A 72,089-nucleotide genomic window follows, 5' to 3' on the forward strand; every position below is an offset into this window, starting at 1 on the left:
TTATTACCATTTTTAGTAAAATAGAGCAGATAACTTCTTATCTCATAGTAAAAATAGTCACTCTCTAACAACCATACTTATTAATTTAATTTTATTGTTATTTTGGAAAAAATACAAAAATAAATTTCAAATTATTATTATTATTATTATTTTAACCATTATAAAATTAAAAAAATATTTAAATTAATCAAATTTAATATATAGTTAAATTATATTTTTCTACAATTTAAATATAAAAAATTAACTAAAAATTCCTTTGACATCTTTCGAAATAATAAAATAAAACTAGTTATTTCCCATAAACCTTTTACTATTTAGCCTTCCTTTTGGGTACACTGATTATGAGAAACAAAGGGTTTTCTGATACATACAACTATTAAGCAATGCTAATTCATATTCATCAGATTTCAACGTAAAGCCAATGCTTTGTGCACATTGTTTTGTCGAGTGCACATTGTTTTGTCGAAGACTGTGCAAAGCAATGATCGGTGCTCAATATCATCGGAGCTACGTCCGTGCTCAATATCATCGGAGCTACGTCCATGCAATGCTTCGAGCACGCTTTTTGTCGAAATTTATATAAATTTATCTTAATCATGGAATTAAAAAGGTAATTTTTTTTAGAATGGAAAAGGTGAAAAAAAATTGAACCATAAAACATTTGGTGCATTTAGGTTTTCCATAGATTAATGGTTAACATGGATATGTCCTAATTTTATATATTGCACCTTTTAATACATAAATATTAGACTCAAAATCTTAAAAACATCAAGGTTAATTGGATTGTGTAGATTAGATAACTTATGCTTGTAATTCTAATTCTAAGAAATCTTTGTTGGATTTTCAAACAAAATTGATAAAACTACATGGTCATAGTTTAGAATAATAAAAATACATGAAATGTTTTAACAATAAGATCCTTGGCCTTAACTCTGGGGTTATTGTCATGTTGAGATATAAATGGACATGGCATATTTCTTTTCAATTGCTTTATATAACTAAGGCCAAGCATCTTATTGCTAATACATTTCATGTAGTTTATATATATATAGATATTCACCACATGAGATATATACATGATTTTTATTTTCACCATATATGATGTATACATAATTGACATTGGGATATTCACTTAGAACTGGAATTGAGATATTTTATTTATGAGCCTCACTTTTATAGATATTTGTTGTCGTTGGCTGAGGAATGTTAGGATGATCACAATGCGATCATTGGATTTATTAATGAACTCCTGTGTAATCATTGGCATATGATGGATTTGTTTGTCTCCCTTGAGAGGTCAGAAGGGGCTTAAAGAGCGCTTGACAACCTTGAAGGGAGAATGGCACATATTGAGGAACATGTACATGAAATCTTACTCGAGCTATGTGGAAATTGCCCGTAGGACCCGACTCAAGGTAATATGGATGTTAAATGTTGTGTGTGGATTGTGTTTTGATACTTGAGTGGTTTTGGTCATTTTGGGCAAGTCGTATATTGTCCTCAAGCATTCTCTTTTTATTGTTAGTGTATTTTCGCCATTACCATATGGCCAATAAGTTTGGTTGGAATGAGGTCAATGCTGTTTTGAAACTATGCTCCTCCCAACGTAACTTTTTCTTGAATTAATAGAATATTTTGACTTACATATATATAAACTTGTCATGTGAGTGTAACATGGCTACTAGGGAGGAGTAGCTCTTATACTTCTCACTTACCTTCCAATCCTATTGGGATTAACAGGAGTAGGACATGGGTGATACAGAAGAGTAGTTTTCATCGGCTCACTATTCTAGTCCCACCAAGATTGACACAAGTGGGAAATAGGTGGGATTTCCATTGATGTAGCTAGTATCCATATTTGATACAGTAAACCAAAAGAATAAAATTAAAATTAAATATAGATTAATATTAATTAATCTTACAGATTTAAATATTTTACTTATGATTTATATTGTACCTTGTATTATTCATATTTTTCAAATGTTAGATATTAATTCTAATTTAAGAATTGAATGAGTTACTCAATCTTCTTATTTTCTTGTTACAAAGCAATTATTTTTCTTTTTTAGTTTCAATTACATGTTCTTTTTAATAGTTGAATGTGAGAATAATTTTTTTACCAAATCTCCTTGATGCTAAGTTAAAGGGTTTTACAACCCATGGGGCTTGGGATTGATGGTTTATAAGTGCATTGTTATAGGGTTCAAATCCCCCGTGGGTTCTTACCTATCGAAAAAAAAAGTTATAGGGTTTTATAATGATTTAATTAAAACTAGAAAAATATGTATATTCATTTTTTTCTTTTTTATAATAGCATATATTGTGTTTTCATTTATAACATATTTCATTTTTCTTTAAAGAGACTTGTGTTAACTCGAAATTGGGCACCAAAGGAATTACACATCTCCTTGTAGAATGAGTATCTTAGTCAGAGAAAAATATCAGCCCCAATCTTCCCCACGAAATCTCCCACCATCAGCCTCTAGGATCTGCGTCAGCCTCTCTAGGCCATTGCGAGCCCAACTAGCCTAGCGTTAGCCTTTGGAGCCTCTTCATCTTGTTATCACTCAGACTTTTTCCTTAGAAGTTATCAAAGAAGGAATAGTCTAAGGTAACCACAAACCTAATCTTTTAGACTCAGGTTCTAGCCAACCTAAGTCCAAAGAAGGCTCTTTCTTTATAATTTAACTTTGTTTTTTAGGTAGGATTTCAGGGTAGTTCTTAGTGCTCATGATGTTTGGTTTTGATTGGGTGGTGGAATTAAGAAAACAGATGGGTAGAACAAGTATCCAGGCCATTGGGCTATGGAGTCAATCAAAGAGTGGCTTAACTAGATCTGATCAATCAATAAAGTAAGAGTCACAGGGTATGCTAGCACAACAAAAGAAATTTTGTAGGTTTAAATGGGTGAAATAGTCCTAACCAGGGCAAAGGGCAATGAGGAATCCTTAACTAGGATTAAGATGAAGAAAGGAAGGATGATCAAGAGCAAAGGGAAATGAAGAATCCTTTACTATGGACCAAAGGGGGGTAAACTATGGAAGTAAGAGATAAATTAAGAATTCCCAAACCAAGGCAGTTTAGTCGAAAACATAAAGAAAGTACACAGTTAAAACAGAGAGCACTTAAGCTAATTCTGATGATATCATCCCTTGTTTACTTTACAGATTTAATAAGAAACACATATGAATATTCATAACATGAAGAGAATACAATATTTAAACATGAGAAGGTGATACTTATTTATTCCAATTTTGCGCGAGAATCCAGTGAAATATCCTTAGCTTTATTTCATTTCCAAGAAAACCAGCCAAGTCTTGAGTACAATAGCTCCTTAGATCAAAATAAAATGTTTATAGAAATGTATTTTAATCCACCCTAATTACTTCAATTTTTGAAGTATTTATACAAAAATTGATACAAAATATCTCATAACCATATGAGAATTATTCTAGGAAATAAAAAATATCTTCAACACAAAGATAGAGACAAATGGAGAACTGTCTTCTAGCTGTCCCTTTTATCATGACTGTGCTAGTTGTTGTAACTCTGATTTGGCTCTTTCAGTTGCTTTGTAGTTATGTGTTGGATTCAATTTCTACCTTCTACTTACTGATACTCTTTACCTATTTTGCTTTGATCCTGTATTATCTATTTTACCTAGCAGCCATGTTTTACCATGTAGATTTATTGTCGTAACTTATAGTAAATCAGTCAAAATTTTCCACCATTCACTGTCAGGTAATTTCATCCTTATCATTTTCCTGTAAATCTCATCAACTTCTGTGTACTTATCAAAACTTGGTTTTCTTGTGAACAAGTGCTTGACTTCATGTTGGTTGATGTAGATGTGCCTGCTGAAGTACCTGTAGGTATTACAGTCTAAGGAGTGGTGGCCAAATGACTCTGCTTGGACTGTATCAAATTATCCAATTCTTTCTTAGTCTCCTTTAACTATTAATTAAGCTTTAGGAACAAGTCCATAAGCTCTTCCTCCTTTTTGGTTTCCATTACTTTAGCTGTTTGAGGATGATGAAGAGGAGGAATCTTAAGCTTCTTTTTCGGTGCAGCCATGTCATCGTTTTTCTTCTTGATAAACTTCTCTGCAGCTTTCACATCCTTGGGATCATGTCCCGGCTCTATGACCAAGTCCTCTAAGGACTTTATTCTTGTGTCTTTGCCTTGAGAAGAGGCCTTCTCCAACTAGAATTGTGCTGACATTTTATTTAGTGAATTCTAAAGTTGGTGGGCTTCTATTGCCATGCTGGTCAAGGTGGAATAGACCATTTCACCAGTTTTCTTATATAATTTAATTTGTTCAGTAGGATAGATATCCTTTGCCAATACTTCAAATTTTTTTTTTAGGTAATCTTCCATTGATTTAGGTTGTTATATGGTTGGCTTCAAAAATTTCATCTGCATCTTCCCTTATTTTATGTCAAAGGTTGAAATTAGCCTTGTAAATTGGTTTGTTGGGGCCATCTTCAGATAATGTGCATAAATTTGCACCTTTAGCCTTTCATTCCTTGCTTTGATTTCCTTGTATTTTTCCTTGATATCTAGCCTCTGTCCAGTAGGAGCCCTAAAGGAGGATACTTCCACACTCTGTTGTCTTTCCAACGCTTGAGCATGTGAGGTGGAAGGTTCTTATGTACCTCCTGAAGGAGTAGTGTGCATGCTTTCTGTCCTTTCTGCTCTTGAAGTTCCTGTTATTTCCTCAGTGTATTCCTACTCTGAAAATGGATTCAACCTTTGTCTCTTAGTATAGGTTTGGGTAACAGGTCTACTGGAAGGAGTGGCCTCCTCTCTCTCTCTCTCTTTTGGGGTTCCCTTCCTCATTTAGAGGTGTCTACAAAAGAGGACGATTGCTTATGATTTGTTCATGTTGAGCAAGTTCCTCTAGGATCTCAGGCTTCTTTGATTCTTCTGGCGGTTCTGATCCTTCTACTTTCTCTGATTGCCTTGATGGACCTGGATACTTTGAAGACTCTAGTTGCTTTGATGGCCCTGCTTGATATGAAGACTCTCATTTCCCTAATGCTCCTACCTTTGTTGTCTGCCTGCTGTGTCCCTGGGATTGCCTCTGAGATTGAGACTCTCTCGGCACCTGTCAAAAGGAATCTTCATCAAGTCTTCTGTCTAAATCTATCAAAAAATTGTTAACAACAACTTATGTGCTATCTCTATCTATCAAAGTGCTTTACAACCATTTAGATTAATTATCATATTGTTCTATTTCAGGGATCCTATGGTGGATGTAGGGAGATAGTTTATTCTTTTCTCTACTATTACAAATGAAGTCTAAGGGAACATAATTCCATACAAAACTCAGTTTCAGTTTCAAGATTTGGAGGATTTCATCTGCCTCCTTTCCTGCTTCCCTACTGTTGCAAATAAATGGGCCCAGCTGATCCTTTATCCCGAGTTGGGATTTCTTCTTGGCTTTTACAAATTGCACCTCATTTGAATTGATCATTTGCCTGTACTACTCCAGAGAAAACAATCTCATGGGGAGGTATCTAGGAAATTTGTAAGGTGGCAATTCATATCCATAGATTTAGATTTCAATGTGGTTTTGGTACAAGTACCAATCCCCCACTTTGTACTGCTTTGAAAACTGTAGGACCCTCCTAACATCTGTACTGATTCTGGGTGGAAGGCTTCCTAGTAGCATAGTTGTCACAGGGTACACAAAGAGGTCTATGAAATCTATATAAGAGTATTGGGAATCAAATTGATGGATCAATGAAGTCCAGAAGATCACTGATCTAGGTTTTCCTTTGGTATCAAGCTTTTGGAGGGTAATTTGAAATCTATCAGCTTGATAATATAGGAATAAATGATATAGGACCGAGGAATACTTAAACACTCTTTCATTTTCTAATCTCATGAATCGATCATGCATTTTGTTAGCAATAAACTCGGCATAGTCAAACATGATGGTTGGAGGTTGGCCAAGAGAATAGATTGGCATAAAAGATAATATGATTTCATAAAAAAATTCACTTATGGTGTAGCCTAGCACACTTGATATCATGTCTACGATGTCTTGGCCAAGGCTGGAGAATATTGTCTATAGATAAGGAGGAGAGTCCTTTAGGGTATTGTTCTTCTATGATGAAGGTCTGGAATAACTGAGCGAGTCTGACTGATGTGAGGGTAGGGTATCTATTCGACATATCTCTAATGGAAAGTGGAGTCACACTTTGGCTTGGTGTAATTGTATCATTTCATTAATAGATTCAGTAGTGATGGTAAATAAGATAGCATGGTCAGGGGTTCTCACTGCGCTTTGGATGGGATCATAGTTCATGTGACAGTAATGTACAATCTCTGGGAATATATGAACTCTAGGGAGCCGGTAGTTGGGTAAACCTAATTCCCAAAGTCCAATGGAGTCTGATTGGTTCAAGTAATGGTATCTGTACTTGCAGAAAAGTTTCATAGGGGATTTTGAGACAAAGGTATCTTTAATCTGGAAATATTTGCCTACAAGTGGGAGATGGTCTAAATCCCTATGGGGAGTCATAATGGGCATGATATTTAGTGTAACTGGGGCTTCCATCCTTGGTTCTTGTGAATTCAGGGACGGGGGCAAAGGGTTTACAGTAAATTGGGATGAACCGATCTGTTTCAGTGTGTTTGAGAGTCACCAGGCAACTTATCTAACTAAATCACTTAGTATTTAAAGAAATTCAGTTTCAGGCTTGGCAAGAAAATAGGGTTTCTTGATGAAATTGGGGTAAATACCCGGTTTCAGCTATTGAACAGAGAAATGGTGACTGTGCATTGTTGGTAGAAAACGCACGGGTCTGCAAGTTGGTTTGGAGTTCAACAGCTTTGGTAAGTTGGAAATTGATAGCAGGTTGACAGTTGAATGTACTCTACCTTGCATAGAAGTCAGAATGTTCTTTTCACGATAAAACAAAAAAATTATAAGTTTTTTGGTTTTATGTGTAAAGTCAATGACTTTGGCGAGTACATCGGGAAACAGACAGTTGGCGCCATTGAGGGATGTGATGTTTTTGGCATGTAGCGGAGCTGGTAAGAGGAATCCATTGCATCACATTTTGGGATGAGTGGTTTTGGGGGGAGGCTACCCGATGCCATTGATGAGGCGCCACATAGTGGAGGGGTGAATAGTGAAATCGCTCACATCGGGCAGGTAAATTTTGGCTTTTAGAGGCCTCCCGATATGAGCATCGACAGTTGGATTTGAAGGGGTCAAATCGCATGGTGGTCGGGTCTATGATTTGGTCAGAGATTTAATGGAGGGGCCCAATGGGGTTTTAATGAGCAGAAGGGTTATTTAAATGTGGATTAGGGAGGCTTAATGACGTCGGGGGTGATTTGATTAGCGGGGATAGATTTAACTAATCATTGATTAACTAATTACTCTTTTTTGTTTAGCGGACGGTTATGGTTCTTAATGGGCCATTGATTGACTAATTAATCCATTTAATTAATTTATTAATAAGGTTTATGTTTCAAACCTTGGGGGTGGGATATTTATGATATGGGATTTAATAAAATATGAGGGAAGGGTTTATATTTTTCGGGAGTTAAATTAAATATAATGGAAATTAAAAGTTAATATGAAACGAAAGTGGAAAAGTGGGTTTTTGCTCTAAGTATAATGTGTTTAACATTTTTTTACATATTCACATTTACACATTATAACTTAGGCTAAGTGTATTTTGTGTGTTTTTTTGAAAAAGGGTATTGCATAGGGGTAATTACTTTCCTTAGGAAAATGGTGGTTTTACCTTAGGAAAAGGGATTTTTTAGATGAAATGAATGCATTATGGAGGGGTGAATGTTGGTAAGGGAGTTTTAGTACTTATATCCTATAAGTTATTGGGCCGAGGTTCCTGTCCCTCCAGAAGTCAGAGAAATGCTTTGAGCCCCTTTAACTTAAAGTTTTAGGTACTTTTGCCTTTACTTATTAGAAATTAGTGAAATTAAAGGTAAAATGAATGGGGAAATTAATCACTTGATTTTGTAAATGTTCCAATAAATGTTCCAGTGTCATCCATACTTTTAAAAACTTGATGATGAAAGTAAATGATATGATTTTGTCCAATCAATAACCATAATTCTGCAAGCATCCAACTACTTACCCATCTACTTATCCTACCATTTTTTCTACTCTTTATTAGGGTGCACTTAAGCTAGAAAACCCTTATCAAAACATTTTTCTTTTCTTTTAAAATAGAAATATATCTAAGTCTATCTTTATTACATCCAAGGGCTCAGATTAAATATTTGATCTCCTTTTATTAACTCTACCTATCTACTTATCTACCAAGATTAAATAGTTTGGTAAGATTTTATTCTCTATATATAAAAATGAAATTCAAAACATGGAATAAACAAGATTAAAATGTTTGGTTACCATGGATTTTGGCATAAATAACAAGTTGCACACAATCATTATTATGCAGAAAAATAAATAGCAGTGGCATTTGGATTTGCACACTTTCATGGTCTTTTTATTTCTTGGGGTTCATTTCTTCATCTTTTTTGATCTTTTTTAATCTTTTTGTCCCTTGATTTTTCTTTTGGGACATACCCTCTTTACATTTTTTAAATTTGTTTTGATTTTTTTGAATATGAAAAACATTTGCAGAAAACAAAGGTATGTACGTATTACAGATTTGACCTCAGCCATTCAAAAATTATGACACCTATTGGTATATGAACATAATAGTGGCTCCACTTGGGGATGACATTTCCCAGTGAAATATCAAGAACTAGTAGATCAATGACCTTCTAAATTTCTGTAATCTTACTCCACAACTTTTCCTTTTACCTTGTTGATTTCTTGATACTTATTGATAGTAAGATTTTGACGCTTAGGGCCTTCTCTTCGGGCTTCAACTCCAAAATTTACCATCCAATCCACACTAAACTTTGTGAAGGATATATTATGTACAAGTGATTAGTGAAATCAATAACTAAGATATATATAGTGCTTAAGCATCCGACCATTGACTAGTCCTCCCTCTACTTCTACACCATCCAATTCTTTGAGGAAATAGGCATTGTTGTCTCTGAAAGCATAAATAATGTAAGAGCCTTTCCATAGGAAGTCAAACTTCTCATGTTTACCCTTATCCTCCCTGCTTAAGTCCCATTTCAAAACTTTATCTCCTAGATAAAAATCTTCTACCTTGGTTCTTTTGTCAAAATCTTTCTTAATTCTTTCCTGCACAATTTGGGATATGATATACACCTCCTCCCTGGTCTACTGCAAGTGAATTATCTGATTGATCCTCCTTTTAATATCATTTGGATCAACCTGTGCTTCTTGGAGTAATTCCATCACTAGGGTTCCCAAAGAAGATGGGAAGACAACCTCCATTCCATAGACCAGCTGGTAAGGACTGGTGCAATGAATTTCTTTGTTGGTAGCCTATGTGCCCACAAGGCATTTACTAGTTTCTTATTCCAGGTTTTCTTGTTATCTTCCAATAGTTTTTTGATGATATTCATTAAGCTCTTATTGGAAGACTCTGCAAGTCCATTTCCTTGGGGATAGTAGGCTATGAAGTGACCAAGGTTATATGATATTTGTTGCAAAAATGAATCATCCTTTTTTATTTAAAGGCCGTTGCATTGTCTGTGATGATTTTGTGATGATTTTGGTGGGGAAACTGAATGTGGACAAAATGTTGGCCACAAGGAAACCTATTATGACAGTATCAACAACTTGTCTTGAGGGTATGGCTTCTATCCACTTTGTAAAATAATATGTGGCAGTCAAGATCCATCTATGTTGGGCAGAGGAACGGGAATGAATTTCCTCAATGAAATCAAGACCCCACTGTTGAAATGGTGTTTCAGTAGATATAGGTTTCAAAGGTAATGGAAATAGTTTTCTTTTTCCTTCAAAGATCTGACATTTGTGGCATGAGGTTACAAACTTCTTTACATCAGCAAATAGAGTGGGCCAGTAAAAACTAGCTTCAAAATCTTATCAGTTGTTGTCTTCCAATAAAGGTGTCCCCCATAGTCACCTGCATGAAACTCTTGTAATATTTTGTTAGATTCTTCCTTTAACAAACAATTTAAGAGGATTCCATCATGAATTTTCCAAAATAAAGCATTGTCAAGTATGCAAAACTTCAAAGACTTCATTTTTAAGAGCCTACTTTTGGTCTTGGATAACTCTGGAGGAGCTTGAAGATTTCGTAGAATGTATATTATGTCAGCATACCATGGTGAGCCTGTAAAGGCTTGGCTGATTTGTGGAGTAGCCATCTCCTCTTCGTTATCCAATTCTGTAATGAATTTTATGTCTAGGGCCTGGTAGTTTGATTCAGCCATGAGCTTGGCTAAACCTTGGCCTTTGAACAATTTTCTAGGTTTAATTTATAAATCATACTCTAATATGGTAGCTATCCACTTCCCTCTCTTTCCATCTGGTCCATCCTGTGTTAGAATGTCCTTGACTACAATATTGGGAACATAAGCCACTAAATGAGAGTACAAGATATAAACTCTGAAATCTTCAATGGCTTTAACCAAAGAAAAAGCCTTCTTTTCCATTATATTATACTTTAAAGGTGCATCTCTCAGGGCTTTACTAAAGAAGGCTATTGATTGTTCAAAACCCTGATCATTTTTCTGCAGTAGGACTGCAGCAATTGTATGTTCTGAAGCAAAAGAAAATATGATGAAATCCTTGTCAAACATTGGACTGATGAGAATTGGTGTCTGTGTCAGGGACAACTTTATATCTTCAAATGACTTTTTAGCCTCTAGAGTTTGTTTAATACTCAAATCTTTATTTAACATGTTGTTTAGTAATCTAATTAACTCAGATAAAGTTCTTTGATGTTCCTGGGATGTGGTATCTGTAAAATGGATTCAATTCTTATTGGGTCAATCCAAATACCATCTTTGGAGATAATGTGGCCTAGTAATTTCTCATCTTCCAACCCAAACAAAGATTTTTTAGGATTTAGAGAAATTCCATATTTCTTGCATTTAGTAAAGACCTGCCTAAGATGATCGAGGTGTTGCTGATTTGTTCTAGAGAATAATGTGATATCATCGAGGTATATTACCAGGAAGTCATGGATTTCATTAGTGAAGGCTATGTCCATTGCTTTTTGAAAGGTGGCCCCTACATTTTTTAATCCAAATGGCATTTTCACATACATGAAAGTGCCCCATGGGGTAGTGAATGTACTCTTTGCCTGATCATCGCGGTGGACTAGGATTTGGTTATAACTAGAGAACCCATCTAGTAGTGAGGTTCTCGTGGAACCTACTACCCTCTGTAGTATGTGATCCATTTTAGGAAGATGATAGTTATCCTTAAGTGAAACTTTATTAAAATTCTTAAGGTCTACACCAAGCATAATTTCACCACTCTTCCTTTTTGTAGGTACCAAATTAGAAACCCAGTTTGAAAATCTAATTGGTGAAATAATCTTAGCTTCATACATTCTTTTAATCTCCTTTTTGATAGAAGGAAGTAGAATAGGGTTAACTCTTATGAGCTTTTGTCTAAAAGGATTTTGATTTTGTTTTAAGGTAATGGTGTGTTGTATTATGCTGGTATCATAGGACTTCAGGTCCTCATAATTCCAGCCAAAAACATCTTGGAATTCTTTCAGCAGTTTCATATATTTCACTTTTTCATTGGGAGGTAATGATTTTGAAAGTTTTATCGGTTTGGGATCTTCTTCAGATCCTATATCAAATTCCTCAATGTCTGATTTCAAGGGTTCCATTTTAGGATTTTTAGGAGTATTGTTTGAATCAAATAAGTCCTCCAAAGGAGTTAATCATTTAGGTAAAAAATTGTCTTTAAGGCTTATGACTTCAGTTTCTTCATCAATTGCTTCATCAATTTCCATTTTTTTTAGGTTTCGAATATCTGCTTTTGTAAACTTTGTAGGATGAAATCTATCTATCTTCATCTTCATCAGAGTAATCAAAATCTAATGCTATGTTTGTGTCTATGTTTCTATTTACAAATTCCTCATCTAAAGTTAAAAAATTGTTAAATTGTTGGTCATTTTCAAACACTTGCTAGTTCTTTAAGTTGTCGGGAATAGTAGGTCTGTGCCTAACCTTAGCAGTGTATTGATGGTTGGGCTGAAAAGGCAACTTGCAAGTACTAGCAAACATGGCTAAGATGTGAGGTTTCATGTTGTGTTTTCTGGGGATAACAACAAGCTTGGTTTCCAAAAAAGTATTTAGTATTTCTACCACTGTACCTCTATAAAATCCTAACCTATGATCCCTAGTCATATAAACAACATTAATTTGTTTCATTACCAACTCAGAGTCTACCATAATAGAGACTCTTATGGCTCCTAACCTTTTGACTAGTTTCAGACCTAACATAAGTGCTTCATATTCGGCCATGTTGTTTGTACATTTAAAGTTTAATCTGTAGGCATGACCTTCTGCATGATCATTTTCTAAGTTGTAAATCCATACACCTACTCCTACACCTAGTTTGTTGACTGACCCATCAAATTCAAGATGCCAAAGAATTTCATGCTCATAATTTTCATCTGGGGGAATGAAATCTTTCTTGACTAAGGTATATAGGTCATCTTTTTTATCTACAATTTCATGAATTTGGACATTTTTATTTTCATTTAATACTGCAGTTTATTTTGGTTCTTCTATTATACTACTTGAAGTGTCTTCTTGATTAGTTTCAACATTGTAAAGTATGAAAGAATCAATATCACAATGTACTTCATGTACTTATGTACTCACCATATACTTCATCAGAATCTCTCTATATAGTTTCTTGGGATGTCCAAAGAATGATATGGTAGCATATGACATGTCAAGCTATAGAGATCCCTGGAGTTTGGCACCCCAAGATCTAGACAACAACATACCATACTTAGGTGGTATATCAGCAACAACTATGTCCATTAGTATGGTCTTAGCAGGGTACTGAACTACGGAAACACACAAATCTTTTATAAGCCCTATGCACTTAACTTGGCTTGAACCAAAGGAAAATATATCCTTGTAAGTCCTGGTGATATCCAAGTTTAGCTTTTTCATAACAGACTTAGGCATAAGGTTATGTGAAGCTCCAGAGTCAAACATGGTATTGCGTAGGATTTTATTGTGGATGTTAAGGCTAATGTAGAAGGGAAATATCCCTCCTTCAACTAGTTTTCCATTAACACCAGGTCCAAAAATTAACTCAGGTTGATCATCAAATAGATTCATAGAATCTTCATTCTCAACGAAATTTATAGATTTACTGATTTGAGATCTATAAGTTTCATGTTTAACCAATTCTGCCAGAGGCACTGTGATTTTTTCTTGGCTACCTCTACTCCCAAATTGAAAGGCATAGGGGTTTTATCTATTTGACATTTGAAATCTTATCACCAAGGTTATGAGTAGTCTATTCTTCTTTTTCATTGTTCAGAGTGTTTTTATTTGGATTTTCTAATATATTTTCTAGAGGTTGTTCCATTGTTCCCTTGATGGGAACTGAAGTGGAAGGTTTCTCATTAGAATATTGGTCATTAGTTACATCTTCAATGTTGGGACTGGGAGTGTTTTGATGTGGTCTACAAAGGATTTGTAAGGTTTTTGTAACTTGAGGATTCTGATTTGCAGCTTTTACTTTCTTAGACTAGTTAGGGACTGCCTTTTTATTTTGATCAGGAACATCAGTGTTCTTTTTACTTCTTAAATTGTACTGTTTATGCACTTTGAAAATAGTAGACTCATACCCTTGCTTATAGTCGAAAGATTCCCCAGTTTGAGTCCGTAAATGTTGAAGCATATATAATTATTGATCATCCTAAGTTAGGAAAACAATTTCTTCATCATCTAACCCCATTAGGTTGATTTGGGTGTCTATCTTAGGGTCTTCTTGGTGGGAAATTTCAGCATAATTTTCTTGGAAAGGTGGTCTAATGTTCTGATTAGGCCCCTTTTGACCAGTGTTTTGGTTCTGGTTATCTTAGTGAGGTTTCCTTTCAGTGACTTCTATTCTATCCATCAACCTTTCCATTCCTTCAGCCAAAGCATCCATTTTTTGATCAAAGGGTGAGGTTTCATCTTTTAAAGGTGTTCTTCTCTCATTTCTAACCCTAGACCTTTTGGATAGTAGATTAGCTTCTATGCTAACTGCTACACTTTGCATATCTTCAAGTGTAGGGGGGTTCCTTTCTCTAAGTTGAAAAGCCATATTTGTGTCAAATCCATCTGGAAACTTAATTAGGGCTAAGCGAGGTGGAGGCATAAGGTCAAGTGGGATTACATTGTACACATTGTTAAACCTAGTATAGTAGTCCTAAACAGTTTCATTTGGTCCCCTTTTAAGGTTTTCATAATCAGAAAGAATTTGAAGGGGGTTCTTTTTCTTCTCCCACCTATTTAAGAATTGTTGGTAAAGAACTTCTAAACTATCTATACTCTGATGAGGCAAAGATCTAAACCATGTTCTCACTTCTCCAGCTAGAGTTTGGACAAATATTCTCATTTGAATATCTCCTATGTCAATCTCATGAAGTTCAAAATAATCTGTCATTTTCATTGTGTGTTGTTGTGCTGTGTAAGTTCTAGTGCCATCAAATAAGGTAATTTTACTCTGATAATCTACTGGTAAGGCCCCTTGAGGAGAAAGCATTACAAGGGGGGCATATCTAAGTGCCATAGCTCTAAGTTGGATAGGATTGAGAATAGGAGTTGGGGTAACAGGAGGATTTGGGACAACAAGGGGAGTTTGGGTAACAGGGGTAATGGGTATTTGAAGGGTCATTATGGGATGATGGGGGAGTGAAGGTATGAATGGAGATGATGGAGGATACTCAGAGGTGTGGGGAAATGATGGTGAGCTAAAAGATGTTGAAGCTGTTTTAGAAAGTTCAGGGAGTCTACAAAATTATGGTAAGTGATGACTGAGGGGAATTCAAAAGGTACTAGTAAATTGAAAAGTTGGCTTGTTGGACTTCAAGTTCTCTTGTGAATTCGGGGTCTAGGACTGTGTCCACAAGTTCAATCTCAAACTTGGTTCTAAACAGAGATAGTGTTGTGCGGAAAAATGCCTATGCAGGACGATCCTATCCACCTAAGGTGTGACAGTGCCTTAGCAACAAACAGAGACAGCTACTCTAGTATTCTTCCTTTATGAATTAAGAATGAAGAGAGATAGATGGACTAACCAATGTCTTCCATTTGTCCCTTGATCCAGTTTCCCTTCACTTTGAGAGTTCCCAGCTACTTGCCTTCTTGCTCGCCCAGCTTCAAGAGGTTTCTGCATGATCACAAGAAGAGAACACTACACAAGACATGGATTCATATTCATAACTAGTTCAGGATTAGAAATAAACTAAACATACTAATGCAATCATACATCAAAGATACATCAGTATATAGGAGAAACCAAGATAGCTTTATTGATGAATAACAAGGTTCAGGAAGAGATACAACCCAGAGGGCTCCAATCCAGCATCTCCTTCCTAGCAAATGGAATTCCTATATTCACCCCCTTCAAAGCATTAAGTACCCAATGATTCCAATCTCAAACCAATAGCAATTCTTTGCAATAAAAAAATTCCAGCCTCCAGATCTCATGGAGGAGAGATCCATATATAGTTGTTTGGAGAGAGGATGAGTCAGCTTGAGATCTGACTAGTGTCCTCTCCCTCTGTCAGTTCTTGATTCCACTTGGAGGTTCTTGCTTCCACTTGGAGATTAAGAGCCTCTTACTCATCATAGTCGAATTCACTGAGGCAAGTGTCATTGAGGAAGATTCTGGAAGCTTCCTGGGTCTTGACACCTCTTGGAATGAACTTCCCATTTGTCAACTCTCGCTCAGCGCACCCTGGTAGTGCTTCTACCTGCGTTACAGTGCAGGTAGCCAGTGTTGACTTTGACATTCAGCGCAGACAGCTAGTGGAGCCACTGAATTGATCCTGAATTGACTTGTTTTTGAGCTGTTTTTGGTGGAGAACTTCTGTGAATTGCTGTGTTTTGTTAGCCTTGTTCTTCTAGGGGTAGGAACAACATGTTTAGGGACTTTGGATCCCTTAGATCATGGACATTTCATGCTTATAGCTGTAAGGCACAAAAATGTCTATAACAGTTGCCCCCTAAAGTATGAGGCCGTTTATCGGGTGAAATGCTTTATCAGGAGGATCCGAAGTTCATCCAATGCTGGGAGGAGACCTGTAATAAGATAAAATACAATACATTATTTTTTATACTGCTTTCATGATCTAGCTGAGGCGGGCATTCCCATGCTCAGCTTTATAAATTCATTTTTCTGTACATAGAACAGACAATCGTCTGATGGTAGACTGATAATTTTGATGAAATTATCATCCTTTGGATAGGATGATTATCTGCTGCAATGATGTACATGTCAATGTCTTTATCTTTCTTGAATATATATCGCAGCCCGGATGGATGAAACTAGATCCGGGTCTTCAAACTCGTTCGATCTTCACTCTAAGTACAAGTCGATCCATGTGAGAAATGTTCTGAAGTCGAACATGGAAAGACATCGCTTGATTACCGGTCAATGAGGTAAACCGTTAATAGGCGCGAGAGGAATCACCGATAATGATAATGACCCTCAAGGTACTGCAGCACAATTCACGTGGTGTGAATAAAGGACTTGGCGTTAAACACCATGCAAAATCTTTCGGTCGAAGGTCCTTGATGTATACCTATCGCCGGAAGTGAGAAGCTTGCCATTGAGGCATGCAAGCTTCAAAGTACTGAAGGGGTTGTTCCTAGATCAACTTCTTGGATAATGAGCTGATGTCGACAAGAAGCGATCCGTCAAAGGAGGGCCTTAATGAATCCCACATCAATGACATGGAACGGAGCTAATGATTTTGATGGAGGTGAAAACGATCTGTGGCATATGATTCAGGGTGGTGGTCATGAAAGGATGAAGGATAATGTACGGCAGTGGATGGGACATGGTTGACTTTTCTGAACGACTTCTCTTGAACATATGGCGACACTGATGCGATGGATCGGTAGCATTACCCCAAATATGGATGGTATGGCGAGACCATGGTGATGTGACCGGTGAATGAAACAACCCAACCCGATTGTGGTACGGAGGAAAAGTGTCATGTTCAAGAGTGACTTGCTACCATCAAAGTTTTCTTGAGTTTCTCCCAATTTTTCCCCAGTCATTGCTGACCAGTACCTCTTTATTTTTGTCAAGCTTGAGGAGGATAACATATGCTTGTTCTATAACCTGCCCTTCGGGCAAGCCCATCGCTATGTTTTAATGAGCCTAGCGATAGTGAAACTCGTTCTCGTCTAAAGACAAGTTTGTCGCTATTTAATGATTTTAACGAGTCTAACGACAAAGATAACTCGGTCCTTTTCATTTTCAGAGAGTCTAAAAAGGTACATAAAGTTAACTCCAAAAGTCCTTTTTCGTCATCTAATCCCTTAGGTCCGAAAAAGTATAAAACAATACAGAAGGGATGAGTTTTCGATAGTTTTAACGAGCCAAATAAAACAAGCGCTCGATCTTTTTGTGCAATAATCCCTCAGGTCCAAAAAGATTAAAATCTAGAGGAGGGATAGCACTTCCTGTCCCTTTAACGAGCTGGAAGGCCAAGGACTCGGCAATCTTTTCATATTTTACGAGTCAGATGAAAAGAGCTTAAAGAAGACTCGTCTTTTGAGGAACGAGTGATGAACCAGGTTAGCAGCTGATTCCAGGTAAGGCTTGGAATTTTCCAATCACGGCAGTGTCACAAGGATGGCTAGTGAAATCACTCTTCGCAGTTGTTCCTCAAAATGGGTAAACAATCATATGGAGGTGAACGATCGGCCAATGGAAAAGTGGAGGTGACGGGCAAACACGACCAAGGCTTTAATGGCTGATGATACTACATTCACTGCGGTTATTTACCGGGATAGTTCATTTTTTAACGAACTTAAACGTGGGTGGAAACATTTACTCGATCTTATGTTTATTTTTTAACGAGCATGAACTATGCGCTAAAACTGCTCCGATCTTGCGTTTATTTTTTAACGAGCATGAACTGTGTGCTAAAACTGCTCGATGATAAGCTTGCATGCCCCCAGCATAACAACGCAAATCGAGGTGCATGCCCCCCAAGCTTCATTGCATTCAACTTGGTGGTTGGCATGAAGGTTTAACTTTGAGATTTGGAAAGGAGATTGTTTCATTTTTTAATGAGGTTGACACAGTAAAAGAACTATCCTCATGACTCCTTGTTGCATTTTTTAATGAGGTTGACATGAGATAAGAACCGTCCTCAGAGCCCACTGTATTTACAGTATTTCCATCAGGGTGATGATCCATGCTGACAAAATGTTTAGGAATCTTCCGAATCCATTAGATATAGAAGATTTCATATTGTAGGTTTCCACTGTGGCCACTTCCGCCAGATTACTTGCAGACGGTAGGGCAAAAGTACCCATTAAGGCAGGGTCTTTTAGGAGACCTACTCCAATATTTTGAAGCGAATGATTGCTTCCATGGATCATTGGAATGCTTCCCGTAACTTGTGAACTGTCGGGGAGGAAAGTTTGTTGGTCGATGACTGTAATTCCTCCTTGAAAGGGAAATGCAATCTTCCTGAAGTAGGTCGACACAACTGCGGCCATGGCATATATCCAGGGCCTTCCCAGTAGGATGTTGTAATCGAGGTTTTCATCAATTACTTCAACATCAATTCCTACTGTTTTGCCCCCTAGTTCAACTTGCAAGTTACTTAAAATCCCGTATGGAGTGTATGATCGTCCATCAAATGCTTTTAACGTCGTTGACGATCTCGACAAGGGTGGTGAGCCTAAATTCTTCCAGCAACTCATCGACATAATACACGTAGATGCCCACTCATCAATAATTGTTCGATGAACAGTTTTGTTGAGGGCTTTCACTTGAATAAGGAAAGCTAGTTGAGCTGGTAACTGAGGGTCATATCCTTTATGATCAAAGGCCACAAGATTGGAGTCCATTGGGTCAATTTCACCTATTGCTGATAATAAAGCTTGCTCTTGGGAGAGGCAATTTTGCTATACCTCAAGCGTCGATATAGCAGACGGCGATTGGGCCAAGTCCTCTATTATATTATAATTCTGTGCTATTTTTGCACGAGCATTAAATGTCGACTTGTACACTACTCCCTTTGGTGACTTTATCATTTGTTCAGGAATGGTGGGTGGCACAACTTTGGTCAAAGTTGTTGTCGAACTACTAGGTTGTTCATTAGCCTTGTTATTCGACACCTGTGGATTCCCGTAATCTTTATTCCTTGCCAAAGCATCATTTTTCTGCCTTGAGACAGACAACATAAGCACTTGGGATCGGGAAGCATTTTGATTAGCAACCAGTTTGGTACCCGGGATTGGAAACGGATCAGTCAATACTACTGAGGTTTTTGAACTCTTAAAGAGTTTCTTAACTTCAGCTATATGTGGACAATCTCTCGTCCAATGATCCTCATCGCATATATGACACCCCGCAGGGGGTTTCCTTTTTCTCCCTTTCTTTTTCTTCTTGCCCCTGGTTGCTTCAGTTGTTTGCCCTTGTCGGTCGACGCGGCATTTACTTCCGAGGCAAGAAGTTCCTCATTTGCATTTTGACTGGAAATCTTACAGGCCCTTTTAGATGTAGCCTTTGTCGATTTCGTGTCTGTCGTGCCAATCACGCCATCGATGGCATGAGAGTCATTGTTTGATTTAGGAGGAGGAGGAATTGAGAATTCCAGTTTAGGGGCGTCAGGTATTTTGTCGTAGAGCGTGCCAGACTGAGTATAGACCAAGTCCAGATATTGCGCACGAGCGATGAATTGCTCTTCCGTTACGACTCCCCCCTTTGCCACATCTTCCGTGATTGTAGGAAGTAAGGATTTGATAAACCATTCAGCTAATAGCTGATCGGGAACGTACGTTTTTACCATCCTACGACGACGTCACCACTCATGTATATGATCAGATATGTGAGTGTCCGTTGTCTGTTTGAAGTTGGTTAGGAGTTCCGTTCCCATTTCATACCTTATCGGTAATTGAAAATGGGTTAAGAAAGTCGTGGCTAAGGTACTGAAGTTGTTGAACGAAGCTCTAGGCAATTCAATATACCATTTTGCCGCTGGACCAGTTAACGTCCTCTGAAAAAGGCGAAGCCTAATCGAATAATCGTTTAGGGTGTTTGATGAACACCACAGATGAAATGTCATCACATGATTCGATGGATCTTCACCCGGATTTCCATTAAATTTAGGAATATCTGACGGAAGTTTATGCGGAATCGCTGGCCACCAAGGGGAATAAGCAATTGGATCATTCGTCAGCCGGTTTAGATCTGGTAATTCTAGAGTTGCTACAAAGGGCAACTGTTGATTCAGGTTAGGCGAAGCATACCCAGGATAAGATGGAATCGCCTGAGCAGTGGGTCTTTGCATACCAGCATAATGCATTTGATGCTGGCAACTTTGACAAGGTTGATGGGCATAACCATTATAATATGGTTGTTGATTACCGCTTTGGAAATGCGATTGCCCATTACTTACAAAGACTTGTTGCTCAGGTCCTTGATATGATTGCTGGAATGGGGGTTGTTGAGTTTGAACCAGCTCTGGTTGTTGAACCATTTGCTGTTGACCAATACTGGATGATTGACCAAGATGAGGAGTCACAGTACTTGTTTGATCCTGGGTCGCTCCAGATAAGGAGGCACTAACCTGAGGTTGTGATTGAGTCGTTGAGACAAGAGGCTATTGTATTGCAAGCTGAGGCTGTTGGGGTTGACATAAAACAGGTAGCGCTTGTACTTGCGACGCAGTAACCATAACAGGTATAGTGGGAATATTCGACACAGGGTGGACTGGTTGCATTGAATATACAACCCTTGGCAGTATTGGTACCCAATCGCTGGATGTAATTCCAGTTTGACCTGAACTTTGTTGTAAACTCCCATATGGCTGTTCTCCGGGAGGGAACAATGAAAAGGCATACTGCCCTCCATATGGTGGCAATCCAGTACTTAAAGGGCAGATTGGCCTTTGAAGACACATTGGATCAATTTGTTGAGTTTCAACATAAGAAATACCAGATGATAATCCGGATGAAGAAATAGGAACTAACCATGTCGTCGAAGCAGTCCCTGATGGGACTCCGGCTTGTTGTTGATAACTTGCCGGGACAGATGGTATACCATCGAACATCGTTGGGGTAGCAGCAGGAGGCTCTGCCGCTGCTGTGTCGGATGACACAGTCCTGGATGTCGACGGTTGTTCAGACATATCTAGTCTATCCAAAAGATTTTCTAGCGATTCTATAAGAACTTACGATGAAAAGAGACTAACTTCGAAGATCAACGAGGGAATGGTGATGATTATTCTGTTTAAAATAAATTTTAACGATGCTTAGACACAACCTGCTTTTTCAATTTTAAAGAGTCGAGAAAAAGCAAAAGATGACTCTAGTCTCCTTCGATGTTTTAACGAGCCCAAAGTGACAAATGCTCGGATGGACTTTTTCCGTTATAGAGTCTAAAAAAGGCCAAAAGGAACTGCTCTGGAGTTCTAGGTAGAGGGTGTGCCAAACTTTTCGCAAAACCGCAGAATACTTTTTAAGGTACGGGCGGTCGATCTTCCTGAATGTTGTGTTCAGTGCATTGCGATCAGTAGGGCGGCTGACACGGCTTCCTAAGGATAAAGGTTTTATGCCTATAGGGGTCTCCCAATATATACGCGACGGTACGTGGGAGCACAATCCATACTGGCGCTATCGTCCCTCAGGAGGAATCACCCACCATCAACGAGATCGACAGTCACCAGGCTTTGCGACGCCGAAACACGTCTCTAGCCTAGACCTCTATGTTGTGCGTTATGTTGCAAAGCGTTGTTAAGTTCATTCAATTTATTTTAGGTTGATCTTTTTAGAAGTTTTCCTTTTGAGGTTCACCACGAGATGTATGATACAATTCCTAAATGCAGTCTAAAGATGATAAGCAAGCTTTATATCTTTTCAACTTATGAAAATCCTAGCTACAAAGGGAAAAGAAAGACACCATCTTTTCTCAAAGAGCAATCAACACACTCTAATGCACTTTTCCTAAATCAAACATGCAAACTATCAAGATGCAAATGCACAATGCAGGTGTTTGTTTTCCGCTTTCTTAGTATTGATGCCTACAAAGAAAGCTTTTTGTACAACTTTGAATTTGTTTTTAAATGACAAATACAAACAAGTTTACTTTTTCCGAAATCAGAGAGGGTAGAAGAGATTACAACACTTAACGATTTCCGAAATGAATACTTGTTTTGACACTTAAAAGAGACAAACTCAAACCAAAAGCAAAAGTAAATGTATAATCAACTGTAAACAGCCAATGAACTCTCTCCTAAGATCACAATCAACAGATCTTAATCAAGGGCTACAGGATGACTATTTCACTCTTGCAAAGGAAAACTGTAAATGACGCCACAAACACATAAAAACACTCACAGTCTTTTTGTACAAAAGGAGGTGGAATTTAAGCAGAGAAAAGGAGTTATCAGACTGGTACCTATGCTGGTTACAGACTGCAAAAATCAGAGATCAAAACAAGGCAAAACAGAGCAAAGAACCCCAGCTGCACAAGGCCTAACTGGATCAGCGCAACCTCAACACAGGGGTTTTGACATTCAGTGCAGGTAGCCTTCACGGGACCTGCGTTGAAATGCAGAACCTCTTCACAGGGTCTATGCTGAAGGAGAAACGAGAGTTTCTCACTGGGTTCTGCGTCACAGTTTGCTATTTAATCTACAGTTTCAGGCCAAATCAAAGCAACAAGCAAGGTACAATCAAAGGGATGCTTTGAGGGAGTACTAAGATCTATCACAAAGGATCATCAAATCATTTGTGAATCCATTGCTCAGATCATAGAAAAATTCAATGATTGGATCAAAGCAGCAGCTATCTACTTTGCATCTGAGAATAGCAGATGCAGTTCGATTATTGCTGTTGAGTCTATGAAACAAACAATGATGGAAACACAAATGAAATGACTAAACAGATCTCCCCAGTGGAGTCGCCAATTTGTTGTGGGGAAAAATGCCTATGCAGGACGATCCTATCCACCTAAGGTGTGACAGTGCCTTAGCAACAAACAGAGATAGCTATTCTAGTATTCTTCCTTTATGAATTAAGAATGAAGAGAGATAGATGGACTAACCGGTGTCTTCCGTTTGTCCCTCGATCTAGTTTCCCTTCTCTTTGAGAGTTCCCAGCTACTTGCCTTCTTGCTCGCCCAGCTTCAAGAGGTTTCTGCAAGATCACAAGAAGAGAACACTACACAAGACATGGATTCATATTCATAACTAGTTCAGGATTAGAAATAAACTAAACATAATAATGCAATCATACATCAAAGATACATCAGTATATAGGAGAAACCAAGATAGCTTTATTGATGAATAACAAGGTTCAGGAAGAGATACAATCCAGAGGGCTCCAATCCAGCATCTCCTTCCCAGCAAATGGAATTCCTATCTTCACCCCCTTCAAAGCATTAAGCACCCAATGATTGCAATCTCAAACCAATAGCAATTCTTTGCAATAACAAAATTCCAGCCTCCGGATCTCATTGAGGAGAGATCCATATATAGATGTTTGGAGAGAGGATGAGTCAGCTTGAGATCTGACTAGTGTCCTCTCCCTCTGTCAGTTCTTGATTCCACTTGGAGGTTCTTGCTTCCACTTGGAGATTAAGAGCCTCTTACTCATCATAGTCGAATTCACTGAGGCAAGTGTCATTGACGAAGATTCTGGAAGCTTCCTGGGTCTTGACACCTCTTGGAATGAATTTTCCATTTGTCAACTCTCGCTCAGCGCACCCTGGTAGTGCTTCTACCCGCGTTGCAGTGCAGGTAGCCAGTGTTGACTTTGACATTCAGCACAGACAGCTAGTGGAGCCACTAAATTGATCCTGAATTGACTTGTTTTTTAGCAGTTTTTGGTGGAGAACTTCTGTGAATTGCTGTGGCTTGTTAGCCTTGTTCCTCTAGGGGTAGGAAAAACATGTTTAGGGACTTTGGATCCCTTAGATCATGGACATTTCATGCTTATAGCTGTAACAATATGAACTATTTACTTCAAAAATCCACCCTAATTACTTCAATTTATGAACTATTTATACAAAAATTGATACAAAATATCTCATAACAATATGAGAATTATTCTAGGAAACAAAAAATATCTTCAACTGGAAGATAGAGATAGAAGGAGAATTGTCTTCTAGCTGTCTCTTTTATTGTGACTATGCTGGCTGTTGTAACTTGGATTTGGCTCTTTCCGTTGCTTTGTAGTTATGTGTTGGATTCACTTTCTATCTTCTACCTACTGATACTCTTTACCTGTTTTGCTTTGATCCCGTCTTACCTGTTTTATGTGGCAACCATGTTTTACCATGTAGATTTACTACAGTAACTTATAGTAAATTAATCAAATTGGTCCACCGTTCATTGTCAGGTAATTTCATCCTTATCATTTTCCTGTAAACCTCATAGAAAAATTTTGTTTGCTTGTGAACAAGTGCTTGACTTCATGCTCTATATAGAACAAATTCTCAAGACCATCATATAACACCTTTCCAGTGGGCAAAGATTTTGCCCCTAAAGTACTAGCTTGGCTCTTAGCCAGCCTGTTTGACCTTTCATTGTAATCTTCCTGGGTCATCAGCTTGTCATTTATCACCACAGGACTGGGAAGTCTTTTTTCTCTTAAGATGCCATACTTTAGCATAAAGCTATCAATGTTTGCTTAGATGCTCTGACATCTTTTCTCCAGATTGAACATTAGGTTCCTTTTGGTGAGAAATTTTTGATTTCTATGATTTTTGTTGTTCTGTCTTCTATCTCTAGTTCATCAAGCTGATATCTATTTTTTCTGTTAAAAAATGTGATTAACTGAGTGCCTTCTTCAGGCCCATTTGCCAATTCCTCAACTATCTTGTCGATTTCTTTTGTAGCCATTTTGACTAATTCAGTTTGTTCAAAAATAATCTGAATGGAGGGCCAAACCTTATTGATGGAATCAATGATGTTGGCGCAAAGGATTTCTTTGATGTCTCCCAATGGCTCTTGTAATTTTAAGTCCTTTTCAAGGACTTTTATCCTGTCTACCATCCTTTGGTTCCTATGAGCTTCTTATTTCTGCTGTATTTGTGCAAGTTTACAATTGCTTTCTAAACTTGTCACTTGTTCTTTAATTTTCTTAAGTTCAGTGGCCTGGATACTCATTTCCTCCATGGCCTTAATCAATTTTGCAGTCTTCTCTGTTGGTGTCTCTGTGATGGTTGATGTAGATGTGCCTCCTGAAGTACCTGTTACTGGCAAAGTAGTTGCTGGTGGAATTTTTGGTGCTAATGTAGCAGCCAAGGTGGAGGGCACTGCTGTGGAAAAGGTAGGTATTATAGTCTGAGGAGTGCTAGCCAACTCACTCTGCTTGGAGTGTATCAAATTATCCAATTCTTTCTCAGTCTCCTTTAAGTGTTCATTAAGCTTTAGGACCAAGCCCATAAGCTCTTCCTTCTTTTTGGTTTCCATTACTTTAGTTGTTTGAGGATGATGAAGAGGAGGAATCTTGAGCTGCTTTATCAGTGCAGCTATGTTGTCATTTTTCTTCTTGATGAGCTTCTCTATAGCTTTCACATCCTTGGGATCATGTCCCAGCTCTATGACCAAGTCCTCTAAGGAATTTATTTTGGTGTCTTTGGCTTGAGAAGAGGCATTCTCCAACTGGAATTGTGTTGACATCTTATTCAGTGAATTCTGAAGTTGGTGGGTTGCTATTTCCTCGCTAGTCAAGGTGGAAGAGACCTTTTCACCAGTTGGCTTATGTAATTCAATTTGGTCAATAGGATGGATATCCTTTGCCAATACTTCAAAATCTCTTTTTAGGTAATTTTCCATTGATATAGGTTGATGTATGGTTGGCTTCAAAAAAATCTTCTGCATATTCCCTTCTTTTATGTCAAAGGCTGAAATTAGCCTTGTTTGGTTTGTTGTAGGCATCTTTACACCTTTAGCCTTCCATTATTGCTTTGATTTCCTTGTATTTTTCCTTGATATCTAGGCTCTTTCCAATAGGAGCCCTAAATACTTCCACGCTCTATTGTCTTTCAAACATTTGAGCATGTGAGGTGGAAGGCTCTTGTGTACCTCCTAAAGGAGTAGTGTGCATGCTTTTTGTCCTTTCTACTCCTAAAGTTCCTGTTGTTTCCTCAATGTATTCCTACTCTACTAATGGATTCAACCTTTGTGTCTTAGTATAGGTTTGGGCAACAGGCCTTCTTGAAGGAGTGGCCTCCTCTTTGTCTCTTTTGGGGTTCATTTCCTCATTTAGAGGAGTCTGCAAAATAGGAGGGTTGCTCATGATTTGTTTAGGTTGAGCAAGTTCCTCTGAGATCTCAGGTTGTTCTGATTCTTCTCGCTATTATGATCCTTCTACTTATTCTGATTTCCCTGATGGACTTGGTTTCTCTGAAGTCTCTAGCTGCTTTGATGGCCCTACTTGATCTGAAGACTTTGGTTGCCCTGATGGTCTTGCCTCTGCTATCTACCCGCTGTGTCCCTCGGATTGCCTCTGAGATTGAGACTCTCCTAGGACCTGTATAAAGGAATCCTCATCAAGTATTTTGTCTAAATCTATGAAAAACAACCTCTATGCTATCTCGATCTATCAAAGTGCCTTCCACCCATTCATATTGATTAGCATATTGTTCTATTTCAGGGATCCTGTGGTGGATGTAGGGAGATATTTTGTTTTTTGTCTCCTATTACAAATGAAGTCTAAGGGATCATAATTCCATACAAAACTCTATTTCCATTTCAACCTTTGGAGGATTCCATCTACCTCCTTTTCTACTTCCCTACTGTTACAAATAAATGGGCCCAACTGATCCTTTATCTTGAGTTGGGATTTCTTCTTGGATTTTACAAAGTGCACCTCATCTGAATTTATCATTTGCCTGTAGTAGTCCAGAGCAAACAATCTCATGGGGAGGTATCTAGGCAATTTGTAAGCTGGCAATGCACATCCATAGATTGAGATTTCAGTGTGGTTTTGCTACAAGTACCAATCCCCCACTTTGTACTGCTTTGACAATTGTAGGACCCTCCTGATGCCTGCACTTATTCTGTGTGGAGGGCTTCCTAGTAGCATAGTTTTCACAGGGTACACAAAGAGGTCTATGAAATCTGTATAAGAGTATTGGGAATCAAATTGATGGATCAATGAAGTCGAGAAGATCACTGCTCTGGGGTTTCCTTTGGTATCAAGATTTTGGAGGGCAATTGGAAATATATGAACTTGATAATATAGGAATAAATGATATAGGACTGAGGAATACTTAAACACTCTTTCATTTTCTAATCTCATGAATTGACCATTCATTTTGTCAGCAATAAACTTGGTATAGTCAAACATGATTGCTGGAGGTTGGCTAGGAGAATAGATTGACATAAAAGATATTGTGATTTCATCAACAATTTCACTTGTGGTGTAGCCTATCACACTGGATATCATGTTTATGATGTCTCGGCCAAGGCTAGAGAATATTGTCCATAGATGAGGAGAGTCCTTTGGGGTATACTGTTCTTCTTTGATGAAGGTCTAGAATAACTGAGCTAGTCTAATTGACATGAGGGTAGGGTATCTATTCAACATATCTCCAATGGAAACGGGGGTCGGACTTTGGCTTGGTTGTAATTGTAGAATTTCATTAATAGATTCAATAGTGATGGTAAATTGAATAGCATGGTCAGGGGTTCTCATTGCCCTTTCGATGGGATCATAGTTCATGTGACAGTAATGTACAATCTCTGAGAATATATGCACTTTGGGGAACTGGTGCTTGGGTAAATTTGATTCCCAAAGTCCGATGGAGTCTGCTTGGTTCAATTACTGGTCTCTGTACTTGTAGAAAAGTTTCAAAGGGGATTTTGAGACAGAGGTATCTTTAATCTAGAAATATTTGTCTACAAGTGGGAGATGGTCTAAATCCCTATGGGGAGTCATAATGGGCATGATATTTAGTGCAATTGGGACTTCCATCCTTGGTTCTTGTGGATTCAAGGATGGGGGAAAAAGGTTTATAGTAAATTGGGATGAACCGGTCTATTTCAGGGTGTTTGAGAGTCACCAAGCAACTTATCTAACTAAATCACTTAGTATTTAAAGCAATTCAGTTCCAGGCTTGGCAAGAAAACATGGTTTCTCGGTGAAATTGGGGTAAATTCCTAGTTTTGGCTGTTGAACGGAGAAATGATGACTATGCACTATTGGTATAAAGTGCACGGGTCTGCAAGGTGGTCTGGATTTTAGCAGCTTTGGTACGTTGGCGGTTGATAGCAGATTGACGGTTGAACGTACTCTGGTTTGCATGGAAGTCAGAATGTTCTTTTCACAATAAAATGAAAAATGTATAAGTTTTTTGGTTTTATGCATAAAGTCAATGACTTTGGTGGGTACATCGGGAAAAAGATAGTTCGTGCCACTGAGGGATGTGATGTTTTTAGCGTGTAGCAGAGGTGGTAAGCGAAATCCATCACACCACTTTTTGGGATAAGTGGTTTTGGGGGTAGGCCGCCCAATGCAATTCATCAGGTGCCACATAGCGGTAGGGTGAACAGTGAAAATGCTCACATCGGGCGAGTAAAGTTCTTCTTTCGGAGGAAGCCCGATATGAGCATCGACCGTTGGATACGAAGGGGTCAGATCGCACGGCGGTCGGGGCTATGATTTGATCGAAGGTTTAATGGAGGGGCCCGATGGGGTTTCAATAAGCAAAAGGGTTATTTAAATGTGGATTAGGGAGGCTTAATGAAGTCTAGGATGATTTGATTGGTGGGAGCAGATTTAATTAATCATTGATTGACTAATTACTATTTTTTGTTTGGCAGAGGGTTATGGTTCTTAATTAGCCGCTGATCAACTAATTAATCCATTTAATTAATTTATTAATAAGGTTTATGTTTCAAACCTTGGGGGCTGGATATTTATGGTATGGGATTTAATAAAATATATGCTGAAGGGTTTATATTTTTCGGGAGTTAAATTAAATATAATGGAAATTAAAATTTAATATGAAATGAAAATGGAAAAGTGGGTTCTTGCGCTAAGTATAATGTGTTTAACATTTGTTTAAATATTCGCATTTACACATTATAACTTGGGCTAAGTGTATTTTGTGGGTTTGCGCGAAAAAGGGGTATTGCATAGGGGTAATTACTTTCCCTAGGCAAATGGTGGTTTTACCTTAGGAAAAGGGATTTTTTAGATGAAATGAATGCATTATGTAGGGGTGAATGTTGGTAAGGGGGTTTTAGTACTTGGACCCTATAAGTTATTAGGTCGAGGGTCTGGTCCCTCCAGAAGTCAGAGAAATGCTCTAAGCCCCTTTAACTTAAGGTTTTAGGTACTTTTGCCTTTACTTATGGGAAATTAGTGAAATTAGTGAAATTAAAGGTAAGATGGATGGGGAAATTAATCAGTTGATATTGTAGATGTTCTAGTAAATGTTCCAGTCATCCATACTTTTAACAACTTGATGATGAAAGTAAATGATATGATTTTATCCAATCAATCACCATAATTTTGAAACCATCCAACTACTTACCCATATACTCATCCTACTATTTTTCTACTCTTTATTAGGGTGCACTTAAGCTGACAAACCCTTATCAAAATATTTTTCTTTTATTTTACAATAGAAATCTATATAAGTATATCCTTATTACATCCAAGGGCTCAGATAAACGGTTGAGCTCCTTTTATTATCTCTACCTATCTACTTACCTGCCAAGATTAAACAGTTTGGTCAAATTTTCTTCTCTATCTATAAACATGAAATTCAAAACATGGAATAACCAAGATTAAACTGTTTGGTTACCATGGATTGTGTCATAAATAACAAGTTGCACACAATCATTATTATTGCAGAAAATAAATAGCAGTGCCATTTGGACTTGCACACTTTCATGGTCTTTTTCTTTCTTGATGCTCATATTTTCATATCTTTTTTGACCTTTTTTAATCTTTTTTTCCCTTGATTTTTCTTTTGGGACATACCCTGTTTACTTTTTTTAATTTTTTGAAAATGGAAAACATTTGTAGAAAACAAAGGTATATACATATTACAGATTTGACCTTAGGCATTCAAAAATTATGACACCTATTGGTATAGTAACATAACACATCTCCCAAGCTGGCTCTTTTTAGCACTGTGCAGCTCTTGGCTGCTTCTACGTGGCCTTTAGCTAGCTTTGTGTCAACCCTCTCCTGAGTTTTATGCGGATCCTCAAGATACCCTCTTTGCCTCTTTACTCAATGTTCACTACCCCTCAGCTACAACTTAGATCACTCCTTCGATTTCCTCAGCAAGCCCTCCCCCGGAAAATTGAATTTTTTATCAACTTGGCGTGTTCTCCAATTGACCCTCAAGCTTCCTCTTATACTTTTCTCATTGACAATTCAATGGTCGAGATTAAGTCCCTAATCAATGGCTAACATTATATCTAGATTGATCCATGACTTTTGGACCATTCTAACTCAGTTTTATATTAATTCACATTAATATTCTATTTTCCGTAAGTTTAAACTTAGGGACTCCATTAAAAATATTAATTATTTTAATATGTCCCAAACTGGTTATATTCTCCCCAAACCATTTCTGGGTATTGGATATCTCATTCTCTTTAGCCTCTCCACCAAGTTTCGTGGCTAGAACACATTCGATGCCACCCCAAATAAACACCAAGTAATTTCTAGTTTTCCTTTTCATTAATAAAATTAATTTAATACATCATCATACTTTATTGTTAATTTTAAGTCGATTTTATCATGGATTTCTAGCCATCACAACTAAAGTTAATTTAATCATTCACATATAAACAAAGGGGTATTAAATCTCCCCCTATTTATAAATTAGCATTGTTGTCAATGTTTATTGTTCATTTTCTTCATTATTGAACCATGTTGGATAAGTTTCTTTCATCGTATCCTACCACTACCAAGTAGCCTCCGCTGGTGTAAAGTGCCTCAACTACACTTTAACCTGAGTGATGACTCTATTCTAGAGAAATATTTCTTTTTGATCTAAGATGTAGAGTGGCTTTGGAAAGAAATCTCCTTCAAGTTCCACTTGTATCAAATTCCAATCAATACCCTGAGAATCATCATGACCATATTTATTTAATAAAGACACATGAAAGACATTGTAAACTTTAATATGGTAAGGAAAAGCCAGTTGATATGCTACTGGACCAATTTTGTCCAAGATTTTGAAAGGCCATAGGAATCATGGAGCCAATGTTTCATAGATCCCAGTTCTTAAGGTACTTTTTGTTGATTTTACTCTTAAGTAAACATGGTCTCCAATATTAAATTATCTATGACTTATTTTCTTGTCTGCATACCCTTTTTGCATGTGTTATGTAGTTTGGATGTTTTGTCTAATCTTCTATACCACATGTTACATTTCCTACAGAGCATGAATTCCTAATATCAATCGATGTTTCGATTGACTCCAACTGAGAAGTGTATGGCATTTTGTGCTATATAAAGCTTCAAAAGGACTCATTTTTATTTAATTTTGATAGTTATTGTTAGGAAGCGCTTTCCGAACATGAATGGTCCAGTAATCTTAACAAATTATTTCCTACTTAATTAATGTACTCCATCCATGGCATGTGTAATGTCTTGCAAATTTAATTCGCGGCTGGATATCGTTCACATTGTTAAACATTTTTGGTTTTTTTTGTTAAAAGTTCAATTTGTGAAACATTTTCGTGTTTCTCTATTTCCTTTCTATTATGGTTTATTAACTATATTTTGGTTGATGAAAGCTATTAAGTCTCTGTTAATTTATTCATTTTTTAATTGTCTGTTAATTTATTTAATTAGATATGGCATAATGAAAAAATGATACTTCTTTGAAATGCCCACATTAATATTTATCATCACTCTATCTATTTTATTTCAAATAGGTTATTAATTTTCATATTTCTTTATAATCCACGTTGAAAAACAAACTAATTTAAAAATACGATCAAAACTTCATGTCTTTCAAAATAATAAAATAAAACTAGTTATTTCATTTTAGCCTTCCATTTGGGTACGCTGATTATGAGAAACAGCGAGGTTTCTAATATTTACAACCTTCATATTTCGATGTGTGCTTCTATTGGTTTGTGACACATCTCAACTTATTTGTTTAAATAGATGGGCTATGTATAGTCAACCATTCACACACACTATTTTGTCAAAGACAGTGTGCATTGCAACGATTGGTGCTCAATATCATCGGAGCTACGTATAGCCAATGCTTCACACACACTATTTATCGAACAGAGTTTGTTTTGCAATGATCAGTTCTCAATATCATCACGGTTAAAAAATTAAGAGCCATGATTTCTTTTAAGTGAATATTTTAATGTTATTTGATTTTTGGTCAATATCATCAGTGTTAGAAAATGAAGAGCCACAATTAATTTGAAGTGAATATTTTAACTTAATTTTGTTTAAGGAAAAACGTTGGAAGTCATAAAAATTATTTCATCTTTAAATATTTGAAAATTTTGATACACATAAAAAATCTCAGTCACAAATTTTCAAAATTTTAAATAAACATAACCCAAGTAGATACATTTTATCAAAACATCTCCACATAAATTATAATCCTTATCCTTGTAATAAAATATTTACATATACATTTTAAAGTCAATACATTTCATTAAAGCAACTCCACAAGAATCCAGCTTTTTTCTCTTGCGGCACTTTTTTCACCATTACTCGGTGTTATTCTCTACACCAAGTTATTTAAAAGATTTTCTCTCCAATCATATTAAGTATTACTAATCAACCCCTAGGGATTCTTTAGAGTGACGTAAGGGAATGTTGTCCTGATATTATCTGTCAATGTTGGTTTCCAGATCTTGTCAATAATCTCTTTAATTTAATTTTTCTCTTTCCCAAGTAATTTGCAATTTTCCTTTACATTAATAAAATTAATTTAATACATCATCATACTTTATTGTTAGTTTTAAGTTGATTTTATCATGGCTTTCTAGCCATCACAACTAAAAATAATTTAATCACTCACATATAAACAAAGGGGTATTATATCTTCCCCTTCTTTATAAATTAACATTGTTTTCGATGTTTCTTGTTCATTTTCGTCGTTATTGAACCATGTTGGATAAGCTTCTTTCATCGTATCCTCCCACTCCCAAGTAACCTCCTCAACTGTAAAGTGCCTCCACTGCACTTTAACCTGAGTGATGACTCTTTTCTAGAGAAATATTTCTTTCTGTTCTAAGATGTATAGTGTCTTTGGCAAGAAATCTACTTCAAGTTCCACCTGTATCAGATTCCAATCAATACTGTGAGAATCATTATGTAGATATTCCGGATACATTGCATTAGGTTTCTTTCTGATCGATGTTTCGAACTAGCAACGATGGTTCATCTTCAGGATGTGAATCATCATGAACATAGCTCTTTAAGAAATACACATGAAAGACATTGTGAACATTAATATGGCTAGGAAAATCGAGTTGACATGATAGTGGACCAATTTTGTCCAAGATTTTGAAAGGCCGTCAGAACCATGGAGCCAATTTTGCACAGATCCCGCTTCTTAAGGTAATTTTTCTTGACTCTACTCTTAAGTAAACATGGTCTCCAATATTAAATTATTTATGCCTTCATTTCTTGTCTGTATACCCTTTTTGCATGTGTTGTGTAGTTTGGGTGTTTTGTCTCCTCTTCTGTACCACATGTTCCATTTCCTACAGAGCATACATTCCAATGGAGCAGTGTATGACATTTTGTGTTATATAGAGCTTCAAAATGACTCATTTTTATTGATTTTTGATAGCTGTTCTTATATGTAAATTATTCTAAATGAAGAAAATTCTCCTACTTAGTAGGCATATCCATGACATACATTCACAAAATATCTTCCAATATCTGATTAGTCCTTCCTGTCTCTCCATCCACTTGATGATGATATGCAAAGTTTAAATTTAATTGAGTTCCCATGAACCCAAACAATGCTTTCCCAAACTTGGAGGTAAATTTAAGATCTGTGTATGACACTACCATCTTCCATACTCCATGCAGTTGAAAAATTTCCTTCATGAATATATTAGAAATATGCGTGGCTCTAAAAGTAGACAACACCAGTATAAAATATGTTTCTTTAGTGAAAGTGTCCACTATCACCATGATGGACTCATGTTATCATTTTGTCCTTCGTAATCCTATAATAAAATCCAATGAAATCACTTCTGACTTCCATTTGGGAATGGGTAGTGGGTTTATTAATCCAACGGGGTGTTGATGTTCCACCTTTACTTATTGACATTATATAAATTTTACTAAGTATTTTTCCACCTCTTTATTCATCCCTAGCCAAAATATTTTTTCCTTAATGTTGTTATGATATTTTGGTATCCAAGATGGATTTCACAATAATAACAATAAGGGCTACAATGGCAATAGTAATGGGGGAATTAGTAGTATTATAGGGACCTAACATGCTCCTCTCCTTCAGAAAAGTGTTGTCCTCAATGCTTGAGTAGTTCTAGATGCTTCTGTATAAAATTCTCATTCTCCCATGTGGAATCTTCAGCAGGTAAGTTCTTCCACTTGATGAGATAATTCAAAATTTCGTAGTTGTCGAGTTCTTGTTTCTATGACTGCTCCAGATTCCAATATGAACTTTTCCTTCCTCGTCAAGTTCTAGCAATATTGTTTGAACTAAAAGCTTGTCACATATAACCTTCTTTAAATATGAAACGTGGAAAATTGGGTGCACTGGGGAAGCTGTAGGAAGCTCCAATTTGTATGCCATAGTACCAATCTTTTGCAACACCTTGTATGGTCCATAATACTTTGGTGATGATCAACAGGCGTTGAAGTGCCTCAACTCCCTAGTGCATCCTGGAACTTACTAGAATTATAGAATCAAATTTTTAATCATGAACCAGATGATGAATGGCTTGAGGGTGGTTCTTGTTGCTAATTTCAAAATTTCTCTCAACTTGGAAACCATCTCTGTTATCAGTTGCACCAGATTTTTGAGCTTTGGCAAGATGACTTGAAGAGTTCTCTTCATGCAAGAGAAGAGATGATGAGGGTTGGAAAGAGTCATGTGCAATTAGACTGCATTCATCATGGAAAACCTCACTGCCTTGTGTTAATTGAGGAGATATATCATCAGAGGAAGAGGTAAGAGAACTTGGAGTAACTTTGATGTATGTGGATGCACTGTGAATGGTAGGACACATAAGCGAGTTATAGCTATAGGAATACCTAGTCACCTACATCAAAACTTCTTTTGATGTTATGATGATCTTCATGTTGTTTCATTCTATTCTGCGCCAATGTGAGCTTATCCTTTAAGAGTTGGAGAACTTGTTGTTGATGCTCGTTGTGATATTCCCCTTCTTGAACCTTAGAATTTTCTATTAAATATGATGTGATGGATGGTAGATGATATCCATAAAGTGCCATAAATGGGGTCATTTTTGCTGCAGTATGGAAGGAAGTGGTATACCACCATCAATCCAGAGGAAAAAATTTGACCCATTGTGTTTGTTTATCAAATACAAATAAACGAAAACCTACGAGATGCATGACAATTTTTTTTGATAACTTTATAATTTTTTGTTTGGTTTTGATGCATATTTCACGATGTAACAGAGAAAAACATGCTGAGACAAAACCAATTGGAAATCGATGTTTTATCTCCATATGTATAGCATGTCAGAGCTGTGTACATTTAACATGTCATCATTACGAGCGGGGACACATTTCTTTTGTCCACTGTCATCAATGATCAAAGAAGAGGTGGGATTCAAATCCCATGGAACTCCATAGCAGCAAACAAGAGTATGAACTTCTTTGTGAAGACATGAAGAGGGGTGGCATTTTGAATGAATTTGAACGCAATTAAGAAGATTTTCATAGTCCTGAAGGTGAGATGATGAAAATATCAATGGTGATGGGAGGATGCATGGGTCATTCTCTATAGAGATGTGTACATAAGGTCCATGCTTTTCAGGAGGGTAGGGATTCTAAGAAGAAATGTGTTCATAAAAAAAGGAACTGGCTCTGTCCATCATGACTTGGTCATCCCAATTAAGGTTTCCCATATCAGGTGCATTTTCGAGCCAAAGGAAACAATGTATGTGTGCGGATCCCCTATGTTGCCACTCATACCTACAAACATGAAAAATGAAATTTTGTGAGGCAATTGTACATCCAAGAAGAGAAACAAAAAGGAGAAGGATGGTGAGAGAAAAACCTACACCGGAAGTCTACATGTAAACCTTTTTTCAAGACCTCCTCGAGGAAGATTGCGAATCGACGATGAATGTACTTCACTGTAAGATGTGAATTGTTGATTATATTATTGTATCTCCATTGAGACAACTTCGATGAATCTTGGGGGGGGGGGGGGGGGGGGGGGGGGGGGGGTTCAGGCATGATCATGTGCATGTCATGCCATTTGGTGTGATCTGCAATTAGGGTGAAGAATAAACTAGGACTACCTATTGGTATGATCATACTAGTGAGTTCACCTCTGCGTTTGTTCTAGAATGAGCATGTCCCTCTAAGGCCTGATCCAGAGCACATGATTTGGTGAGGAAGCATGGAATCAGGCATGTCCTGAAGGCATGCATGAAGGTATGCAATGGTCATTAGAAAGCCCTCTTCAATGTTTCTCTTCATGAAAACAAGAACAGTTTCATGACTATGATGTCGCAACATAATATTGTACAAGTAATGCCAGAATCTTGGATGCTGGGAAAAATGGTTATCATAGTAGCGTATGAGGTGAACAACATATAATTGCATTTCAAATTTTCTAACATGTGGCTGACCAATCATGGTAGCCCTTGTGGGGAAGAGTGTGGGAAACGCCATAGAAAAGAGGCCTTCTATGGTATATTCATTGATAGCGGAGGGGGAAACAGAGGGCGAGGAAAGTGAAGTAGTGCCATTAGGATGGGGAGACTGGAGGTAGTTGCATATTTCTTCAAGCTTAGTATGGGAATTAAAGAGTATTGATACAAAAGAGGATAGTTGGAGGTTTGTTGGAGTGGGGTGTGTAGGAATGGTATCATTGAAAGTAGGCAAGTCAGGTCGAAGTTCAGGAGAGGAGGAGGAGATGCGGTGGATGAGAGAAGACATATCAGTAGGGTGAGTTGGAAAGGCATATATTGCATCTTGGTCCAGTTGGACTTCCTTGTAGTAGGGATCATGGACTAGTTTTTACTCTAAAGCTACAAGAACACGTGTCTGGCTAACAATAAAATCATATGTTTTGTGGTTAGAGCCATGCCTAGTAAAAATGATGATGTCAAATTTGGAAACAAGGCATGGTAAAATGTTGGTGATGGTAGTGATGTCTTGCAGGAAACAAATAGTATAACCAATTTATTTGTACTATCCACCTCATGCATGGGTGACTTGCAAGATTGGGCTAACACGTGATATGAGCATTTATTCTATTTGTGTTAAATCAGCAAGGACAAATGGTTGGCTGCCAAGGTCCATGTTGTTTTCAAGGGAGAAGTGGTCAGAGGATTTTGTAGTTCCACATCGGGAGCCACCGAGGTTACCATGTAAGAATTTTTTTTTCATATTTCGGTACGATAATTTTTATATGGAACAAATATGCAAGGGAGAGAGGTCATCCTTTCACGAAATTGGTTGTGTGCATGGTTAACGGCAGGGTTGACCCAAATATGGGGATGGGAGGGTGAACAAGGATGATTCAATGGTGGGGTGTGCGATGTATATGGGGAAGAAGTGGTAGCAAATGGAGGAAGTTGAAGGGTACATATAGTCAGAGCAGGGAATGTTGAAGGAGGTGGCTTTGAAAGTGAAGCTTTAGGATGTTGGGGAATAAAAGAATTAGATGGGGGTATAGCTGGAAAGGTTTGGGTGTTTAAATCAACTTTATATTTGAGTTGTCTTTGTTTGTTGGAGGCATCTTTATTCTGTGCATAAAGGAGTCTCTACTGAGAATTTCTTTAGGGGTTTGCAGAAGACGTTGGCATGTGAATCCCGATACAAACATGGGGACACAAGTTCAAGTGAATATAAGAGATGAGAAAGAGTTGTCTTAAGCGCAAAGATAGATTACAAAGCCCCCAAAAGAAATAACTTCATTAGTGGGTATATTTTCGAAATAGTGCCTTCTAGCTTATAAAGTATATGTGTCTTCTCACAAATTAGTTGAAATTTAGTGGGCGGAGAAACCTTATTATAATAGAGTTTATGTTTCTTTGATATTATTTACCAATGCCGTGTGATTCAAATTTTGTTGTTGAAAAATTTTGAAAGCTATCTTTGGAGCATAGAATGAGATTATAATCAATCTTATTTCGATGAAGTACTTTTGTGGTGATCGATAACTATCTATGATTCATTTACTAAGTATATTTAATGAAACCAAACGACAACCCATTGTAAGAAGCCAATGTTTGTATTTAGGTGCACAAAGAACAATATAAAAGGATGTAAATATTCCATTTTGTTTAGAAGGAAGAATAAAAAAAACATATGTACTATATGTAAAAGCGAAATATGTATAATTATGAAAAGGTGGAAGATGCAACATGTACCATAGGTGTATATACACAAAGAAGAGAAGTAAAATGATGAAGTGAACAAAAAGAAGGGGGGTGTCAAGGGACGAAATGGAAATGAACGAAAAATCATATAGAAGTTATTGTTTACACTTTAGGGTGAAATGGGGAAAAGAAATCAACTTTCAAAGATGACAAACAACTGAATTAGTGGAAATTTTTTTGATTTCCTAGAGGAGAACGGAACATGCAGAGCTATAGGTGATTTCCTCTGAATTGAATAGTACAAACTTCAAATGGTCCACACCATTGAAACCCTTGCAAAAAGCTCATGGATAGCACCAAAATCACTGGAGAGTATGAAAACGTATTTTGCTTGGACACCCATGAGTTCAGTTGTAGCATTATCTAGTGTGATGACATTTTCCAGTATGCCTTTGTGGTCATGCATTTCAAATTTTAGCACATACTAATACTCACATTTCGGGAAGGCCCCACCACATTTTGTGCAGTGCCACATTCAATTTGAGTGGTTGACATTTTTTTTTATGCATTGCATTCCATCAGATAAGAGAGGGAATGAAAGGAAGTATAAATATTGCATGTCAATAGAGGTGATGGTTCCATGAACAGAGGACCCTATTGGTTTTCTAGTGAGATGCGGGTCTATGAGGTCAACATTTGTATGTTGTGGGTGGCCCCGAGAATTTTCCACTTAATGATGGTGAAGAGGAAAAGAGGTTTATTTGATGAAACCATGATTGGATCTATTCAATCTCTAGAATGGCAAGATCTAGCATGAGGTTGGTGGTCAAGATAGCCCCAACAGTTTTTGCATTGAATTCAGTTATGTGACCTCCTTTGATTGCAAGTAAATTCGAAGGACTAGAAGAGGCAATTTCAACAATTTTCTTACGCAAGGTGTGGCAATGATCCCCCCATAGGGTGATTTTGATACTATATCTAGACATGTATTCCAAGCTGAGATTTGTCCTCTGTGTTTTAGAGCCATCTCTTCGACGAATGGTGGAAGTTAGAGAAGTGCACCTAACAATGCCAATGATGTCAACAATTGAGCCAAGGTTTGTCGATATGTTTTTATCTATAGATTTAAAACAAAAACAGTGGAAAGGAATTATCGGAACATCATCTAAGGAAGGTTCAACAATGGAAATTGCAGAGAGGGAGAACTCCCATTTTCTATCCAGATGGTTGTAATTTGTGTTTTTGGGTTTAATAGTGCCATTTGAAACCATGTAAAGCTTCCCAATTTGGACAAGGTCATGTCAGGAATCTCCTAGATCACCGAAGGTATAGAGATGGATTGTATCATTGGAAGAATGAATGAGGTCAAATCAAAAGAGCTTTTCGGAGCCTCGAGCATTGTTGTGGGAGTGAATGAATGTTTTTCCAAGCAACCTACCCTAGATCGACCATTGTGTATGATAGGAGCTTAGCACCATGAATGGAATGGGAGCAGGCAGAATGGAGGACAACTGAGTTGATGATGATGCATAATCTTGTGTCGAAGTAATAGTAGATGAGGATGGGGCGTGTGATGTTGAAGAACCAGGTTGGTATGTCGATGTTTGTATAATTTGAGGAAGGTATGGGTCCCTAATCAAAGTTGTATTACGTTCGAAAATTTCCAGTTCAATAATTTACAGAGTCCTTAAAAGAAGGAAAGAAAGAGAAAAGTAATGCAGCATTAGTCGAAGTGACAGTGGCAGAGAGAGGGAAGGAAAAAATAAAATCAAGAATATGGTGAAGAGTGAGAATACACATAGTTGTGCAAGAAAATTCAACTGACTACTTTGCGAATGAAAATCGAGCGCAACTGGAGGGCACCAGAGATGGCATGGCCATTGTAAGTAGATGAAAGAAAAGTTATGTACTGAGAGGTACCGTCAGAGAGGGAAATGCGGTAGCATTGGGAAAATGTCTTTGTGGAGGAAGGAATGTTGGGATCAACAATTTGGAGTGATAGTTGGATCGTTGTAGAGCCAACCAGCAACAAAGTGATGAAATTAAATTTCAAGACAACTTACATGATGAGAAGGAAAGGAGGTTTCCTAAAAGGTGAAAGGCTGTAAAATGTTGTCAACATTGGAAGAGAAGAAGAAATAAAGAAGTGAGTATGACCATTCACAGGATTGGCATACTTGGAGTCTAATGAAAGAAGAAATATCTACAATTTAGATTGTTACCAATAGCCAAAGATAAGGGGAAAGGAGAATTGAAATGTTTAAGCATAAAAAGTTGGCTTTCTATATATGGCACTTCAGAAACTCTACATACACGTGTGTTGTACATCATGACAATGCACATAGTATTCTAAGCTATATACGCATTATGGAAAAATTTATATTTTCCATTTGAGTGTAGAAGATGATATGGTTAGTAGGTTCTCGATTCTAACTTGTTTTTTATTGAAATTCCAGGGAAGTTGTCTGATTGAAGGTAGCAACATGACATGCAGTAGCAACAACAAGAGTAAGAGAAAGAGACCAACAATAGCACAACAATGACAATAGGAAATGAAACTTGAAAAATCCGTTAAATAATGCGACGTGGAGAGGCTAATTAGAGTACACACCCATCTACCAGCTAAGTAGAGGGAGAAATAAATTAGATTCATGACACGTGGCAGAGGTTGCAGGGTTGCTAATGACAAAGACAATGACAAAGATTCTCTTCCGAGCGAGAGTAAAGAGAGAATAAGTGCACATAAGTGGGCCACTAATTAGATTATTGAATATAATAGTCTTCGACGTCAGGATGTGTGGATAAGTTTCAAACCTTAATCAAAGGAAAATGTGATATATTGATTAAATACAAATGGGAGTTCTGGGATTGTGAAACTTTGACATCAGAAGAATCCTTTTCAAAATATTGCAAGTCTAACGTTCGATCCAGCACATCAATGTCACTTGTTTGAATAAACACATATAATAAAGTGTCCAAGACATAAAATATATCATATTCGTGTGAGAAAAAATAAACACACATGGTTAGTCCATTAATTACATTAATGAATAGAGTAGCCACCGAGACCAACATGCGGGTAGAGGTTTTAAGTTGTAATTGTTAAAAAAATGTGGCATATTGATTAAATATATTTAAGTTTTCAAGCATTGAAAACTTGACACTAGAATAAATATTTTGGAAATCTCTGGACAAAAAAGGGAAATCAATCATATTAATTTGCCTTTGTACAAGGGCATAAAGCATGCAATCTTCGTACGAGGGAGAATAAAATGATAGTAAATTAGCATAGTCAGCTAACTAATGATAATTAATGAATAAAAGAGACAATCAGAGCAAGATACATGCATAGACATTGGATCTTATTGGAGGTCGTATTCCAAAAGCTATGATAAGGGGCAGATGTGATTTCACATTTATGCCTGGTATGATAAAAAAATCGGGGTTGCATATTAGTGGTTGGACGTCCATAACATAGTTCGCAGATTTGGAATTCAGATATTTGTTTATTATTATATAGGACCAATGCTACATGTATTGGAAATTTCAAAAATAATTTCCGCGATGTTATTAGTATGATATAAATCTATTATAAAGAGATTTGTCTAACCAATAGACCAATAGGAATGTCTTGCAGTTCTGAGTTGTCACTTCTTTATCTGTTTCAGATATCTAACAATCCTTGTTTGCCTCCAAATTCCATGTTTTCTGAAGTTTCAACTTTTGTCTTTAGAGATTTCCATTCAATCTGATATCTAGACCCTCTAGAGATATGAAAAATAATTCAATAGAACATCACATCCAATCTCAAGGGGAACTTTTCGAGAATCAACCACATCTTAAAAGTGCCAATATTGCGAGTTGCGACATGGAGGAAACCATAGGAAATGAGCCTCTAGTGTTAAAGTGTCAGGATGGATGATAAGAAATTTGCGAAGGATTTGTCTACAAAACCAAAGAAGCTCAAGCCTTTTCTCTCTCCTCCAAAAGGGACGCGTAGCAACAAAACAATTGGCCCTGATAAGAGGCATGTACCTACCAATGAATGGATATGTTAATGGATGCATTGGAGCTAGCAATTGGATGCACCAACTGACATAGGGAGTCTGACATCATCATGATGTGCCAACAGGGTTGACACATGGCAGGCGGGTTTATAGTTTCAAGGCTCACAAAAGGCCAAAAAGGTGTGACACGTGGCATTATTCAAAAGGTGACATGTGGAAGATATGTGGTAGTGATGGCATCCCATAAGGGAGATCAACAATCAGAGGTTGAGTTGTATTTTGCATCAAAGTGAAACCTCCAATTAAAGGGCTCCGAAACGGGGTCTAGACTCCAATCATGTGAAGAGCCACACGACAAAGGCCCAAACACAGAAGGTGGTCAACGATCATCAATTGGTGAATTGACATGTCGTGCACCAAGGTTTCACCACCGATTGGAAATCGTTGATAGAGAGGGATTCGATTTGGGGGCTAGCAACACAGTCACAAAAATTTCAAAGGAATCAAGTGTGATACATGGCATTATTAAAAAGGTGACACGTGGCATTTACATGGCAGTGATGGTGTCATGTATGGGAGATCATCGATTGCAGATTGAGACGTATTTTGCATCGAAGTGAAACTTCTTATTGATAACCTTCGATTGAAGGGCTCTGATACATGGGCTAGATTGCGGTAATGTGAAAAGCCTATTGGAAATACTAACAGGGGGGCTAAATCAATATTTTTTTTCCAACTATTGTTTTGCAAGTTAAAGCATTTATATTCAAAACAAAAGATGAACAACAATAATAAATGATTTTATTAATATAATCTTTAAAGTAAAATAGATACAGTATATAAGTGGTCATAATCAATCGCCAAGCACCAACTTGGACTTTTTTGAGGCTCCAACCTCTAGAGCTCCAACTCTGTTTCACCAAGGCAACAATCTTGGACTTAGTAGCACTAACCCCCAAGGACTTCAATCCTTCCGAGTTCCTGAGACACCAGTCCCAAAGACACCTATCCTTCCTACTTCTGAGGCATCAACCCCAAGGACTCCAATCCTTCTTACTTCTGAGGCACCAGCCCCAAGGACTCCAATCCTTCTTGCTTCTGAGGCACCAGCCCTAAGGATTCCGACCCAATCTTGTCAAGGCACATTTGATAGTAATGTTTTTCTCTCAGAAATCTTCATTACTGAGTTCTGTCTGTTTAGATCTTCATTGTAGTCTCCATGCTATAACATCAATGATAGCTAGTCTTCTCATGGAGTCTTTACAACTCTTCATACTTCCCACACAAAGTCCCAATAGCCTTCATGACCTCTAATAATGTCTCCACACAGCTTTAGTGAGTCCACTATTAGCTGCACTAAGCTTTGCATAAGAACCAGCTTTCTGTTCAAGCATATGTTCTTATTGTCACAGTGAATGCTTCAACATGATTGTTTCTCTGCTGGCTACTTCCACCCTTCGACTATCTCCTGTCCTCTTGGTCCTTCAGCCATTTTTCTCTTCTACTGGACCCTCTTTCTGCCTCCTTTTCCTCCAACTGTGTCAACAACGTTCAACACCACTCTATTCTCTATTTTTCCTTTTTTATACATCCGTCATGCCTCTGTCTATCGGTTTCCTCTTTTTGCTGGCTATTTGGCTTCCTCCTTTGTCTTTGTAGTTTCCTCTACATCACTTGATCCTTCGACTTCCCTCTTTGGTCGTTGTGGCTTCCTCTGTCTCTTCGTGCTCACCAACACTCTTGAGAGACATGTTGATTCAACGTCAAGGATCGAATAATACATAGAGAACACATATTCCAAGTTAAAACTGTAACAACACTCCTTTTTTCAATCATCATAGATATACAGAGGACTTCATAGTTTAACGGAGATGCCATGTCCCAATCGCAATCGCAATCACCATGATTTAGCCTACTGAACGATTGTTCAGGCCTCATGAACTATTGGGGGCGTTTATTAATGCGTTTTTTCCTTCAAACATTACACAAGCCAAATATTCAAATACACAAGAAATATGATAAAGAAACCGGCGAAAACGTTAAAGGGCGGACTTCAAATTTATTGCACCCTCATCTATACCTGCATCGGGTCCGTAGTGTGATTGCAATTGGCAGTCACAGCATATCACGCCATCCCTTTATAACTTGCAATGGTCAATTTTCACATGGCAGACACGATATAGCATTAAGTCAATTGTAATGTTGCATTGGGTCCGCAACATTCATTGCAATCGGCGCTTGCCCGTGGTGGAGGTCTAATGCAATATCACTAATCACTATCGGTGATTGCAATGGCCCGCTTAAAACTTTATAACTCCCACTCCCAAAGTGTCGATGCGATATATGTCAGCAATCGCAAATCACAAAGGTTTAGGTCTAGACCTTAATTTAGACCACACACTTATAGCGATGCGATAATATGTGCCGAACACGATAAGACTCAACACTCCCATGCATAAAATTTCAAGTCCGCTTTCCCGAATCCGCTAAATGTTTAGTGTGATTTCTCTGTGTAAATGGCATTCGGTGATAAACAAGTAAATACATAGGGGTGATGCTATATGGGTTCTACAGACCCCATAGTGTTAAAACTTCCGCCTATAATAATTTTCAATACACCTATGATTTCTGCCTCTGATAGTGTAAATGCAATATAACTAGGTTGTTCACCTCTGATAGTGTATTTGAATACAACCAAGTCTTCCACCTACGATAGTGTAAATGCATGCATATATGCTCTCCGATAACTCTGTTTTTCTCTTTTCTCCTTCGATAGCTCCCGATACCTCTATTTTGTTCTCTGCTTTCTCCAATAGCTCTGTTTGCTCCGTTCTCTCCTCTGTTTGACTTGTTTTCTCCTCCAATATGTTCTTCTTTGGAATATATATATGACATATATATATGGCTCCTCCTATAGCTCCGATAGCTCTATTTTGCCTCCTCTGGCATGTTGACTCCTCTTTTGATGACTTCTTCCTCTTGGTTATTCTTAGGCATGTATTACATGCAATTCTCCTCCAATATGGCTCCTCTTGCTCCAATGTGGCTCCTCTTGTTCCAATGTCTTCCTTTAGCTTTGCAATTTCTTTCAATGACCTCCTCTTAATACCTTCATACCTTGATGCATTCTGCCTTTCTCGACATGCCTCTCTTGCTTTGATATTCTGCAATATCCCTCTCTTGCTCTGATATTTTGAAATATTCTTTGATATGCCTCCTTTGTTAACTCCTTCATTAATAGACTCTTGCTTATGGCTTGGCTATCCTGACGGCCTTGCTTTTGTCTCTTCATGGATCTGCTCTACTTCCCCTTGGCTTAATATCATCATCTAGTATCTAGAATATTGCCATATTGACATCAATGACAAACTAGGTCAACAATCTCCCACTTTGTTATTGATGGCAATATTCTTCTTCTCTCCCCCTTTGACATCAATGGAAAAGGAGTGCTCACAGACTCCCCCTATCAATCTGCTTATGTTCTTCATGAATGGTAGATTTTCATGGTTCTAGGACTCCCCCTGTCATAGTTCTCTTATTTTTACTCAAGATAGAAGGATTGATGCTTTATATTCAATTAGCACATTATTCCCTCTTCATGTCTTAGAACTACTTTATCATGGCTTCAACAATGCTTAAAAAATTCTCTACTTCAATGCTTTCAATCAGATTGCAAATGGCCATACACCAAGTGTCCAAGTCCAAGTTTTTATGCTTCAATCCATGTTGTTATCTCCATAGTCAGAATTAAGAGGCCTTCATCGTCTGAATCAAGAGAAGATGCCACTGAAATTTTCTTTCTTGTTATCTTTCTTCATATATGGGTTCCTTTGTGTCTCTGTGCTTCTCCTTAAGTCACTACCATCCAGTATTCAACATCACTACATTTGGATGAAATGGTGAGAGGTTGTGCTTAGTGTTGCTATATTTTCTTAGTGACCAGTCTTAGCATAAGTTACATTTGACTGCACCACATTCTCCTTTCTATGAGCCATCTTTTCCTTGTGTTCTTATACATATCTCAGCAAGTTATTTCCCCTAGTAGATTTGGATATCCAATCTATGACTGTCTTTTAAAAATCATTCTGTTGATTTTCATCTTTCTGCAATGCTTCAGTTTTGTTATATGCTACCAGCTGCTCTTACTCCAAACTCCATTCCAGATGTATCTGTTTGATTGAAGATTGCCTCTATTAGTTTCCATAATTTATATGTTCTCACATTGAAACCCTGAATCAAGATATTTAGCATCTGTAATGTCAGCACCATAGTTATTTTCCCTATTTCTCTAGCATGAGATGAATTTCTCTGTTGCTCCAAATACTACTTAGTGATTAAGTGGAAAGCATCTTTAAAAACAGTCCAAAGAATGGTTATAGGATCATGTTCTTCAATGGAGTACCCGAGATAAATGATCTTTATCGAGGAATGACTGTTAATATAGCTCAACAAGGATTTCATAGGGACCCTTTCACTAATAGCTTCTGTAATAATGATCAAGAATCGCAGGCTCCCCCTAACTGTATGCATCATCTCTTTTGGCAGAGTCTTCCCATCAAATGCTTAGATTGTCAAAATTGAGGCCAATGACATATGTTGTTGGCCAGAGAGCTCATGGGACTTTCGGATTGTATTTGCTTCCTTCTCCATGCTTTTGTAACTTTCTTCTTTTGCATGGTTCTAGCTTGTGTAAGAGCCAAAGTTAAGTTACAATCACGTGCCATATGACCAATGTTATGACACTTGAAGCCTTATAAATTATTCATGAATAAGAATTCATGATTTCTTCCTGCAAAATTATTTCTTGGAGATTGTTGGGGACTATAATATCTATCTATATGATATGGTTAGGGACCATAACATCTATCTTTATGATATGCTTTACAGCCTTTTTCCATGTGACCAAATTTTGTACAAGAATAAAAATAACCAAAAAATGAACTTTGGTACCTGGGAGATGGAGATTCCCTTGATGTACTTCTGAAGCCTTTCTACCTTGAGATTCATTGATGGTAACCATTGCCTCTCGCATCTTTGACATCATCTAGATTTCTTCTTGGAGGAGGATTTATTCTATCGTAGCCTTGATTTTTCTCCTTGCCTTTGCTGGAACTGGGAGCATCACCATTTCTTTCTAGCTTCTTCACACTGCTTTTGTTTGAAGCATTTTCATTCTTGTTTGAGGATTCACCTGCATACCCGAGACCTGATTTATCAAATGGACATCTGTGATAGCTTAGCATGTCATCCAAGGCTTAATATCTCTTCAAAATTTTGTTCATCCCTTCAACCTTTATTCTGAGGAAGACAATCTCTTCTTCCAATATTTCATACTCATTTTTCTTCTTATCAAGTTGTTTCTCAGTTTCTTCCTTGATACGAGTAGCTTCATCTGCTTCTATTTTAAGGAAGATAATGTTTGACTTCATTTTGAATATTTTTTCATCCTTTGGTTTTAGTTTACATATCTTGGTGTTTCTTTCCTTTCCTGCTTCATCAAACTGTCCTTCTATGACTTCCAATGCTTCCATTGTCTTCTCATCTCCTTGTGCTTGTTTCTTGGCTTCTTGTAGTTGAGATTTGAAGAGGAGACCTCTACCTTGTACTGACCAATCTCTTATTCAAGTTTGTTCAAGCTCTTGTGCCTTTGTTCAAGTTGACTCGACAAGGTATCTTCTCGTTTCCTTGCTTTATCCAATTAATTTGTCATGGATATGACTTCTTCATGATGCTTTGTTTTGCTTTGATGAAATTCCATCTTAAGCTTGGCAAGCTCTTCATCCCTTTGTTGTACTTGAAGCTTGACAAGGTTAACTTTCTCCCTTGTTTGATCTTGGTCACCAGCTAGTGCTATCTTCTTAAGTTCCTTATTTTCCTTTTTCAAATTGTTAATCTCTTCCATGGAAGCCATAAGTTGAGTGAGGAGATATTCTATGAAATCTTTTTCATTCTCTTCATCTTCTAGGTCCGCTTCAGCCTTGATGTCATCATTCTCATTTTCAGCTTCTATGATGGCTTTTGGATTTCATTCTTGATTTTCATCATCTTCTTGACTGATGGCCATGGTCAATGCTCCTTTTGAGTGAAGGTAATGAAGTTTCTCCCATATACCCTTTTCTCATGAATATTTTCCTAGATTTTTCAGTATAGAATCAGGTAGTCCATTCAAGATTGCCTTCATTTCTTTTGCATTGTTCTCCTTCGATTCTCCATCCATCCTACTATCACCAATCACTGATTTCCATATTTCAATGCCTTGAGTCTGTAAGAAATTCCTCATTCTTGCTTCCCATATATTAAAGTTCCCATTGAGCCTTGGAGCCTCCTCAAATTGCTTGTCTTCTATTTTAGTAGTAGAGGGAGAGACATCCTTATTAGGATTGGAGACTTTCTTCCATGAATTCGCCATTTGTGTTCTAAAGTTCAACCTTCAAGCTGTTAGGCTTTGAATGAAGGTATTGGCTCTGATACCAATTGTTGGAAATACTGAGAGGGGGGGTGAATCAATATTTCCTTTTCCAACTATTGTTTTTCCAGTTAAAACATTTATATTCAGAACACAAGATGAACAACAAGAATAAATTCTTTTATTAATATAATCTGTACAGTAAAACATATACAATATATAAATGGTTGCAATCAGTTTCCAAGCGCCAACTTGGACTTTTGTGAGGCTCCAACCTCCAGAGCTCCAACTCTGTTTCACCAAGGAAACAATCTTGGACTTAGTAGCACCAACCACCAATGACTTCTATCTTTTCCAGTTCTTGAGACACTAGTCCTAAAGACACCTATCCTTCCTACTTCTAAGGCATCAACCCCAACGACTCCAATCCTTATTACTTCTGAGGCACCAGCCCTAAGGATTCCAATCCTTCTTACTTCTAAGTCACTAGCCCCAAGCGTTCTAACCCAATCTTGTCAAGGCACATTTGATAGTAATGTTCTACTCTCAGAACTCTTCATTACTGAGTTCTGTCTGTTTACAACTTCATTGTAGTCTCCATGCTACAACATCAATGACAACTAGTCTTCTCATGAAGAATTCTTTACAACTCTTCATACTACCCACACAGAGTCTCCAATAGCCTTCATGACCTCTAATAATGTCTCCACACAGCTTTAGTGAGTCCACTATTAGCTGCACTAAGCTCTACATAAGAACCAACTTTCTGTTCAAGCATATGTTCTTATTGCCACAGTGAATGCTTCAGCATGACTATTTCACTGCTGGCTACTTCTGCAATTTGAATATCTCCTGTCCTGTTGGTCCTTCAACCCTTTTTCTGTTCTACTAGACCCTCTCGCTACCTCTATTTCCTCCAACTGTATCAACAGTGTTCAACACCACTATGTTCTCTATTTTTCTTGTTTTATACATTTCTCATGCCTCTGTCTTTGGGTTTCCTCTTTTCGCTAGCTCTTTGGTTTCCTTCTCGATCTTTATAGTTTCCTCTGCATCACTTGATCATTCGGTTTCCCTCCTTGGTCGTTGAGGCTTCCTATGTCTCTTCGTGCTCACCAACACTTCTGAGACACATTGATTCAATGGCAAGGACCGAATAATACACTGAGAACACATATTCCAAGTTAAAACTATAACAACAATCCTTTTTTCAATCATCATAGATATACATAGGACTTTACAGTTTAACAGAGATGCCACGTCCCAATCGCAATCATAATTGCCATGATTCAGCCTACTAAACTATCATTCAGGCCTCCTGAAGTGTCAGGGGCTTTTCTTAATGTAGTTTTTCCTTCAAACACCACGCAAGGAAAATATTGAAATAAACAGGAAATATGAGAAAAAACTGGCGAAAAAGTTAAAGGGTGGACTTCAAATTTATTGCACCCTCATATATACTTGCATCGGGTCCATAGTGTAATCGCAATTGGAAGTCGCAGCATATTGCGCTATCCCTTTATAACTTGCAATGGTCACTTCTGACATGGAAGATGTGATATAGCATTAAGTCAATTGTAATGTTGCATCGGTCCACAGCATTCATCGTAATTGGTGCTTGCCCTTGGCGGAGGTCCGATGCGATATTGCTAATTTCTATTGGCGATTACAATGGGGCGATTAACGCTTTATAACTCCTACTCCCGAAGTGTCGATGCGATATATGTCGGCAATCACAAATCACAAAGGTTCAGGTCTAGACATTAACGTAGACCACTCACTTATAGCGATGCGATAATATGTGCCGAACCCAATAAGACTCAACACTCCCATGCATAAAATTTCAAGTCCGCTTTCCTGAATGCGCTAAGTGTTTAGCATGATTTCTCTGTGTAAATTGCATTCGGAAATAAACAAGTAAATACACAGGGGTGATGCTATATGGGTTCTACGGACCCAATAGCATTAAAACTTCTGCCTATAATAATTTCCAATACACCTATGATTTCTGCCTCCAATAGTGTAAATGCAATATAACTAAGTTGTCCACCTCCAATAGTGTATTTGCAATACAACAAAGTCTTCCACCTCCGATAGTGTAAATGCATGCATATATGCTCTCCGATAGCTCTGTTTTGCTCTTTTCTCCTCCCATAGATCCCAATAGCTCTGTTTTGCTCTCTGTTTCCTCCAATAGCTCTGTTTGCTCCTTTCTTTGACATGTTTGCTCCTCTGATATGTTCTTATTTGGCATATATATATATATATATATATATATGGCTCCTCCTGTAGCTCTAATGGCTTTGTTTTGCCTCCTCTGGCATGTTGACTATTCTTTTGATTCCTTCATACGTTGATGGCTTCTGCCTTTTCCAACATGGCTCTCTTGCTCTGATATTTTTCAATATGCTTTGATATGCCTCCTTTGTTAACTCCTTAGTTAACAGACTCTTGCTTATGGCTTGGCTATCCTAATGGCCTTGCTCCTGTCTCTTCATGGATCTGCTCTACTTCCCCTTGGCTTCATATCATCATCTAGTATATAGAATATTTCCATATTGACATCAATGACAACCTAGGTCAACAGAGCCACACGACCAAGGCCCAAATGTAGAAGGTGATTGGCGATTCACAATTGGTGAATTGACATGTCGTGCACCACGGTTACACCTCCGATTGGAAATCACCAATAGAGAGGGATACGATTTGGAGTTTCATTGATTTCCTCCCCACATAGATTAGGCCACGTCACTTGTCGGACATCGCAAGTTTTGGGACTGCAACAAAATGCTACATTGTGAAATCACTGATTGCAATTCCACGATATTATAAAGTCCCATGCACGTGTGATGTGGTCCCATGCTTTACACATTGGAACAATTTGTAGCACAATATTCTAAAGAATCGACCCCCTATCCCAAGCTAAAGGTCTTAGCCCTGGAAGGCACCTCTCACTGGCTTGATGGCATAATGTCCTTTCCACAGTCATGATGTAACACTGTGCCATGTGTCTAGCACATAGTTATTTAGAGTCAAAGAACCTCAGGCAGAGAAAATCGCAGACCGGAGGCCCACAAATAATCACATCATAAAAATGGTATATGTTTTGAAGGCCAACGAATCTGCTACCCTCTTGTGAGGAGGAATATCACAATAAAAATCATATTGACTTAAATATTCATATTAGAGAAAGGTCAAACTAACATTATAATATTTCATTCAATTATGAAAAAACACAAATCATCATCGCATTCTGTCATTCGATCATAACAATAATGGTTTTAAAAATATATGAATTCTAATGACAATGGTACACCGTATAACAAGAAATATAATTATATGAGATATAGTTATGTAATATGAGTGACTAAAATGATAGGTTTCCCTATTTTAAAATAAGATTTCTAAACTATTAATTACACTCATAATTATTAGAGATTAGTGTTTATTTTGAAATAAAGATTCTAAAATTTGAATTTAGTTTCTAATAATTATTAGATGAATGGTAGAGAGTTAATATCAAAGGATACTATAGAATATTTGTTGACACCTAATCCTCATGATTGGGTGAATGTTTTGCTCAGAAAGCGTCCTCTCCATGGTTATTCTCGCTACAGTTTTCACACTTGCGTTTGAATGCCATTGTTGTTCATTGTCTTCTGTATGCATCTTGACTGGATTATAGGACGGTTGAAATCTTCATATTCTGAGATTGGTGTCAGGCTGCTTGTGATTTCGTTTTACATCTATTACAATTCTGTCAATCATAGCTTGCTTCCTCCACATCCCTCTTTGGATTGAATCAGAGAATATCCACATTCCAAACCCTTTCTCATGTCTTTAATCATTTTATGAAAAGTTGCAGATAATTTATGCCTGGAGCTAGCTGTTAGTGGTTCTAATACACATCGACTTGTAGGACATCCTGTATCAATCCTTTGATATTGTATGCCATCGTCATCATCATAACTGTTGTGTTTTTCTGAAAGTGGCAATGGCATGGATGGCCTCACTGCTACCTGCATTGATGATTTCTCTTGGACAGCATGATCACGTTGGATCTTATATTGTTTTATACCTGGTTCATCAGAGGTAGCAACAGAGAGCTCCACATCTTTTCCAATCGGTTTTGTTTGTGAGGAAAACTATCCTACAGTTTAAACTCTCATTCATTGAACGTGCGTTATTCGACTGGTTGTTTAATGATCAAGTTGTGACACCATATATGATAATTACAATTTGGTGTCGCTTGAGAGATGAAGCATCTGTGGAATGCTTTGGAACAAGTTTTTGTCTAAGAAATTCCACGCAGAATCGACTCAGAAGCATGAAGGGCGCTGCTGGACCTTACAATAGCAGCATGTTCTTTGGTAATTTCTTGGCACACATTCGATTTTCAAGGTAGAATCTGCAAGTGTAACGAACTCGAGGAAGCCGTTAAATAATGTTTTTTGTAATCCCTTTTATGAAGACTGAATGGCATTTTTAAATGGTGAAAAGATTACATATACAAAGGGACGTATGGTAATTGATTTTTTTTTATATTAAGGGGACGTATGGCACACACACATATATATATATATATATATATATATAATGGTGGATTTATATGAGGTTTAAAGCAAAACACTTATATGGGTCACATGATATTGGCGTCCATATTGGTATATAAGGAAGAGATTTCAAATCTTTTGATAATGCCCTTTTGAGTACAATTTTACTGTATATCGGCAGAAGTATTTTTTCTATCAGCATAAGTAAATTTTTTTTACAGAATGCATTCAATCATATCCATGGTGGGAATAGTTCTCACTGGCAAGGAGAACGATCCTGAATGGTCCCGGATGATAAAACAAACCCTCATTTTCAATGAGTTGTGGAAAGGAGTGTGTGTCGGAGAAGGAGACAATGAACCAGTACAGCCTACCTGAGACAAAGAGCTTGTCATTTGGGAAAACAAGAAAAACAAAGCTTATGCATTAATTGCAGCATCTGTAAATGAAGAGGTGAGTCACCATATTTCGTCATATTCAACTGCCTTTGAAGCCTTACAAAAGCTGAAAGAACTCTATGACTCACATTCTGCACTTGAAGTTGTTCAACTCATGATTAGACTCTTCACTCTTGAACTGCAAAATAATGATCCTATTGCTCTTGCATCTGAAGTAAAGTCTATAATGTATGATATAAAATCTACTAAGGTTGAATTGGATATTCCTCTTATTTCTTTTCTCAAGGCACTTTATCCTACTTACTCCAATTATCTTGAGTCATTGCAAGCAAATGGAAATCTCAAAGATATAACCTTTGACTCTCTTGTGAAAAAGTTTGCTGAAAGAGAGAAAGCTTTTGGAAAGAAGACAACCCTTGAATCTTTTGAAGAGGCTGTGTGCCTTGCTCATAAAGAAAAGCATCCTGCTCAAGATTCTACAAGAGGAAGAGGTGGTCGAAGAGGAAGAGGAAGAGGTGGTCGAAGAGGAAGAGGAAGGTATTTCAAAGGCGGGGGGGCAGACATTCTCAAGGACAAAAGGTAGATTTGCACTGCATACACTACAAAAGAAATGGATCACATGATGCATCTACATGCAAGCTACCATGGGACAAAATTGAGCAGAAAAGAAACCAACAAAAAGGTAAAATTGATGATACAGACAAAGGTAAAGCACCTGAATCCACTCACTATGTTGTGGCACATTGTAACACTGGAATAAATGAAGATTTATTTAATGCTTCACTTGCTTCTTGGAAAAATGATTGGTTTCTTGATTTAGGAGCAACCTACCACATGACTCATAGAAAATATTTTTTTGAAGATTTCACTAACAATGTTCATGGAGCAGTATACTTTGCAAATCAATAAAAAATAAATCCATCAGAGCTTGGCACAATCAGGCTTAAATTGCTTGGTCTTCCAGACTTTCTTTTGCATCATGTTCTATATCTCCCACAGCTCAAAAGAAACTTGCTATCCTTGGTCCACGTCCACCAGCAAGGTCACTCGATTCATATGTTTGATGGCAAGCTTGAAGTAAGAAAAGCATCTGACCACTCTTGTCATGAGGGGAATAGAAGAAGAAAGGCTTATCAAGCTGCAAGGAACCTCTACTCATGCACAACATTTCTCATACAATTCTCATCATGAAGAAGGTACACTTCCATCAAATTTATTATGGTATGCTAGATTTGTACATTTGAACTATGACAGTCTCCGCATGTTGAAGAAAAATGATGTTGCTGGTTTGCCTACAATTCCTAGGAAACTTAAGCAATGTGATGTTTGCATTCTAGGAAAGCATAGCAAACAATCTTTTCATGATTCACATTCAAGAGAACATAGGAAGCTTGAACTCATTCATTTAGATTTATGTGGTCCAATGCCTGTTCCTTCTACAAATCGAAATAAATATATCATGACATTTATTGATGACTACACCAGAATGTGTTGGGTTTATTTATTGAATAACAAATCTGATGCTTTTCAAACATTCAAGAATTTTCATAAATGGATTGAAAATGATGCACAATATCATATTGGGTCTATTCGCACTGATAATGGAAAAGAATACACATCAAATGAATTTGAAAACTATCTTCGCCAACATGGGATCAAACATCAAACAACTGTGCCTTATAATCCCCAAGAGAATGGTGTAGCTGAAAGAATGAATAGGACAATCTTAAATATGTTACAATCTATGATCTTCTTCACGAATGTAAAGATACTGTTTTGGGCTGATGCTGTTCTATGTGCTACATATATAAAGAATAGATGACCATCTAATGCTATAAGAAACAAGACTCCTTATGAAATGTGATATGGACATGTTCCTTCAGTAAAGCATCTCAGGGTCTTTGGTTCCACCTATTATGCCTTGATACCAAAGGTACATAGAAACAAACTTGGTGCTAGAAGTCATAGGTGTATCTTTCTGTGGCGTTCAAACACCTCCAAAGCATACCGCCTCTATGATGAAGTAAATAAGAAATTTGTTGTATCTAGAGATGTAATTTTCCTTGAATCATCCAAAACTGACAATGTTGTTGAGCGAAAACTTGATCGCTTGGATAGATTCGTAAAAGCAAAATCATTTCAAGAATTTGATAATCAAATTCCACATCTTGAATGGGGGATTCCTATACTAGATCAACATGTGGAATCTTCTTCTGAAGAACACTCTTCCCCACATGAAACTCCAACAACGGATGATGCTTTAAGTGATGTGATTGACAGAATTGGGAGACTCAATCTTGATTCAGTCCCAACTCCATCAACAGAGCAAATTGGATCATCTAAAAAAGGTCCCCCAAAGTGGGTGACAAAGACACTTGAAAGTGTTCATCCTGATGAAGTTGGAAAGACAGGGACCAGAAATTCAAACCAGCAAAATGGAGGTGATGTAGATGACTCTAATTCACATGTTGATATGGATGTTTCTTATGATTGTGAATTGAACTTGTCTACAAATTTTGAACCAACTTCCTTCAAAGAAGCTGCTTCTCATGATGAATGGAAAGAAGCGATGCAAAAGGAGTATGATTCCCTCACAAAGAATGGCACAAGGAAGCTGGTTGATCCTCCATTACGAACCAAACCAATTGGCTGCAAGTGGGTCTACAAGAACAAGTATAAAGCTGATGGCTCACTTGACAAGCACAAATCTAGGCTTGTGGAAAAAGGTTTTGCATAGAAGGAAGGGGTTGATTATGAAGAGAATATTTCCCCCACAGCAAAATGGGCTACCATCTGGACACTCTTTGCACTAGTAGCTCAGAACGGTTGGAAAGTCCATCAAATGGATGTAAAAACTGATTTCTTGAATGGAGATCTAAAAGAGAATGTTTTTATGTCCCAGCTTGAAGGATTTGTTGTGAAAGGACATGAACATAAAATATGCAAACTTGTGAAGTCCTTGTATGGCCTCAAACAAGCACCGTAAGCCTGGTATCAAAAAATAACTGAGCATCTTCTGAAACTCAATTTCAAACATTTTGATCTTGATGATGCAACTTTATTTGTCAAGAAAGTTGGCAAAATAGTTGTATATCTTGTGGTATATGTAGATGATCTTTTGATGACAGCGAACAATGAAAGCTACATTGCATCCATAAAGAAGGAATTGGGGAAAAGTTTTGAAATGACTGATTTGGGCTATGTTCATTACTATCTTGGCATTGAAGTAACCCAACATCCAAAGTCCATATTTCTTTCTCAAAAGAAATACATTGGAGATCTGTTGAACAGGTTTGGCATGATAGAGTGCAATCCCCTTACTACTCCAATGGAACAAAACTTAAAGCTCACATCTATTGAAGGAAAAGAATTTGAGGATGCAACAAAGTATAGACAGCTTGTAGCAAGTCTCAACTACCTAACTACTACCAGACCAGACATTTCATTTACTGTTGGAATCCTCTCCAGGTTTATGCAAAAGCCTTGTGAGGGACATTGGTCTGCTGCAAAAAGAGTTCTAAGGTACTTGAAGGGAACTCAAGACTTTGGAATCAAGTATACACAGGTGGATGACTTCAGCTTGATTGGATACTCTGATTCAGACTTCGATGGAGACAAAGAAACTGGGGTATCTACTTCAGGATATGCTATGAGTCTTGGATTAGGAGTTGTCTCCTAGAGATCACGTAAACAATCAGTTCCAGCAGATTCAACAATAGAAGCAGAATATGTGGAAGCAGCTGAAGCAATAAAAGAAATTGTGTGGCTCAAGAAAATTCTTGAAGATTTGTAGGTAAAACAAGTACAATCAACTCCACTCATTATTGACAATACCTCTGCAATAAAGTTGGCCAAGAACCCAAAGTTCCATGATCAAACAAAGCACATCAATACTAAATATCATCTGATTCGACATCATGTTGAGGCCAAAACAATCCATCTCCGTCATTGTTCCACAAATGAGCAAATTGCAGACATCTTCACCTAAGCAGTTGGAAGAGAAAAGCTTGAACGATTCAGAACGATGCTTGGACTCACCAACATCCCTTCAGATTAAGGGGGGGAATGTTGACACCTAATCGTAATGATTGGGTGAATATATGTAAATAATTAAATTAGATATGTGAACAGTCATCGAGAGATGAACTGAACAGTCTCTCCCTATTGTATATAACAAAGATCTACCTAATAGAATAATACACGAATCAGTTTTTTCTTTGTGGAGTTACTGCCTAGCATGACAATATTCATAGTAATATGCACAAATTAAAGGTTGAGATTTATTTTCAAATTAGTTAGGGTTTTTTCCCCTTTTAATTCAATTGATTGATAAAAATAATGTCATATGCACAAGTATCATTTGAAGTGACTTACAATTTTTTGGGCATGATGTGTTAATAAGACATGGTATTGGTGAGTGGTAGTGTAGGAAAGTCTATTTACAGATTAATAATGTCCATGCTAAATTCGGGCTAAATCTCCATGTTTAAGAATCTTGTTCCATTTTTTTAAAATGTACATATTTCTAACTTATATTTTAATTTTTTAAATTAATAAAAATAATAATAATATAGTTAGTTTTAATGCATATTTAGTTTTAGCAATGTGAGATGTGTAATTTAGTTAGTATTTTCATGCTTATAATGGATTAGTCCTGTGATACTTGACCAAAAATTTAATTTATATGAAATTTATGCTTTAATTATCAATAAGTATTTGAATGATGACAAGGATTTAACCTCCATAGAATATTTCTAGATTTTTCTTAGTACTTAGTAATAATCAGGGACTAAAGGAAGTCTTTGGGGGTAAACTCAAATGGTGGCGGCCATGTAAATTAGGTATTATGTATGGGGAGGTGCCACGTTCTAATTACTCCATTCACCTATGCATGTGGAATGGGCATACTTACACACCTGGAGGTTATACTAGTAAACGTTGGAATCAACCCACCCATGTGGTGATGATAGTAAGGAACTAGCCATCTGCTCACGCATTCGGTGATGACAGTATGGGACTAGCCTAGTGGTTGATTCCACTAGATAGAATCAATAAATAAACAAAAGAAAATATAGTTATATGGTTTTTTCAATTTTGATGAAATTGATTAATTAAAATGAAATATGTTGTATGAACATGTGCAAGTATGGCAATGACCTAGTTGTTGGTTCTTGTAGGTAAAGGGAAAAAAAAATCAAAACTTGAGATTTATATAAAATGTAGTTATGCCTTTTCTTTCCTTTTAATTTAATTGATTAATTAAGAAAATGTTATGTTGACTTGTGCTCTATGAACATGAGTTATGGTATTTTGGGCATGTAGTATTAGTAAAGCATGTTATTGGTCCACGATATTCTAACAAAGTCCATTTACAAATTAACTCTCCATGTTAAAATGGAGATAATTTCAATACCTCAATATCTTATTAAATATTTTTATCTATAATATATATACTAATTTAAAAAAAAAAATTATGATTTTTAAAATCTCAATAATGTAAAATATATTACAAAATAAGTATCTTTTAATATTTATTAATCATTTACTTGATATAACAAATACTTTAGTTAAAATAATTATTATAAAAAAATAAAATTATAATATATCTATCATTTATATTATAAAGGAGCAAAATACAACCAAAAAAAAGGTTAATTAGGCATAAATTTATGAATATTAAAAATTAGTTACGTATATAACCAAATATGATTTTTATTTATTATTTTTATCTATACGATTTTTATTTATTATTTTTATCTATGACGATTAGTAAGTCATTAAGGGGTGATGGGTATTACATTTAATTATGTTAACACGCGCAAATAACAAAAAAATTAACCTGGTTATAATTTTTTATCCTGGTTTATAAAGAAATTAACAAATCTTTGAAGGAGGAAATTCAATTCAAATTTATATATATATATGTTTGCTTGTTTGTTTGACTATGGTTAAAAAACAAAATTGACGAAATGATGCTTTCTCATAAAATTTCATGAACATTCGATTTACGTGTCAACCATTTTGAATAATTAAAAATTTGTATATTTTTTAATGAGTTATAATATCTCTTATATATAAAAAAATAATAAAAACTGAACTTAATTTTAATTTTTGATATTTTATAATATGTAAATTTCTCTGTTTCACTTTTAAATTATAAATTGGTCAATATATTTTAAAATTAAATTAAATTTATAATTCATCACTTTATTTTAAGAAATTTAATATTATGGAAAAAATAATGTAATAATAAAGATAATTTATTTATTAAATTTGTAAAAGAAATTGATGTATTATTTATAATTAGTTTTTGAAATAGAAGAGGAAGAAATTATTTTTAAAGAATGGTAATAATAAAATTATATGAGATTATTGTCCTCAAGTTAAAAAATAAAAAGGATAGTTGGAAGACATTCACTTTAATATTGGATTTAAGCCAAGATTTTCCTTATTTACCATGTTTTTTTAGCATATACATCTAGAAGTTAGAGGTTGTGTGAAAGATAATTTTATTCTTGCATAAATTTAACCAAGTAGTCATAATTCCTTTAGTTTCTTCACATAATATATTGTTATTATTATGGGGAAGTGTGCCCATGATCATGACAAAAGCTAAGAATTCTAATATGACCCTTTACTATAAGTATGGTTTTTGCATTGGTAATAAAGGTTAAAATTAAAAAATCCATAAAGTTAATATTCACTTTTTAAATGGACACTGAACTTTGGAGGAAGTAACATTTGAAAATAAATGTACAACATAAGATTAATATGAACTTCAATAAAATATGGATAAACTAATGGAAAAAGGTTTATTCAACATTGGAAAAAATTAAAATGATGTAAACTATTGACTCTGGGATAAAAGGAAAATTTTCTTTGTAACTCATTATTCTTACTATTTTATATATTTATGAAATTTGGGGATGCAACATCTCTAAATATTTTTTTGAGAAATATCAAGAAAATTGGAAAACTTTTCATAACTTATATAATTTAAAAATTAAAGTAAATGCTACATTAAGAACATGACTAAGTATCTAATGTACAAAACCAACATGAAAGAGGCGGGGTTACCTCAAACTCAAATCAAAACACCTTGTGCCTCAAATTAATTTGTCATAAAGATATCATACCTTAACAAATCATTGAAAAGTCAAAAGAAAAGTCACTCCTTAAAATATTAATAATATTTTTAATATTTTTAATATAAATTTAAAAATAAAATATAGTGCTATAAGAAATTAAAAAATAATATTACATTGGAATATTACAATAAAAAAGTTAATACTAATTTAAATAATTAAAATGTGTTTTTGAATTAAATTAAATTAAATTAGAAGAAATAACATTTAATCTTAATTTCAAATTCTGTTAAAATAGTAACTTATTCTTAATAATAATTTATTTTAAAATTATTTAAAAAAAAAATTAATAGAGGGTGGGAAAATCTATTATAATTCAGTTGTCCAACAAGCAATGAAGACAACTATCACTCATTGCTATCGCCAATGAAGCTGGACTCATCACCCTTATTCAAAGAAAGCCGAATAACCTCTTAGTGGTGCATAAGGGGGCAAACTTTCACCCTTGTGGTCTTGGGCCGTTAACTTGTTTCCTTACAGCAAGTTGTCTATCGATCTTAGGTTGTTAACTTGTTTCCTTACTCTCGGTCTTGAGTCGGTAACTTGTTTCCTTGGGTCCCATGAAAACCAGCCCTTTAGGAAAACAAAAATAATTTTAAAATTATAAATTAATAAAATATTATGTTAATATATTAAATTTTATAATATTATTATATATTTTGAAGTTGAAATTTATTTTATTGAATAGATTTATTGATCTTCCTCATTTTGAACAAGAAATTCCTTAACATCAAACATTTTCATCAAATAATAATGTGTGCTGTGTCTTCGTTGGCCAAACAGACGGGTCAACGAGATATGATGTTAGGCGGTCAACACCCTGAATTGCGAAGGACCAACGACCCTTTTATCGTTATAACCATCAATAATTATAATTCTAATTATTGTTAAAGATTCAGGGGTCAGGCCGGACTCTGGATCTATCGGCATTCTCTAATTATTGTTAAAGATTGAGGGGTCAGGCCGGACTCTGGATCTATTGCCATTCTCTCCTCCTATATATCGCCTTTCTATTTTATACCTTCTTCAATCATTCGCACTCCATCGAACCCTTAGCCAAAAAAAAGGGGTATATCACGATTGCAGTGCAGGCTTTTCTTTAGGTTTCGGTATAGGTGATCGGACAATCACTGATGAGATGTACGTTTCGCAAATAAATGTGAGTGCGTCTCCCGTGCAGTTACATCTGTTTCCATCAGCCGCTGACTCGGGCCGAGGCACTTTGCCCTGGGAGAAGACCTCACCATCGATTGGTATGTTCTAGCCCTCTATAACACATGTTAAAAGTTAAAATACATTTAACAGAATGGATTTTATTTTAATGGCGCTTTGATTGATATGTGTTGTTTTAATGGTGTTTTTGAATAATAATAAGGATAATCGTAATGTGCAGGAAGCATTGGTGTTGGTGGCGAGGGATCCGAGGGTACTCGGCGATGTAGAAGAAGAGGGCTCTTCCACGAAGAAGCTTAGACTCTCCAGAGAGCAGTGTGCTCTTCTGGATGAAAGCTTCAAAAAGAACAGGGCACCTGAACCTGTAAATCTCTATTCACAGTATCTATTTATCCGATGGATCCTATTGTGTTCGACAGTTTTATTGATCGATTTTGTTATGGATTTGTTATGGAAGTGGACTGCGAGGTTATGAAGAGATATAACGAGGCACTTGCAGACCCGAACAAAAAACTTCAAATAGAGCCACCTCCGAGGCCCTCGTCAACCCTTAGGATGTGCCCCTCCTGTGAAAGAGTTTCAGTAGCTAAAAATAGCAGCGACTTGGCTTTGGCGAAATCTCGGTCCATATATTTTTAGGAAGCGCTTTCTTACTTAATTAATGTACTCCATCGTTCACATTGTTAAACATTTTTGTGTCTCTATTTACTTTATATTTTGGTTTATTAATTGTATTTTGGTTGATGAAAGCTATTAATCCTTTATTAATTTATTCAATTATGAACTGTCTGTTAATTTATTTAATTAGATATGGCATAATGAAAAAATACATAACTCACCTCGCCATCTAAGTAACCCACCAGCTTAAGCCAGGAGCCAGCAACATTGCTTCTACCAATCCCAACATCATAGGTTAACGATTACCTGCCTGCAGGTGGTATAATTTGTAATACCTAAGGTAGGTTACGGGCATTGAGCATTTAGGAAAGCATTTTATTGAAATAATCGTTAATAAACTGTACATCTTCTTGTGTCAAATTAGTTGTAGGCTGCTTTGTTTTGGTTCAATAGTTGTTAGGGAATATTGAGAAAAGCAACTTTTGGTTATGCAAAGTGTTGAATGATTTTTAGATGCACTAAAGAATACATGAATATGTGAAATAATACATGTGTAGAATAAAACTTGCTTGCATAAGAAATTGAATATTTTTTTTTAAAGCATTGTTCTCCACGGTTTATCGAGTCAAGAGTCTCATAAATATTCATACATCAACACCCCCTCTAAAGACAAATAAAAATGTACTCTTTTTTAGAGCAAACCAACATTAGATAGATTAAAACCTTGGGATAAGGGAGTGAGTCAACTACCCAAGGCTGGAAATCAAACTAGTGTCATTAAAGAGTGAAAAATCCTTCTGCACTCATATTACCAGGACCACTCCACTCACAACGGGGCTAAATACGAGTCAACATCGGATTGTAATCGAAGGTAGCCCGCCTTCTTTTACAACTCCTTTGGGCATTCTGTGTAACGGGGGTCCCTTCGGGTATTTTAGAACTGAGTCAGGGACTCAGGTATCCTGCCCACACAGCATGCTGTCTGTGACTACGTCCTCCCTGGTAATATTTGTGATTTGAGGTATCTCTAGTGGCCAATACTTCTATGTACTTACCTAAGGTGACTAGGACATGCTGTCCTGGTACCTCAAACAGACGGATCTACTTTATCTTCATTTTTTGGGAGGGTGCTCATCTTCATGAGATTACTTGGCCCCTCAATCTGAGGTTCGGGCGAAGCTCAAAAATAACTGTAACCGTACATTTGGCCATCCTTCTCTGTTACTCATTGACATACTGGGTTTCATCCCCAGTAATCGGTGTTTATCAGACAAGGTAATTTCACTTTGTTTGTTGATTGTCATTTTTAGTGTATTTTTCCTTTTTAGGTACCTGAGTACTATTGTTTTTGAGACTTAAAGAATATCACTTTAAAATTTATCTGATAAAATTTACCAGTAATTGTGGCTACATCTGGCCCTCACCGTCAATCCAAACGGTTGTTAGGGCTTCCTCCACTCACTGTGGAGGATCTATCGAGATCCACTGAGTCAGATTCCTCATCTTCGAGGAATCAGTCTCCTAAATCTCACACGGGATCATTTTGGACGACCGATGATTCTGATTTGCTAGAGGATTTCTTCACAAAAGGATTTCTTCCTCACTTTAATACTCCGCTTACAAATCTGTTGGATCCTATTATTGATCTCATCGTACCAGTACTTTAGTCTCCACTGGGAGGAACTCTCCCATCTATTCAGTTGGCACCTCAAGGGTTATGGAATTATAGGGACACTGTGAATCTTATACCACTTCCCCAATCAACGGTCATCACAACACTAGCAATGTGGAACCCCGCAATCCTGTTTGTCCCAGGTACTGCAACTCACACAACACCCTCTATCAATGTAACCTAGCAGATGCCAGGTTCAACTCCTACGGTGCGCCAAAGAATACCTTCAACTAGTGCCACATATAGTGCTCCATATAATACTCAATGTGGCACTATGCGCGCGGTTCCAGTTTACCAAAACCAAGGTTAGCTACCAATGTATGGTTATAACCCCCAGATTCAGATATCTGGGGCAGCTCCCAATATGCACATGGCGGCGGGGAATGTCACAGTTCCCCCGCCATTCTCAGGCATGAATGGACAGTCGCTGATTGATATGAGTTTTCCCTCTATCAATCAAAGCCATATGGTTAGTTCAGTGTCAGTGGGGAATCCACAAGGGATCCCCACCCAATCCATGGGGGCACCCTACTCACAAACTCAGATGAGTCAAGGGGGCACCACTTATACTGGGGGCAACTTCATACCCCAGTATCAAAATCCTCATGGTAATTCACTTTACAACACTGTACCACAAAGCAACTGCTACACCACGCAGCCCATGTACACCATAGGGAACCAAATGATGGGAGGAGCATAGAGCTCCTCAGGTCATCCGTCTTCACAATGGTCCGAGTCGGGGGCACCCAACAATTTGCCTTTTTTGGAAACATTGGATATCCCCAAATTATAAAAGTTGACTAACGACCCCATCTACCATAACCTATAATGGCCGCTGATCTCGCATAAAATACCAGTGGATATTCTTAAGTTTGATGAAAAACAAAGGGAGGATCCAGGCACTCACGTCACCACCTACCATCTATGGTGTGTTTCCAACTCCATGGTGGATGACAGTGTCCGGTTGCATCTTTTTCCCTACACCCTCATTGGCAATGCTGCAAAGTGGTATATTGAGTTACCACGTGCGTCAGTGAATACCTTTGACACTTTACCAATGGAGCTCCTAAAGCACTTTCAGTTACCTATCCTTTATGAGACAAGGACGAAACTCCTTACTTTGTTTCGTCAGGATACCGCCACCCGCATCTCCGATCATATCCATGAATGGAGACATAGGTGGAGGTTAGTCAAAGCTCCTATCCATGATTTTCTCTTAACAGACTAGTTTTGTAAGTCGCTACTCCCAAAAATTGCTAGAGATGTCACTCTAGGTGGTGCGGTCATGGAGGACCAATCCATACACCGTACCCAGCACTAGGATTTAATTTATTCACAATTTGGTACTCTCTACGACATTATCCCCTATGCTCCCGGTAACCCCAATCCCCCCACCACTCAGTGCCCTGGAGTTCATGGCAATAGGATCGTCAGTGCAACCTCCATGAGCGCTGTAAAACAACTCAGTGGGTCTGTTGCCAAGTTGGCAGTGGACCCCTCTACCAAACGACTGCTCTTCCTACCACTTTGATTAACTTTGTGCAATCTACACAGAAATCTAGTAGCAAGAACAAGAAGAAATAGAACAAGACTACTCCTTTTGAGGAGCAGTCATCTAAGCAGCCCAACCTGAAACAAAAGGCCATTGCGACTACTGATACGGAAAAAGATAAAGGAACCAACTATTCGTGCAAACTCTGTCTTGAAGATCACGTAACGTGGCATTGTCCGCCTCTTCAAGGACACACAAATTACCTTACCAAGAAAGATTCTGGTAAGGCACCTGCTATCCTTAGAAATCCTTTTCCTAATCAATATCAGCAACATCTCGTTGCCAACCAACCACCACCCACGTCATGGGGCAGCAATGGTTCGCAACAACCTTTAGCTGGTGAAGGAAGTTCTACCATTTACACATTTGAAATGGTAGAACTAAAAACGAGAGCCAAATCTTATGGAGCTCCTGTCACTCTGGCAGCAAAACCATCCACAGGTCAAAACCATTGTTGCCCAACAATTTGTGAATCAGAAGGTTGGTTGAGGTCTTTGTAATTCGACCCCCCAAGGTGGCACTTCGACGCGCAATGCAGAACACATCTGCACGTGCCGCCAAACACTACAACATCGTAGAAGATTTCGCGCAAGCAGCGTCGGCCATATTGACGCTCGAAGTATTACAAACATGGCCCAGCCAAAGGAAAGCTTTGCTTTCGACTATTGGGGGTATTGACCCTGTAGATTCCATGCTTGCCATTTTTGACATGGACAAGTGTAAACCTACCCTTTCCCACCAGCTTGCATTTCAGGTGCATATCACTTCGAAAGGTAAAGGTATACACTGAACTCTCATTGATGAAGGTGCTTCAACCTCCGTCATGTCGGCTTCATGTTGTCTTGCCATAGGTTCCCCAACCCTATCCCCACTGTCGAACTCCCTTAAAGCTTTCGACAGCCACGCGTTGGTCCCAAAAGGATACTTAGCCAGATTTCCCATCAGTTTGGCTGGGAAAACCGTAACGGTGGATGTAGAATTTGTAGATAGCAAACACGACTATAATCTATTACTGGGTCACAGTTGGACATATGGCATGACGGCCGTTGTATCTACTGTCTTTCACATCATCCAATTTCCATTGGATGGAAAGGTTATTACAGTAGATCAGTTTTCTTTCTGCACCCCTGATTATTCACCATTACCAAGTGGCTCTGTACCCCTAGTAGGAGGTGGAACTGACAGTTACATCAGTCTAGGTACCAGTCTATTGAAGGCTTCTTCCCTCATGGGTTATTTCCCTCTTCAGCCGTCGAAGGTTTCACAATCGATCAACATGCTTTCATCTCTTCCTCATGAATAGATCGATCCATGGATCTTACCGGCTCCTTCTGACATTGACACTTACAGAGAACAAATTCCGCTGTCACCAGCTGAATTAGCTTGCGAATCCATTCAAATTGCACCCGAATCTCTGGTCACTTTGGTTTAAGCCAACGGTACCACTTCCCTCCCATAATCGCTCCTTCTTTCAATCCACTCAATCAAGTCCTATCGGTGGACGAAGCTATTAGAGAGATCACTAGATTAGAAGAGCAACCTTGGGAGGATTCACACCATCACGTTTCGATATCTGATTTGGACATGTTGCCTCTTCAAATCCTATCACCTGACGCACATGAAATCATTTCCTCATGGTATAGCACTATCCAAATTTTTGACTCGGAAGGAAACAGGGGCAATATTTCACAAACATTGCTCCCCGATATTTCTGTCATGACAGGCATCGTGGAAAACATACAAAGTGGAGCCAATCACAATCCTGAGGAAATTGTGAGCTTCACCTACCTATTTAGGGATTTCCACGATGTTTTTCCTTGGTATTATGAGGAAATGCATGGCATAGACCCTTCTAATGTCAAGCATGAGATCGAGAAAGATCGAGCATTCCTTTTATGGTATTTTTCTTGCTCGTTAATCAGAAAAACCTCGAGTCTTCTTCTTTGGGCTCGTTAAACTACAAACGAAGATAATAGAGCACTGTTAGGGATATTTTATTGCTCTTTAAAAAATATAAACATCCCCGAGCTTTTGTCCCTGCGCTCATTAAATCTATGCAATGATAAATAGAGCACTTTTGGAGACACTTTATCGCTCTTTAAAAAATATAAACACCTCCGAGTTTTTGTAGTAGAGCTCGTTAAACATATATACCACAATCCGTAAAGCATTTTTGTGGGATATTTTATCGCTCTTTAAATAATATAAACATCCCCGAGCTTTTCATCATTTTCACTCATTAAATATATGCAAACGATGCTCTAAGCACCTCTTTTTTGATCTAGTTCTAGCTCATAAACTGAAAAAGACCAATGGAGCATTCTTATTAGGCACTTTTTTCTCACTCTTTAAACTGGAAAAATTTCAAGCTGTGTCTTGCTGCTCGTTAAACATGTTAAAGCTGACCTGAGCATTCTTTCAGGTACTATTTTCAAGCTCATTAAAAATTGAAAAATCCCGAGTTTTTGTTACTGAGCTCATTAAAGTGTCACGACAAAACACGAGTTTAGTCTGTCGCCTCGTACTCATAACAAAATAAGGTCAACATCTATTTGAAAAAGGTTTCTCTTTATCTGGGTCCAGTAGATTAAATACGGAAAAGTAACCGATACGGGTATACTATTAACCTTTTGTCACACCTGTTTAACAACTATGACAAAGGGACCACCATTGAGTCTCTCTTTACGATATTTTCAGACTCTCTAAAAATGAAAAGATCACCGAGTTGTCTAGTCTAGACTCTTTAAATACACAGACAAGATATAAAGTCATTCTTTTTACAATACTTTTCAGACTCTTAAAAGATGAAATAATCGACGAGTTTTCCTGTCTAGACTCATTAAACTAATCAGATAGGGCAAAGAGTTGTTCTTTTTGCGATCCTTTTCAGAATTTCTAAACATGAAAAGATCAATGAGTTTACCTATTTGGACTCATTAAAAATCAGATGGGGAAAAGTGGAAATACAATCGTATTCTGAAGCGTGGTTTGCAGCAAAAGTTCCCTTGAACATGGAACTTCCTCAGATAAACCATAATTTTGATAGCCTCTCAATATGAACCCTACCAACCTATGAGTTTTTAGCCTATATACCCTAATTCCATTGCATCTTTGTATCTTAAACACTCTATAGTGTTCATGAGTCTAGTGCTGTCTGGTTAAAACCGTTGTTGTACCTTCTATTGTTCAAGGGTCCCTACTTGTTTCCTCAATTTACTAACCCTACATATCCTTTCATCACGCCCTCCATTGTTTAGACCCAAAAGCTCAAAACTTTCTTCAAAAAACAAAATCATCCTTGTCTAGTTTCGTGTCGATTGATTTAGGACATGTCATTGCCTACCTTTCGACAGGTTCCTTCTTATCGACTTCAACACTCTGTCTAGGAAGATAACCCATAAACACATTCAGTGCCTTGGTGCTTGTAGACATTGGTGGTAGGTTACTTCGTGCTTGATCACGAGTTTTCATCATTGGCTCGTGGTTAAGCGATTCTATGAATGTTCAATGACAAAAAATATTTCACACTCGCTAGTTTGCACTGTGCATATTGGAGACCATCACCATTATCGGTGGCCTTCCTCGCATCTATTAACAGTCTCCATTATTGGCTGGTAATCAAATGATTTCGTGCATGTCCAACGTCAAATAACTTTATCACATGTACCAATCTACGTTGTTCGGCGAAGTAGGAATCAAGACCTTGGGTAGAGGCTTGCATCATTCAACCTTGTTTCCTCTCCCAAGCTGTGATATTGTTCTTTGAAGATATAGTCATTTCAGGATAATCTATTATGACACCGGATCCACCCTGTACCATATTGGCAGCCAGCATTGTTATATCTCTGAGGAGAAAGTTACTCGGACATAGCTACTAAGCATGGGAATGCCCGACTCAAGACATGATTTTAACAGTTCATATATATGTACCTTTGTTGTATCAGGTTTTCCTTATCGCCCGAAACTTCTCTCTTTCTCTACAAAGATTTTGACAGGAAACTACAGTATTTTCATAAAGTATTTCGGCCATTCTCTCTGCCTTTGATCTCATACTTTAGGGGGTATCTGTTATAGGACAAATTGACCTCCTAATCAACTCAGATGAGAAGCACAAGATGACTGAAAGATTGACCAGAGTTTCAGGCCCATAATCCACACTAATGCTCTCTGTACATTGAAAACCTACTTTATAAAGCTTTTTTACAAGCATAAAGGTGCGTTAGTCAACTTGCTAACTCATGTTGTTAGACCAGACAGAGCGTTAGTGAACTTTAGTGCTGCTCAAGTGGTTATTCCAATGGATTTGCAATAAAATATCAAGATATTATTTCCCTAAATTTGTGCAAGAAAAGCAGGGAACCTCCAAAAATCAAGATATCTGGAGAAATTCTATTCCAGAACAGAGACAAATGGGAAAAAGCTGGTAAATGAGGCAGGTTCATGGTTTTTACCCAAATGAACTACAGGTGGAGTTGGGCAGCCCTAAATCGATTGCTATTTAAGCAACGAGAGCGCCATTGCACAATGGTCAGATCATTTAGAAGGATAGTACATGGTGCTGTTGTGATATTGTCATATTCTTGAAGGAGCTAGCTGAAAGAAGGAGAGAGAGAGGAAGAAGGGATAAGGAAGGCTGATGCAACAACGTTGTTGTAATCACTCTTTTGTTCTGAATATAGGACTACGGTTGTGTTCCACTACTCGAAGTGTCGGTGATATTGTGCATTTATTTGTCCATTTTGATGCTTGTTGTGTTGAGTAGATAAGTTACACATTTATACATGTTTGTTATGGATTCTTTCATTAATTGTCAGAAGTATATGCCGTGATTGGTTTGCTTCGTTCTTTTGTGGAAGAATCATCTTGGAGCTGGTCAGGAGGAGTTCTTCTTACCGCACAGAGATACCCAAGCGAATCTAGAAAGAACCAAAGGTGATCCTTTCTCCATATCCTATCAATATATGTCAGATAGATGAACATGTGTGTAACAGGTACCTTTGCAGATAATCTCACATTCTGTCAGAAATCCTGGGAAGACTTTTGAGGGTAGTTTTTATCACATGCATTTTACCCCATAGCAACTACCTTCATATTTGGTTGCACCTCCATACTGCATAGCACGGTGCACAACCTCTCCTCTGCTTTATCTTGACAACCCAACTTCAAATCTGAATGCTTTAGCTTGACAGCACCAATTCAACTCCAATGCAACTGATTTTATCTTTCGCAATGGAGTTCTGGTTAGCTATTGTGCTAATGCGATCTATGACTCGTCCAAGCTACCTAACATTTGGATATGAGCTTTGTTCAGTGCATCTCCCATAAAACTACACAAATTCGAGGGAAGATGACATCCAGAACCATAATAAGTAGAAATTTCATTTGGCAATATGCGATGGTGGAGTTGAAAGGATAGATAGAAATGTCATTTGGAGGTACTGAGTATGCTAAGAAAAAGGTCATATTGTGATTCTAGCAATTTCATTTGGAGGTACCAAGTACACTGAGAAAAATCTCATATTTTGATTCTTGTAACACTTATCCATTGACTAGATCACTTGAAAAATATACCATTATACAGATATTCTATTCTAGCTCGAAATTTTGTATGATGTGGAACTGTCGAACTAGAGCAGACAACACCTTTTTCACACTTATCAACTCTCCAGTTTTATTAACCCTTCAAGCTTGTCTTCATTCAATCAAGATGTAAAAAAAAATTAAACATAATCCACTTGCAGAAGTCATCATAGCCTATATGCAAACATCTAAAGCCACTCTATCGGAGGTGTCAATCCTGATTTCTTGCATCTGTTGGACTCAAGACTAGCTCACACGTTTATTAGCCCACTGATATATCAAACTTATCCTCATGCAAGTGAATTGGAATAGATTGGAGGTCATGCAAATGTTAAAATGAAGGTGTCTGGGGTGGTGGATTCCATGCACCTGTCCTATCTCATGCCGTTGTTTTTGGTAC

This window comes from Pinus tabuliformis, chromosome 8 (genome assembly GCF_031772625.1).
Source record: "Pinus tabuliformis cultivar Carrire ecotype Pingquan chromosome 8, CPIR1, whole genome shotgun sequence".
NCBI classification, from domain to species: Eukaryota; Viridiplantae; Streptophyta; class Pinopsida; order Pinales; family Pinaceae; genus Pinus; species Pinus tabuliformis.